Genomic DNA, 72,089 nt, shown 5'->3' on the forward strand with positions numbered 1-72,089 from the left:
AGCATAGTTTCAAGCACCATGGCAGCAGGCACACATTACATGACTTATGTACTTGAAGTGCTTCAAAACATACCTGGCATAGGTTACATATCCTCAAAGGGGTCAGAGGTAGGGCTTTGTGAGGTCTCAGCCACTTCTTAGCTGCAATTTTGTAGGGAGAACTTTGTTGACCAAACAAAGCTGAGGGTGTGGTCCACCATTGTTCTGACAGGTAGATAAGGAGGGTGCTCAGAGCTCTGGGGCCAGTTGAAGGAAGAGCACCAGTATGGCACATGTGGTCAAGAGAACACCTAAGCCTACTGCCTATGCACGGGCAACATCCCAGCTGAAGAAATGTAAAGTATCCTGTCGTCTTAAGTGCAAGTATTCCATCAAGAACCAACATGCTTTATGCTACAAATGTTGTGATGAGGTGAGAGGTCCCAAGCTAAGCTCATTGTTCAGCTTCTGTGGCCATCCCTTCCTCTAAGACTTCCTCAGGTCTGCTATAAATTTCCCATGTACCTCTGCCCCTTTTCATGAATCCCCACCCATATTATATCTTTCTTCCAAACCAGTGCTCTTGTGACTTTAGTATGTTGTTACTTCAGATAACAGGAAAGGGAAAGAGAGTTTTTCGACTGGCATCAAAAGTGAAGGGAACCATCAAACTAAGGATTGTTAAAGATACTTGTCATTATGCTCAAGAATTAACCGCCTACCAGTAAGTGAATGAGACGGCCAACTTGACATCACAAAAGAAGAAGTTCTATCACACCTCAAAAAAGCCCTAGTTCCTAATGAATACGTGGCTAGCTCCTAGGCCCTAAGTGGGTTCAAAGACCTAAGAAACATCAGTGAAAGGGTCTAGGAGCTGAGCCATCGTCACGATGTTATGGGCAAATTTTACAGCATGATAGTCATAGATAGGATGATGACAATAAAATCAATCATGTGTGAAAATATGTATGTGACTCACTCTCTGATGGCGTATCGGGAATGGTAGGGGAGTGACAGAAGGGAAGACTGGGTAGGTGATAAGAAGGAACATTGGTTTCTACAAGGTTGTGAGTGGTATATAACAATCCCCTGATGGGCAGTCATAGGAGGGTCAGAACTGAGCTAGCACAAAGACCCCTGGTGCTTTATTTCAGAGGGTAATAGAGAAAACCCAGGATCTTCCTATATGTTGCTTAGTAAGGCTGCAGCATGGTTTCAGACTATTACAACGTTATGAAATGAGGTGGGGGTAGCAGTTCTAGCCTCAACTTAGGCAGCACATCAACTTTAGGGCACCTGCCTCCTTGTGGTGCTTCTTGCAGACCCATTATGACCTCGTGGACTAAGACCTTCAGATGGGCCAAAGACTTCACCCTCTCTAAAAGCATCAGTTTATACTAACACAAACAGTGTTACTGACTGGAATCTGCAAGTGCCACACTGATTTAGCCTGCCTTTTCAGAAATTGGGGGAGGAGTAGGACAGTGGAGGAGTTTCTGCCAAACATTGCTGGCCACAAAAGAGGTAGGAATGTCTACTGTATATTTTTAAACAACTGGGCCTTTCCAGATAGTTTTACTCTTTATTTTCTAACACTTTCTTAATCCCTTCATGAAGTATCCTGAAACCTATTTATGAGAGAATTATTTGTAAAAGAGTAAAGAGGGGCTGATTCCTCACAAGCATGAGGGACCTGAGTTTGATCCCTAGAACTCACATTAAAAATATGTCTCATCATCTGGGCACTGTCGCATATGCTTTTAAACTCAGCACTCAAGTGGCAGAAATAGGCAGATCACTATGAAGCTACATAGTGAGACCCTACATCAAAAAATAAAGTTTAAAAATCTGTGTGTGGTGTGCACTGAGGATGTGGAGAAGGGGGCATCATTGGCACTTGTTGTCCAACTAGCCCACCCTACTTGGTAAGTACCAGACAAGTGAGAGGCCTTGGTTGTTGTTGTTCTTGTGTGTGTGTGTGTGTGTGTGTGTGTTTTAAGGTGGAGAGCACTTGAGAATCTACAAAGTTGTCCTCTGTAAAACACATACACACACTCACACACACACATGTATACAGAGATATCCTTCATGCATCCACCCATCCATCCTCACAAGAACATGTGCGTATACACACACATAGACACAGAAAAAATAAAATGCAAACACAACATGGAGGGACCCATGGCTCCAGCTGCATATGTAGCAGAGGATGGCCTTGCTGGACGTCAATGGGAGGAGAGGCCCTTGGTCTTGTGAAGGCTCTATGCCCCAGTATAGGGGAATTCCAGGACAGGGATGCAGGAGTGGGTAGGTTGATGAGCATTGGGAGGGGGATGGGATAGGGGGTTTCAGAGAGGAAACCAGGAAAGGGGATAAAATTGGAAATATAAATAAAGAAAATACCTAATTAAAAAATGTGTACATTTTGTTGCCTTTTGCATATGCACTCACCAATGTAGTCATCACTATGGGAATGAGTACTCCCACAACTCACTACAATTTTCTTAGTTTGGAGTCCTGCTTTTGTGTTGCTGTTGTGAAGTACCGAACTTTGGACACTTCCTAAAGCAGACGTTCATGTGGCACTAATTTTGGGAGGAAAAGGTTGAGGTTGGGTAGCTCCATATTGTTGCCCTTTACTAAGGTTCTTTACATTTTTTTCTTTTTTGAGACAGGGTTTCTCTGTGCAGCCCTGGCTGTCCTGGAACTCACTCTGTAGACCAGGATGATCTCAAACTCAGAAATCCGCCTGCCTCTGCCTCCGGAGTGCTGGGATTAAAGGCATGTGCCACCATGCTAGGCTATTTACATGTTTTAATTTTATCTATTCTTTGGGAATTTAATATGTATACAATATATTTTAAACATATCCACCCCTATACCTCCTAACTTTTCGTAGACACACACCTCTGGTTCCCTCTCTACTTCCTGACCTCTTTTTTTTTCTATTTATACCCCTCAGAGATCAATACTGCCAATATGTGCATGAGTGTAAGGCCATCCACTAGAGTAGGGGCAAACTACAAGAGAAGAAAACAGACTCTTCATTCTCCTATAACCGTCAACTGCCAATACCTTTCAGCTGCAGATTGGGTTTCAGGATCCCCTGGTCTCTGTATGCTAGAATGCTCAATGGATTGATCTCCTGCTAGTCTTGTATAGGCAACCACAACTGTTGTGAGTTCATGAGTATAGTGGTCTTGTTCCCTCCAGAAGACACTACTGTGTTCTGCTCCTCCCTGATGTCTAGTTCTTAGTCTTTCTGCCACCTCTTAATCTTCCCTGAGACTTAAGGGTAGGGGAGTGATATAGATGTTCCATTTGGGGCTGAGCATTCCAATGTCACCCATTCTCTGTATTTTTATTAGCTGTGAGTCTCGGTGTTGACTGCTGTGCATTGCAAGAAGCTTCTCTGCTGAGGATTGAAAGCAACACTAATATATGGATATAAAGTTAAGTATTTTTAATTTTACTTTTGTTACTCATGTATGTGCACACGTGTGTGCATATTCATTTATGCATGTGCATCCATGAAGGCCCTTGGAGTTAATACTATCCTATTATGAGAGTCCCAGGAATTAAATTTAGGGTAGGCTTGACAGCAAGTGCCTTTATCTATGGAGTCATCTTATTTGATTTATATATTTGGAAGGGAGTTTGAAACTTTGTTAATTTAGCACAATAAGAGTAGTAGGGCATAACACCTCCCACTGAGATATGACCTTTTCTTTCATTAGTTCTTGGCCAGGTTTACAGTGCCAGTTATGAGTTCTCTTCTGTGGAATAGCCTTAAATACAATCAGAAAACTGCAGACAAGGCTACTAGGGGAGAAAAGTCATCCAAAGTCTTGCCCAGCTATGAGTCCTGTAAGTTTCAATAATAACAAGTTGTCTAAATATGCCCAAATACCCCAACAATAGCTGGCAAGTTAAAGGCTTTTACAGTGCTATAACACAGGTAATGGCATCACATGCTGGACATGGGATCAAGATTGTGGATTGGGCGAAATCACAAGTCAAGAGATAACAAGAAACTGGTGACAGGTAAGAATTGCTGTTAGAAAGCTTCATTACCAAGACACCATAAGAGGTAAGCTTGAACTTTGGCGTTCATGAACTCATCACCCCCTCTAAGAGCCCCATCTTTTGAAGAGCATTCCCTGTATTTTAAGCAGATATTGTGGACTGAACTTAAGAAGTTCAATGAGGGCAAACTATACTCAGGTGTACCCCTGAGCCAATTCCTTAAATGAGGTTTTTGCCTTAGATGTCTCTAGGCTGTTTCAAGCTGTCAATTAAAACTAACTAGAAAAAAAAAACATTAAAGTATGCACCTGTCTTAGTCAGGGTTTCTATTCCTGCAAAAACATCATGACCAAGAAGCAAGTTGGGAAGAAAGGGTTTATTCGGCTTACACATCCATACTTCTATTCAATACCAAAGGAAGTCAGGACTGGAACTCAAGTAGGTCAGAAAGAAAAAGCTGATGCAGAGGACATGAAGGGATATTCTTTACTGGCTTACTTCCCCTGGCTTTCTCAGCCTGCTCTCTTATAGAATCAAGACTACCAGCCCAGAGATAGTCTCACCCACAAGTGGCCTTTCCCCCTTGATCACTAATTGAAAAAAATGCCTTACTGTTGGATCTCATGGAGACATTACCTCAACTGAAGCTCCTTTCTCTGTGATAACTCCAGCTGTGTCAAGTTGACACAAAACTAGCAAGTACAGCACCTTTTTATGTCTTGTCTTTTAGTTCCATTTTCTCCACCCTCTCAAAATGATTATTGTGTATGCCAACAAGTGCTTGCTGACAGGACCTGTCTCCAGAGAAGCTCTACCAGTGCCTAACATATACACTCATATCCATTGCATGGAGCACAGGGACCCCAATGAAGGGGCTAGAGATAGTACCCAATGAGCTGAAGGAGTTTGCAGCCCCCCAGGAGGAACAACAATATGAATTAACCAGTGCCCCCAGAGCTCCCTGGGACTAAACTACCAATCAAAGAAAACACATGGTGTGACTCTTGGCTTTAGCTACATATGTAGGAGAGGATGTCCTAGTAGGTCATCAATGGGAGGAGAGTCCCTTGTTCCTGTGAAGGTTCTATGCTCCATTATAGAGGAATGCCAGGATAGGTCAGTGGGATGGGTGTGTTGGGGAGGGGGAAGGGGATAGGGGATTTTCCGGGGGAAACCAGGAAAGGGGATAACATTTGAAATGTAAATAAAGAAAATATCTAAAAAATAACAAATGGTTAAAAGCAATGTGTGCGTGTGTGTGTGTGTATGTGTGTGTGTGTGTGTGTGTGTGTGTGTGTGTGTGTGTGTGTCTATGTATGTATAATCTAAAAATAGTCATTGTTATTTCACCCAACACTCTTGGCATTGTACTTTTATAAATGATGATCCTGATGAGGACAATGGCAGAAGCCTTTGATCTAGCACTTGGGATTCCTATGTGCCACGGGCTGGCTCAGTCAGTACCTCAACCCCGGGGAGAAATCAGGGTCCTGATACTCAGGTAGGCAAGGGGTCAGTGAGTGGCAAACAGACACAAACACAAGGGAGTGTTGGATCTGAATGTAATTTCTCAAATTGAGCATCAGATTTACATTACAGAAGAAAAACAAGGAAGATAGGTGGTATATTAGCCAAGGTACATCATTGTTATCTGATGCATAATAAGTCTTTACAAAGAAATTCATACATAAAAGGTAACATGAACCAGGCAGTGTTTACAACTGAGATAAATCAGCCCTATCTAAAGTCAGCTATTGTTAGGAGTCAGGTGAGAGTGCTATATGCCCAGGTGCAATTCTAGTCTATTGCTTAACCCACCACTAGGGTCCCTTAGTAGATACTTAATTATGCTACTCCTTTGGGTCTAGTGAAATGCATGCACCAGGGGAGTTCTGTTCTACTCACCTTTTCATTAATAATACAATACTCTAGTTCCTTCTTAAACCACAGCTCACCTTCTTTCTATTATTATGTAATGGAGTCTGCCATACATGACAGTATTGAGAATTCTAAGTATACTTTGTTGATCTAGTCCTGAGTTTTCTAACTCTAACCCAGTAAACTGCAATGCCTGATTTCTTTCACTATCAACACTGGAGGCATTTCATCTGAATGAGAAACATTCTTATGAAATTCCAAGCCCAGGGACAGCTCAACAACTTCCTAAGATATATTGAGACACTGGTGAAGGCCAGGAAGAAATGTTCTAACTTAATTATTTGTCAAATCATTCCTTGGGAGCTCTTGTAATAAAACAATACTGAAAGAAAGCATGTAAGACCCTCCACACTATCGTACGGACAAATATGAAACACATCTGTGTTATGTATGCCAAAGACACCAGGAGAGCAGTTTCCATGAAACTTTTTGCTTCAGGACTGCAGCCAATCTTTTGGACTTGTCACATACACTCTACTGGAGTGGGTTTGGCACCTATATAGATGAATCTCTGTAAGTTCAAGGCCAACCTGATCTACATAGCGATTTTCAGAATATCAGGAACTGCATGGTGAGGCCCTGTTTTAAAAATAAACAAAAAATAGTTTCCAAGGACTGTTTTTTCTGTTTTGTTCCTTTATTGTATACATACTCCAATATTCAAAATAGCAGGTCTAAATAACCAATGATATCATTGTGAGTGGAAATAAAATGAGATAAATTATGTTCAAAAAAGAGAAAAGGAACCTACTCCCTGTATTTATTTCTGTTAGTAAATACTGCTCTCTCTAGCAATGGAGTTCTCTTTCCTTTATTGCCCATGACGTGGTTCATGTCTTATAATGCATAAATACATTTTAAATGCAATGTCAATAGCTTAAGCCATGATAGCCTATCAGCCTTCTCTTTGAATAATGGGGTTCCATCTTTTAGTTTATGTAGATTCCTTCATTTCCCATGGCTAAATTAATTCAAGTTGTTTCTGCTGCCCTTATCTTTCAATTGCAAGCCCAAATTGCCTCAGAGAATCCTGTCAAGTATGTGTGCATGCCCTCACCTCAGACAACTCCAATGACTGCTCAGCATAATGAGGAATGGGACATCTGCTTCTTGCAAGTTAATTGGAGTTGGCTGACCAGAATTTTGACGCTTTATTTCCTGACCTTTTCTTAAATGAACACGCATCTCAAGTCTAAAGAGGAAAGGCAGCACTTGGGGGAAAGGAATGTCACCATCTTCTTCAGAACAGCTGGCTCTTTGCTTATACTATGCTACCATGCCTCCAGCTACAGAAGCACTCTCAAGGATCAGCTGGATATTTCTTCCTTGCTACATTTTATAAATTTTAAGTCAAAATAGTAGGCTCCCCGTCTTGAAGTTAAAGACACTGAGGTACATATAAAGGAACATTCCCCTTTAGTGGGTGGCTTGTTGTGGTTTGGGAAGTAAATGAAACTTAGAAAGTTCATGAAGTAATCAAATAGAATTGATTGTTCTTACGAACATTTCTAAAACGTAAAAGAATTACAAATTATATAAGGAGTAATACATGCTAGAGAAGGAAGATTCTCTGACAAGATGAACTTCCTGAAATCATGCAAGGAACTCCAGGGAAGCAGCTTTCATGAGTTCTCAACTATGCTAGGGTGGATCTTTCAGCCATTGCCTTCAGCCATCTATGATCCTATTCTTCACTCAAACTCCCATATGGAAATTCAGTAAACTCACTCATTAACTAGGATAGACATAGGTAAAATTATATATTTTCAATTTGTGACTGTTCTGCATGAAGGAAATAGATGTTTTCATGTCTGTCAAGGGGAAGCCACACAACAATATTATATCCCAAATATGTATACTTTAAAATATAAAAATGCTCTTAGATCTATGTCTTTCATAAATAACCCTATTTTGCATGGCACTTATTCAATCTGAAATAAAAAATGAACTATGTCGTTGCCCCACAGATGCAATCAATTTTATAGTACTTAATTAACTTGTACATTATATTCCAGTACATACATTTTCAGCACTTTCCTATAAACTTTCTTCCCATCTCTCATCACTTCTCTGTATTCTCAAGTCTAAATCTGTGTTTTTCTTTGCAGATCAGGTTCTGTACCATGTGTTTTAGGAGATAAAGAAGTAGAAAGGAATATAATATGATACCTCCATTATTAGCTCAATGTGAGGCAAAATGATTTTATATGATTTGTCTATCAGTATGATTGGCATTAGATGACCCTTTGGTCAAGAATTTTTCTCCCCCCCCCATTAGGTGGAACAGTCTTGGCACATGTCCTTAATCTCAGCTCTCAAGAAGCAGAGACAGGTGGATTTCTATGAGTTTGAGGGCATCCTGGATTACAAAGCAAGTTCTGAGATAGAGTGGTTACACAGAGAAACTCTGTCTCAAAGAAACAAAACAAAATTAATTGATTCTAGAGAAGAACAGCAATAGAATAGTATATCCTCTACTACACTGAAAAGGAACCATAATATGCTAGAAATTCTTTTCTATTTTGCTAGATATATGGTCTCACAATACCACTGAAGTTGGCCTATAATTCATTCTGTAACTCAGGATAACCTACAATATGTAGACTTTTGTATGACCTCCAAAATGCTGGGAATATAGGAGTGAGGTTTGATTCCCAGCTTACTGAGATTATTCCATAGATTAACCTGTTTTAATGCTAACAAAATGTTGTGTGTATTACTACTGTTTTGTTTCACAGCTAGAGATCAGGGATGGTGAGTCCTATAGAAGATCTTTTATTGCTCAGGATTGCTTTGGCTATCCTGCATTTTTGTTTGTTTGTTTTCCATATGAAGTTGAGAATTGCTTTTTCAATGTATGCAAAGAATTGTGTTGGAACTTTGATGGGAAGATGGCCATTTTTACTATGTTAATCCTACCAATCCATGAGCATGGGAGACCATCCCAACTTCTGATATCTTCCTAAAATTCTTTCTTCAGAAACTTGAAGTTATTATAATACATGTTTTTCAAATGCTTGGTTAGAATTACAACAAGGTATTTTATATTATTTGTGGCTATTGTGAAAGGTTTTGTGTCGCTAATTTCTTTCTCAGTCTATTCATCATTTGTATATAGGAGGCTACTAATTTTTTAAAATTAATTTTGTATCCAGTCACTTTGCTAAAGGTGTTTGTCAATTGTAGGATTTCTCTGGGAGAATTTTTTTTATTAGGTATTTTCCTCGTTTAAATTTCCAATGCTATCCCAAAAGTCCCCCATACCCACCCCCCCAACCCCCTACCCACCCACTCCCCCTTTTTGGCTCTCGAGTTCCCCTGTACTGGGACATATAAAGTTTGCAAGTCCAAAGGGCCTCTCTTTCCAGTAATGGCTGACTAGGCCATCTTTTGATACATATGCAGCTAGAGACAAGAGCTCCGGGGTACTGGTTAGTTCATATTGTTGTTCCATATATAGGGTTGCAGTTCCCTTTAGCTCCTTGGGTACTGTCTCTAGCTCCTCCATTGGGGGCCATGTGACCCATACAATAGCTGACTGTGAGCACCCATTAATGTGTTTGCTAGGCCCCGGCATAGTCTCACAAGAGACAGCTATATCTGTGTCCTTACAGCAAAATCTTGCTAGTGTATACAATGGTGTCAGCGTTTGGAAGCTGACTATGGGATGGATCCCTGGATATGGCAATCACTAGATGGTCCATCCTTTCGTCACAGCTCCAAATTTTGTCTCTGTAACTCCTTCCATGGGTGTTTTGTTCGCATTTCTAGGAAGGGGCAAAGTGTCCACACTTTGGTCTTCGTTATTCTTGAGTTTCATGCTTTTAGCAAATTGTATCTTATATCTTGTGTATTCTAAGTTTCTGGGCTAATATCCACTTATCAGTGAGTACATATTGTGCGAGTTCCTTTGTGATTGGGTTACTTCACTCAGGATGATACCCTCCAGGTCCATCCATTTGCCTAGGAATTTCTTTTTTTTTTTTTTTTTTTTTGGTTTTTCAAGACAGGGTTTCTCTGTATAGCCCTGGCTGTCCTGGAACTCACTTTGTAGACCAGGCTGGCCTCGAACTCAGAAATCCGCCTGCCTCCGCCTCTCAAGTGCTGGGATTAAAGGCATGCGCCACCATGCCCGGCCGCCTAGGAATTTCATAAATTCATTTTTTTTAATAGCTGAGTAGTATTCCATTGTGTAAATGTACCATATTTTCTGTATCCATTCCTCTGTTGAGGGACATCTGGGTTCTTTCCAGCTTCTGGCTATTATAAATAAGGCTGCTATGAACATAGTGGAGCATGTGTCCTTATTACCGGTTGGGACATCTTCTGGATATATGCCCAGGAGATGTATTGCGGGATCCTCCGGTAGTACTATGTCCAATTTTCTGAGGAAATGCCAGACTGATTTCCAGAGTGTTTGTACAAGCTTGCAATTCCACCAACAATTGAGGAGTGTTCCTCTTTCTCCACATCCTTGCCAGCATTTGCTATCACCTGAATTTTTGATCTTAGCCATTCTGACTGGTGTGAGGTGGAATCTCAGGGTTGTTTTGATTTGCATTTCCCTGATGATTAAGGATGTTGAACATTTTTTCAGGTGCTTCTCTGACATTCGGTATTCCTCAGGTGAGAATTCTTTGTTTAGCTCTGAGCCCCATTTTTTAATGGGGTTATTCGATTTTCTTGAGTCCTTTATATATATTAGATATTAGTCCCCTATCTGATTTGGGATAGGTAAAGATCCTTTCCCAATCTGTTGGTGGTCTTTTTGTCTTATTGATGGTGTCTTTTGCCTTGCAGAAGCTTTGCAATTTTATGAGGTCCCATTTATCAATTCTCGATCTTACAGCACAAGCCATTGGTCTTCTATTCAGGAATTTTTCCCCTGTACCCATATCTTTGAGGCTTTTTCCCTACTTTCTCCTCTATAAGTTTCAGTGTCTCTGGTTTTATGTGGAGTTCCTTAATCCACTTAGATTTGACCTTAATACAAGGAGATAGGAATGGATCAATTCTCATTCTTCTACATGATAACCGCCAGTTGTGCCAGCACCATTTGTTGAAAATGCTGTCTTTTTTCCACTGGATGGTTTTAGCCCCCTTGTCAAAGATCAAGTGACCATAGGTGTGTGGGTTCATCTCTGGGTCTTCAATTCTGTTCCATTGGTCTACTTGTCTGTCACTGTACCAGTACCATGCAGTTTTTATTACAATTGCTCTGTAGTACAGCTTTAGGTCAGGCATGGTGATTCCATGAGAGGTTCTTTTATCCTTGAGAAGAGTTTTTGCTATCCTAGGTTTTTTATTATTCCAGATGAATCTGCCAATTGCCCTTTCTAATTTGTTGAAGAATGAAGTTGGAATTTTGATGGGGATTGCATTGAATCTGTAGATTGCTTTTGGCAAGATAGCCATTTTTAATATATATTGATCCTGCCAATCCATGAGCATGGGATATCTTTCCATCTTCTGAGATCTTTAATTTCTTTCTTCAGAGACTTGAAGTTCTTATCATACAGATCTTTCACTTCCTTAGAGTCATGCCAAGGTATTTTATATTATTTGTGACTATTGAGAAGGGTGTTGTTTCCCTAATTTCTTTCTCAGCCTGTTTATCCTTTGTGTAGAGAAAGGCCATTTACTTGTTTGAGTTAATTTTATATCCAGCTACTTGACTGAAGCTGTTTATCAGGCTTAGGAGTTCTCTGGTTGAATTTTTAGGGTCACTTATATATACTATCATATCATCTTCAAAAAGTGATATTTTGACTTCTTCCTTTCCAATTTGTATCCCCTTGATCTCCTTTTGTTGTCGAATTGCTCTGGCCAGGACTTCACATACAATGTTGAATAGGTAGGGAGAGAATGGATAGCCTTGTCTAGTCCCTGATTTTAGTGGGATTGCTTCCAGCTTCTCACCATTTACTTTGATGTTGGCTACTGGTTTGATGTAGATTGCTTTTATCATGTTCAGGTATGGGCCTTGAATTCCTGATCTTTCCAAGACTTTTATCATGAATGGGTGTTGGATTTTGTCAAATGCTTTCTCTGCATCTAACGAGATGATCATGTGGTTTTTGTCTTTGAGTTTGTTTATATACTGGATTGTGTTGATGGATTTCCGTATATTGAACCATCCCTGCATCCCTGGGATGAAACCTACTTGGTCAGGATGGATGATTGTTTTGATGTGTTCTTGGATTTGGTTTGCAAGAACTTTATTGAGGATTTTTGCATTGATATTCATAAGGGAAATTGGTCTGAAGTTCTCTATCTTTGTTGGGTCTTTTTGTGGTTTAGGTATTAGAGTAATTGGGGCTTCATAGAATGAGTTGGGTAGAGTACCTTCTGTTTCTATTTTGTGGAATAGTTTGTGAAGAACTGGGATTAGATCTTCTTTGAAGGTCTGATAGAACTCTGCACTAAACCAATCTGGTCCTGGGCTTTTTTTTGGTTGGGAGACTATTAATGACTGCTTCTATTTCTTTAGGGGATAGAGGACTGTTTAGATTATTAAACTGATCTTGATTTAACTTTGGTACCTGGTATCTGTCTAGAAACTTGTACATTTCATCCATGTTCACTAGTTTTGTTGAGTATAAGCTTTTGTAGAAGGATATGATGATGTTTTGTATTTCTTCAGGATCTGTTGTTATGTCTCCCTTTTCATTTCTGATTTTGTTAATTAGTATGCTTTCTCTGTGTCCTCTAGTGAGTCTGGCTAAGGGTTTATCTATCTTGTTGATTTTCTCAAAGAACCAGCTACTCGTTTGGTTGATTCTTTGAATAGTACTTATTTCCACTTGGTTGATTTCGCCCCTGAATTTGATTATTTCCTGTTGTCTACTTCTCTTGTGTGAATTTGCTTCCTTTTGTTCTAGAGCTTTTAGGCGTGTTGTCAAGCTGCTAGTGTGTGCTCTCTCTAGTTTCTTTTTTGGAGGCACTCAGAGCTATGAGTTTTCCTCTTAGAAATGCTTTCATTGTGTCCCATAAGTTTGGGTACGTTGTGGCTTCATTTTCATTAAACTCCAAAAAGTTCTTAATTTCTTTCTTTATTCCTTCCTTGACCAAGGTATCATTGAGAAGAGTGTTGTTCAGTTTCCACGTGAATGCTGGCTTTCTATTTATTTTGTTATTTAAAATCAGCCTTAGTGCATGGTGATCTGATAGGATGCATGGGACAATTTCAATATTTTTGTATATGTTGAGGCTTGTTTTGTGACCAATTATGTGGTCAATTTTGGAGAAGGTACCATGGGGTGCTGAGAATAAGGTATATCCTTTTGTTTTAGGATAAAATGTTCTATAGATATTGTTAAGTCCATTTGTTTCATCACTTCTGTTAGTTTCACTGTGTCCCTGTTTAGTTTCTGTTTCCATGATCTGTCCATTGGTGAAAGTGGTGTGTTGAAGTCTCCCACTATTATTGTGTGAGGTGCAATGTGTGCTTTGAGATTTACTAAAGTTTCTTTAATGAATGTGACTGCCCTTGTATTTGGAGCTTAGATATTCAGAATTGAGAGTTCCTCTTGGGAGATTTTACCTTTGATGAGTATGAAGTGCCGCTCTTTGTCTTTTTTGATTACTTTGGGTTGGAAGTCGATTTTGTTAGATATTAGAATGGCTACACCAGCTTGTTTCTTCACACCATTTGCTTGGAAAATTGTTTTCCAGCCTTTTACTCTGAGGTAGTTAGTGTCTGTCTTTTTCCCTGCGATGAGTTTCCTGTAGGCAGCAAAATGTTGGGTCTTGTTTGTGTAGCCAGTTTGTTAGTCTATATCTTTTTATTGGGGAGTTGAGTCCATTGATATTCAGAGATATTAAGGAAAAGTAATTGTTGCTTCCCGTTATTTTTGTTGTTAAAGTTGGCATTCTGTTCTTGAGAATTTTTAAGGTCACATATAAATACTGTCATATCATCTGTGAATAGCAATGCTGTGAGTTCTTCCTTTCCAATTTGTATCTGCTTTATCTCCTTTAGTTGTCTTATTGCTCTAGCTTGAACTTAAAGTACTATACTAAATAGATAGGCAGAGACTGGATACCCTTTTCTTGTCACTGATTTTAGTGGAATTAAGTTTCTCTCCATTTAGATTAATGTTGGCTATTGACTTATTGTGTATTGCTTTTATTATGTTTGAATATCCATCTTCTATTCCTAACCACTCCATGAAGGGGTGTTGGATTTTATTAATTAATACAGTTTAAAACTAAATATGATTACCAATAGATAAAAGTTATAAAATACAAAAATCCTTGATATAGCTTTTATGTAGTATGGCTAATTTGGACTATTCCTGCACTTCTGAGAAACTAGCAAAGGAGATGATTCTTCAAATCCTTTCAGATTGTATCATAAAAGCAAATGCTCACTTGATTAACATTGATAGCCCAAGCATTAAAAGTGAATGAGTTGCTGAGTAAAAGGAATATGTCCTTCATAATCAGATACAATTGTGTGAGAATTCCAACTCTCAACTAATTTCCTGAACACATGAAACATCAAATTAAGTTTTTGGAGCTGCAGTTTTCTCAACTGCAAAATTTGACCAAGAATAGCTTTAGCATCATAGGGTATTTATGATCATTAAATAAGATGGTAGAACATTGTACTCAGTACAATGACTACTTTGTAGGAAGTGTGGTAATATAGAAAATGGTAAGAGATTACTTTGGCAGTTAGGTAAACCAGAAGTTACATCTCAGCTTTGTTCCTTATTGCATGGCAACTTTGAATAATTTATACAACCAATCTAAGCCTCACCATAATTTTACCAAATGGCAAAAATAAGAATCTGTATTTCATAAAATAATATGAAAATTGAGTAGAGTGTTTTATGTGTTCAGTGTTAATACTATCAAAACAAATTTGCAGGTATGCTTAGGCAGTCATCACTTAGGTTTTCCAAATTTCATTTAAATGTTGTCTGTTATATTTATTCATTCGTAATTCTTTTTTTTTCCATTTTTTATTAGGTATTTAGCTCATTTACATTTCCAATGCTATACCAAAAGTCCCCCATATCCACCCACCCCCACTCCCCTGCCCACCCACTCCCCCTTTTTGGCCCTGGTGTTCCCTTGTACTGGGGCATATAAAGTTTGCAAGTCCAATGGGCCTCTCTTTCCAGTGATGGCCGACTAGGCCATCTTTTGATACATATGCAGCTAGAGTCAAGAGCTCCGGGGTACTGGTTAGTTCATAATGTTGTTCCACCATTAGGGTTGCAGATCCCTTTAGCTCCTTGGCTACTTTCTCTAGCTCCTCCATTGGGAGCCCTATGATCCATCCATTAGCTGACTGTGAGCATCCACTTCTGTGTTTGCTAGGCCCCGGCATAGTCTCACAAGAGACAGCTACATCTGGGTCCTTTCAATAAAATCTTGCTAGTGTATGCAATGGTGTCAGTGTTTGGATGCTGATTATGGGGTGGATCCCTGGATATGGCAGTCTCTACATGGTCCATCCTTTCATCTCAGCTCCAAACTTTGTCTCTGTAACTCCTTCCATGGGTGTTTTGTTCCCAAATCTAAGGAGGGGCATAGTGTCCACACTTCAGTCTTCATTCTTCTTGAGTTTCATGTGTTTAGCAAATTATATCTTATATCTTGGGTATCCTAGGTTTGGGGCTAATATCCACTTATCAGTGAGTACATATTGTGTGAGTTTCTTTGTGAATGTGTTACCTCACTCAGGATGATGCCCTCCAGGTCCATCCATTTGCCTAGGAATTTCATAAATTCATTCTTTTTAATAGCTGAATAGTACTCCATTGTGTAGATGTATCACATTTTCTGTATCCATTCCTCTGTTGAGGGGCATCTAGGTTCTTTCCAGCTTCTGGCTATTATAAATAAGGCTGCTATGAACATAGTGGAGCATGTGTCCTTCTTACCAGTTGGGGCATCTTCTGGATATATGCCCAGGAGAGGTATTGCTGGATCCTCTGGTAGTACTATGTCCAATTTTCTGAGGAACTGCCAGACTGATTTCCAGAGTGGTTGTACAAGCCTGCACTCCCACCAACAATGGAGGAGTGTTCCTCTTTCTCCACATCCACGCCAGCATCTGCTGTCACCTGAATTTTTGATCTTAGCCATTCTGACTGGTGTGAGGTGGAATCTCAGGGTTGTTTTGATTTGCATTTCCCTGATGATTAAGGATGTTGAACATTTTTTCAGGTGTTTCTCTGCCATTCGGTATTCCTCAGGTGAGAATTCTTTGTTCAGTTCTGAGCCCCATTTTTTAATGGGGTTATTTGATTTTCTGAAGTCCACCTTCTTGAGTTCTTTATATATGTTGGATATTAGTCCCCTATCTGATTTAGGATAGGTAAAGATCCTTTCCCAATCTGTTGGTGGTCTTTTTGTCTTATTGACGGTGTCTTTTGCCTTGCAGAAACTTTGGAGTTTCATTAGGTCCCATTTGTCAATTCTCGATCTTACAGCACAAGCCATTGCTGTTCTGTTCAGGAATTTTTCCCCTGTGCCCATATCTTCAAGGCTTTTCCCCACTTTCTCCTCTATAAGTTTCAGTGTCTCTGGTTTTATGTGAAGTTCCTTGATCCACTTAGATTTGACCTTAGTACAAGGAGATAAGTATGGATCGATTCGCATTCTTCTACACGATAACAACCAGTTGTGCCAGCACCAATTGTTGAAAATGCTGTCTTTCTTCCACTGGATGGTTTTAGCTCCCTTGTCGAAGATCAAGTGACCATAGGTGTGTGGGTTCATTTCTGGGTCTTCAATTCTATTCCATTGGTCTACTTGTCTGTCTCTATACCAGTACCATGCAGTTTTTATCACAATTGCTCTGTAGTAAAGCTTTAGGTCTGGCATGGTGATTCCACCAGAGGTACTTTTATCCTTGAGAAGACTTTTTGCTATCCTAGGTTTTTTGTTATTCCAGACAAATTTGCAAATTGCTCCTTCCAATTCGTTGAAGAATTGAGTTGGAATTTTGATGGGGATTGCATTGAATCTGTAGATTGCTTTTGGCAAGATAGCCATTTTTACAATGTTGATCCTGCCAATCCATGAGCATGGGTGATCTTTCCATCTTCTGAGATCTTCCTTAATTTCTTTCTTAAGAGATTTGAAGTTTTTATCATACAGATCTTTCACTTCCTTAGTTAGAGTCACGCCAAGATATTTTATATTATTTGTGACTATTGAGAAGGGTGTTGTTTCCCTAATTTCTTTCTCAGCCTCTTTATTCTTTGTATAGAGAAAGGCCATTGACTTGTTTGAGTTTATTTTATATCCAGCTACTTCACCGAAACTGTTTATCAGGTTTAGGAGTTCTCTGGTAGAATTTTTAGGGTCACATATATATACTATCATATCCTCTGCAAAAAGTGATATTTTGACTTCCTCTTTTCCAATTTGTATCCCCTTGATCTCCTTTTGTTGTCGAATTGCTCTGGCTAATACTTCAAGTACTATGTTGAAAAGGTAGGGAGAAAGTGGGCAGCCTTGTCTAGTCCCTGATTTTAGTGGGATTGCTTCCAGCTTCTCTCCATTTACTTTGATGTTGGCTACTGGTTTGCTGTAGATTGCTTTTATCATGTTTAGGTATGGGCCTTGAATTCCTGATCTTTCCAAAACTTTTATCATCAATGGGTGTTGGATCTTGTCAAATGCTTTTTCTGCATCTAACGAGATGATCATGTGGTTTTTGTCTTTGAGTTTGTTTATATAATGGATTACATTGATGGATTTTCGTATATTAAACCATCCCTGCATCCCTGGAATAAAACCTACTTGGTCAGGATGGATGATTGCTTTAATGTGTTCTTGGATTCGGGGAGCGAGAATTTTATTGAGGATTTTTGCATCGATATTCATAAGAGAAATTGGTCTGAAGTTCTCTATCTTTGTTGGATCTTTCTGTGGTTTAGGTATCAGAGTAATAGTGGCTTCATAAAATGAGTTGGGTAGAGTACCTTCTACTTCTATTTTGTGAAATAGTTTGTGCAGAATTGGAATTAGATCTTCTTTGAAGGTCTGATAGAACTCTGCACTAAACCCATCTGGTCCTGGGCTTTTTTTTGGTTGGGAGACTATTAATAACTGCTTCTATTTCTTTAGGGGATATGGGACTGTTTAGATGGTCAACTTGATCCTGATTCAACTTTGGTACCTGGTATCTGTCCAGAAATTTGTCCATTTCGTCCAGGTTTTCCAGTTTTGTTGAGTATAGCCTTTTGTAGAAGGATCTGATGGTGTTTTGGATTTCTTCAGGATCTGTTGTTATGTCTCCCTTTTCATTTCTGATTTTGTTAATTAGGATTTTGTCCCTGTGCCCTTTAGTGAGTCTAGCTAAGGGTTTATCTATCTTGTTGATTTTCTCAAAGAACCAACTCCTCGTTTGGTTAATTCTTTGAATAGTTCTTCTTGTTTCCACTTGGTTGATTTCACCCATGAGTTTGATTATTTCCTGCCGTCTACTCCTCTTGGGTGAATTTGCTTCCTTTTTTTCTAGGGCTTTTAGATGTGTTGTCAAGCTGCTAGTATGTGCTCTCTCCCGTTTCTTCTTGGAGGCACTCAGAGCTATGAGTTTCCCTCTTAGAAATGCTTTCATTGTGTCCCATAGGTTTGGGTACGTTGTGGCTTCATTTTCATTAAACTCTAAAAAGTCTTTAATTTCTTTCTTTATTCCTTCCTTGACCAAGGTATCATTGAGAAGAGTGTTGTTCAGTTTCCACGTGAATGTTGGCTTTCCATTATTTATGTTGTTATTGAAGATCAGTCTTAGGCCATGGTGGTCTGATAGGATACATGGGACAATTTCAATATTTTTGTATCTATTGAGGCCTGTTTTGTGACCAATTATATGGTCAATTTTGGAGAAGGTCCCGTGAGGTGCTGAGAAGAAGGTATATCCTTTTGTTTTAGGATAAAATGTTCTGTAGATATCTGTCAGGTCCATTTGTTTCATAACTTCTGTTAGTTTCACTGTGTCCCTGTTTAGTTTCTGTTTCCACGATCTGTCCTTTGAAGAAAGTGGTGTGTTGAAGTCTCCCACTATTATTGTGTGAGGTGCAATGTATGCTTTGAGCTTTACTAAAGTGTCTCTGATGAATGTGGCTGCCCTTGCATTTGGTGCGTAGATATTCAGAATTGAGAGTTCCTCTTGGAGGATTTTACCTTTGATGAGTATGAAGTGTCCCTCCTTGTCTTTTTTGATAACTTTGGGTTGGAAGTCGATTTTATCTGATATTAAAATGGCTACTCCAGCTTGTTTCTTCAGTCCATTTGCTTGGAAAATTGTTTTCCAGCCTTTCACTCTGAGGTAGTGTCTGTCTTTTTCCCTGAGATGGGTTTCCTGTAAGCAGCAGAATGTTGGGTCCTGTTTGTGTAGCCAGTCTGTTAGTCTATGTCTTTTTATTGGGGAATTGAGTCCATTGATATTAAGAGATATTAAGGAAAAGTAATTGTTGCTCCCTTTTATTTTTGTTGTTAGAGTTGGCATTCTGTTCTTGTGGCTGTCTTCTTTTTGGTTTGTTGAATGGTTACTTTCTTGGTTGTTCTAGGGCGTGATTTCCGTCCTTGTATTGCTTCTTTTCTGTTATTATCCTTTGAAGGGCTGGATTCGTGGAAAGATATTGTGTGAATTTGGTTTTGTCGTGGAATACTTTGGTTTCTCCATCTATGGTAATTGAGAGTTTGGCTGGGTATAGGAGCCTGGGCTGGCATTTGTGTTCTCTTAGTGTCTGTATAACATCTGTCCAGGCTCTTCTGGCTTTCATAGTCTCTGGTGAAAAGTCTGGTGTAATTCTGATAGGCCTTCCTTTATATGTTACTTGACCTTTCTCCCTTACTGCTTTTAATATTCTATCTTTATTTAGTGCATTTGTTGTTCTGATTATTATGTGTCGGGAGGAATTTCTTTTCTGGTCCAGTCTATTTGGAGTTCTGTAGGCTTCTTGTATGATCATGGGCATCTCTTTTTTTATGTTTGGGAAGTTTTCTTCTATTATTTTGTTGAAGATATTAGCTGGCCCTTTAAGTTGAAAATCTTCATTCTCATCAATTCCTATATCTTCCTCCCAACACATAATAATCAGAACAACAAATGCACAAAATAAAGATAGAATACTAAAAGCAGTAAGGGAAAAAGGTCAAGTAACATATAAAGGAAGGCCTATCAGAATTACACCAGACTTTTCACCAGAGACTATGAAAGCCAGAAGAGCCTGGACAGATGTTATACAGACACTAAGAGAACACAAATGCCAGCTCAGGCTACTATACCCGGCCAAACTCTCAATTACGATAGATGGAGAAACCAAAGTATTCCACGACAAAACCAAATTCACACAATATCTTTCCACGAATCCAGCCCTTCAAAGGATAATAACAGAAAAGAAGCAATACAAGGACGGAAATCACGCCCTAGAACAACCAAGAAAGTAATCATTCAACAAACCAAAAAGAAGACAGCCACAAGAACAGAATGCCAACTCTAACAACAAAAATAAAAGGAAGCAACAATTACTTTTCCTTAATATATCTTAATATCAATGGACTCAATTTCCCAATAAAAAGACATAGACTAACAGACTGGCTACACAAACAGGACCCAACATTCTGCTGCTTACAGGAAACTCATCTCAGGGAAAAAGACAGACACTACCTCAGAGTGAAAGGCTGGAAAACAATTTTCCAAGCAAATGGACTGAAGAAACAAGCTGGAGTAGCCATTTTAATATCGGATAAAATCGACTTCCAACCCAAAGTTATCAAAAAAGACAAGGAGGGACACTTCATACTCATCAAAGGTAAATCCTCCAAGAGGAACTCTCAATTCTGAATATCTACGCTCCAAATGCAAGGGCAGCCACATTCATTAAAGACACTTTAGTAAAGCTCAAAGCACACATTGCACCTCACACAATAATAGTGGGAGACTTCAATACACCACTTTCATAAATGGACAGATCGTGGAAACAGAAACTAAACAGGGACACAGTGAAACTAACAGAAGTTATGAAACAAATGGACCTGACAGATATCTACAGAACATTTTATCCTAAAACAAAAGGATATACCTTCTTCTCAGCACCTCACAGGACCTTCTCCAAAATTGACCATATAATTGGTCACAAAGCAGGCCTCAACAGATACAAAAATATTGAAATTGTCCCATGTATCCTATCAGACCACCATGGCCTAAGGCTGATCTTCAATAACAACATAAATAATGGAAAGCCAACATTCACGTGGAAACTGAATAACACTCTTCTCAATGATACCTTGGTCAAGGAAGGAATAAAGAAAAAAATTAAAGACTTTTTAGAGTTTAATGAAAATGAAGCCACAACGTACCCAAACCTATGGGACACAATGAAAGCATTTCTAAGAGGGAAACTCATAGCTCTGAGTGCCTCCAAGAAGAAACGGGAGAGAGCACATACTAGCAGCTTGACAACACATCTAAAAGCCCTAGAAAAAAAGGAAGCAAATTCACCCAAGAGGAGTAGACGGCAGGAAATAATCAAACTCATGGGTGAAATCAACCAAGTGGAAACAAGAAGAACTATTCAAAGAATTAACCAAACGAGGAGTTGGTTCTTTGAGAAAATCAACAAGATAGATAAACCCTTAGCTAGACTCACTAAAGGGCACAGGGACAAAATCCTAATTAACAAAATCAGAAATAAAAAGGGAGAAATAACAACAGATCCTGAAGAAATCCAAAACACCATCAGATCCTTCTACAACAGGCTATACTCAACAAAACTGGAAAACCTGGACGAAATGGACAAATTTCTGGACAGATACCAGGTACCAAAGTTGAATCAGGATCAAGTTGACCATCTAAACAGTCCCATATTACCTAAAGAAATAGAAGCAGTTATTAATAGTCTCCCAACCAAAAAAAGCCCAGGACCAGACGGGTTTAGTGCAGAGTTCAATCAGACCTTCAAAGAAGATCTAATTCCAGTTCTGCACAACTATTTCACAAAATAGAAGTAGAAGGTACTCTACCCAACTCATTTTATGAAGCCACTATTACTCTGATACCTAAACCACAGAAAGACCCAACAAAGATAAAGAACTTCAGACCAATTTCTCTTATGAATATCGATGCAAAAAACCTCAATAAAATTCTCGCTCCCCGAATCCAAGAACACATTAAAGCAATCATCCATCCTGACCAAGTAGGTTTTATTCCAGGGATGCAGGGATGGTTTAATATACGAAAATCCATCAATGTAATTCATTATATAAACAAACTCAAAGACAAAAACCACATGATCATCTCGTTAGATGCAGAAAAATCATTTGACAAGATCCAACACCCATTCATGATAAAAGTGTTGGAAAGATCAGGAATTCAAGGCCCATACCTAAACATGATAAAAGCAATCTACAGCCAACCAGTAGCCAACATCAAAGTAAATGGAGAGAAGCTGGAAGCAATCCCACTAAAATCAGGGACTAGACAAGGCTGCCCACTTTCTCCCTACCTTTTCAACATAGTACTTGAAGTATTAGCCAGAGCAATTCGACAACAAAAGGAGATCAAGGGGATACAAATTGGAAAAGAGGAAGTCAAAATATCACTTTTTGCAGAGGATATGATAGTATATATAAGTGACCCTAAAAATTCTACCAGAGAACTCCTAAACCTGATAAACAGCTTCGGTGAAGTAGCTGGATATAAAATAAACTCAAACAAGTCAATGGCCTTTCTCTATACATAGAATAAACAGGCTGAGAAAGAAATTAGGGAAACAACACCCTTCTCAATAGTCACAAATAATATAAAATATCTTGGCGTGACTCTAACTAAGGAAGTGAAAGATCTGTATGATAAAAACTTCAAATCTCTGAAGAAAGAAATTAAAGAGGATCTCAGAATATGGAAAGATCTCCCATGCTCATGGATTGGCAGGATCAACATTGTAAAAATGGCTATCTTGCCAAAAGCAATCTACAGATTCAATGCAATCCCCATCAAAATTCCAACTCAATTCTACAATGAATTGGAAGGAGCCATTTGCAAATTCGTCTGGAATAACAAAAAACCTAGGATAGCAAAAAGTCTTCTCAAGGATAAAAGAACTTCTGGTGGAATCACCATGCCAGACCTAAAGCTTTACTACAGAGCAATTGTGGTAAAAACTGCATGGTACTGGTATAGAGACAGACAAGTAGACCAATGGAATAGAATTGAAGACCCAGAAATGAACCCACACACCTATGGTCACTTGATCTTCGACAAGGGAGCTAAAACCATCCAGTGGAAGAAAGACAGCATTTTCAACAATTGGTGCTGGCACAACTGGTTGTTATCGTGTAGAAGAATGCAAATCGATCCATACTTATCTCCTTGTACTAAGGTCAAATCTACGTGGATCAAGGAACTTCACAGAAAACCAGAGACACTGAAACTTATAGAGGAGAAAGTGGGGAAAAGCCTTGAAGATATGGGCACAGGGGAAAAAATTCCTGAACAGAACAGCAATGGCTTGTGCTGTAAGATCGAGAATTGACAAATGGGACCTAATGAAACTCCAAAGATTCTGCAAGGCAAAAGACACCTTCAATAAGACAAAAGACCACCAACAGATTGGGAAAGGATCTTTACCTATCCTAAATCAGATAGGGGACTAATATCCAACATATATAAAGAACTCAAGAAGGTGGACTTCAGAAAATCAAATAACCCCATTAAAAAATGGGGCTCAGAACTGAACAAAGAATTCTCACCTGAGGAATACCGAATGGCAGAGAAGCACCTGAAAAAATGTTCAACATCCTTAATCATCAGGGAAATGCAAATCAAAACAACCCTGTGATTCCACCTCACACCAGTCAGAATGGCTAAGATCAAAAATTCAGGTGACAGTAGATGCTGGCGTGGATGTGGAGAAAGAGGAACACTCCTCCATTGTTGGTGGGATTGCAGGCTTGTACAACCACTCTGGAAATCAGTCTGGCGGTTCCTCAGAAAATTGGACATAGTACTACCGGAGGATCCAGCAATACCTCTCCTGGGCATATATCCAGAAGATGTCCCAATGGGTAAGAAGGACACATGCTCCACTATGTTCATAGCAGCCTTATTTATAATAGCCAGAAGCTGGAAAGAACCCTGATGCCCCTCAAGAGAGGAATGGATACAGAAAATGTGGTACATCTACACAATGGAGTACTATTCAGCTATTAAATATTTATGAAATTCCTAGGCAAATGGATGGACCTGGAGGGCATCATCCTGATTGAGGTAACACATTCACAAAGGAACTCACACAATATGTACTCACTGATAAGTGGATATTAGCCCCAAACCTAGGATACCCAAGATATAAGATACAATTTGCTAAACACATGAAACTCAAGAAGAATGAAGACTGAAGTGTGGACAATATGCCCCTCCTTAGAATTGGGAACAAAACACCCATGGAAGGAGTTACAAAGACAAAGTTTGGAGCTGAGATGAAAGGATAGACCATGTAGAGACTGCCATATCCAGGGATCCACCCCATAATCAGCATCCAAACTCTGACACCATTGCATATACTAGCAAGATTTTATCGAAAGGACCCATATGTAGCTGTCTCTTGTGAGACTATGCTGGGGCCTAGCAAACACAGAAGTGGATGCTCACAATCAGCTAATGGATGGATCACAGGGCTCCCAATGGAGGAGCTAGAGAAAGTACCCAAGGAGCTAAAGGGATCTGCAACCCTATAGGTGGAACAACATTATGAACTAACCAGTACCCCGGATCTCTTGTCTCTAGCTGCATATGTATCAAAAGATGGCCTAGTCGGCCATCACTGGAAAGAGAGGCCCATTGGACAGGCAAACTTTATATGCCCCAGTACAGGGGAACGCCAGGGCCAAATAGGGGGAGTGGGTGGGTAGGGGAGTGGGGGTGGGTGAGTATGGGGAACTTTTGGTATAGCATTGGAAATGTAAATGAGCTAAATACCTAATAAAAATGGAAAAAAAAAGAGCAATGCAAAAAAAAATCCTTTCAAAAAAAAAAAAAAGAAAGAAAAGAGATACTTAATGGAAAATATAAAACGGGGCTTTCTAAATGTTGGTATTACAACATTGGCTAAAAAGGTTTATAGGCAGGTAGACTTAAGTGATTGGCCTGTTTTAGGAGCCGAGGCATCTAAGGGCTCTGGCCTGGCCATCTGGAGAACATCTGGCCATTTATTAGCTGTTATGGAAGAGGAGTGATTAGCACCCTTTAGTTTTACTCAAAGGTGTTGCTATTTTCTGAAGGAAAGAATGCAAGAAAGGGAGGGCTGCTAAGAATGTTATCTTCATTAGTGCAGGAATGAATGTTTTAGGGACAGTAATTCCCAGCAGCTGCAGCTGGCTGGATATGTCTAACTTTGGGACCTGATACTTTGTCTAAACTTATGTCTCTGAGCCTTTGTTTGGGTTTCCTAGTTTCTCAAAACAGATGCACTTCTTGATGTGTTATGATTAGTAATGATGATGCTGGAAAATAGTAAAGGTGGTTACCATTTTCTGATTTCTTACAGTGTGATATGTATGCCCTAAATTCTTCTTTTTCCTTTTTTTCCTTAGATATTTTCTTTATTTACATTTCAAATGTTATCCCCTTTCCTGGTTTTCCCTCCAAAACACCCCTATTCCCTCCCTCCTCCTGCTCACCAACCCACCCACCCCTTCTTACCGGTTTATCCATAGCCTGTTTAGGATAAATTTAAAATCTCTATTACCTTTGCCCAGTCCTTCCTACCTTGTCCCATGGGAGCTCACTGAGACTACCATCCAAAGAGCATAAATGATCTGGTTCTTGGTCCCCTAGAAGATTGTAACAAACGTGTTCTTGCTTCTTCATGAGGGTCCTCTAACAATTGGAGCAGGGGCAGTTTCTGAATCTGTTGCCTGCCATTGGATCCCCTTTTCCTTGCTGGACTGCCTTGTCAGACTTCAATTGGAGAGGATGTACTTAGTCCTGCAGCTACTTCATGTCCCAGGACTGAGTGGTACCCAAGGTTTGCTTCCCCTTCTCTGAGTAGAAGAGGAGGGGGTAACTAGGGATAGGTTTTTTGAGGATAGGACTGGAAGGAGAGGAGTGAGAGGGGTATGATCCAAATAAAGTGAATAAATAAACTAATTAATGGAAAACACTCCTACAGATTGTGGGATGTGGAGAAAGAGGAGGGGTCTTGCTACCAGCACATTCCAGAGAACCTAGAATCTTCAGATAAAAGACAAGACAGCACCTTGGTTCTTGCCACCTGGGGCATGAACTCCTCTGACGGTCCCACTGTCCCCAGAGAACTCTCCATACCACAGGCACCCTAGCACACCCAGGATCTTAGGATCACTGGTGAGTGGAACTCAACATCTGTTCCAAAACAACCCGGAGGGGCTTGTGCCTGAAGGAACAAAGATACAGGATACTCGCCAGACCAGTAGCTTGGGTACCTTTTGTTTGGTGCCACCTTGGGAAGAACTCTGCGGGCAGTCCCAGGGTCCCCAGAGGACTTTCCACACTGCAGGTGCCCTAGCACACCCAGGATCTTAGGATAACTGAGGAGAGTCCACCTCCAGAGAGGGCTCTGACCCCTGGACACAGGTGAGACTGCTATCTGGTATCCTGGATCTCTCAGCGACAAGTCCCTGCAGGAGAGCACTCAGGCCACAGAAGCAACAGAGCTTCTTGGACAGGGTCCCTTTGGACCTTCATCCTCAGCCAGAAGGCAGCCTTGAGACCCAGACTTCTGGGCACCTTCCCTGCCAGAGAATAGCTTGCCTGAAGAGAGTGCTCTGACAACTGGGACTGAGGAGAGAGTTGGACTCCCATGAGTACTGACAGAGGCTAAAAGAATCACAGAAGGAACAAGCTCCAGCCAAAGATAGCTAGAACATCTAACACCAGAGATTACCAGATTTTGAAAGGCAAACAAGAATATTACTAAAAGAAACCAAGACCACTCGGCATCATCAGAACCGAGTATGCCCACAACAGCGAGTCCTGGATACCCCAAACCACACAAAAAGCAAGGTTTGGATATAAAATCTTATCTAATGATGCTGGTAGAGGATTTTAAGAAGGACATTAATAACTCAAAGAAATATAGAACACTGCTAAACTAGTAGAAGTCATTAAAGAGAAAGCACAAAAATTCCTCAAAGAATTACAGGAAAACACTGCTAAACAGGTAGAAGTCCTTAAAGAGGAAACACAAAAATCCCTTAAAGAATTACAGGAAATACAACCAAACAGGGGAAGGAATTGAACGAAACCATCTAAGATCTAAAAACAGAAGTAGAAACAATAAAGAAAACCCAAAGGGAAACAACTCTGGAGATAGAGATCCTAGGAAAGAAATCAGGAACCATAGATTCGAGCATCAGCAACAGAATACAAGAGATGGAAGAGAGAATCTCAGGTGCAGAAGATTCCATTGAAAACAGGGACACAACAATCAAAGAAAATGCAAAATGCAAAAAGATCCTAACTCAAAACATCCACAAAATCTAGTACACAATGAGAAGACCAAACCTAAGTACAATAGGAATAGATGAGAATCAAGATTTTCAACCTAAAGGGCCAGTATATATCTTCAACAAAATTATAGAAGGAAACTTCCCTAACTTAAAGAAAGAAATGCCCATGAGCATTCAAGAAACCTACAAAACTCCAAATAGACTGTACCAGAAAAGAAATTCATCCCAACAATAAATCAGAAAAACAAATGCACTAAAAATAGAATACTAAAAGCAGTAAGGGAAGAAGGTCATGTAACATACAAAGGCAGACCTATAAGAATTATACCTGAATTCTCACCAGAGACTATGAAAGCAAGAAGATCCTTGGCAGAGGTCACGTAGAACCTAAGAGAGCACAAATGCCAGCCCAGGCAACTATACCGAGCAAAACTCTCAATTACCATAGATGGAGAAAGCAAAGTATACCATGACAAAACCGAAATCACACAATATTGTTCCATGAATCAAGCCCTTCAAAGGATAATAAAGGGAAAAGCCAACACAATGAGGGAAACTATGCTCTAGAAAAAGCAAGAAAGTAATCTTTCAACAAACCTAAAAGAAGATAGCCGCAAGAACAGAATCTCAACTCTAAAAGCAAAAATAACAGGAAGCAACTATTACTTTTCCTAATATCTCTTAATATCAATGGACTCAATTCCCCAATAAAATACATAGACTAACAGTCTGGCTACATAAACATGTTCCAACATTTTGCTGTGTACAGGAAAACTACCTCAGGGACAAAGACAGATACCACCTCAGAGTAAAAGGCTGGAAAACAATTTTCTAAGCCTATGGTCCCAAGAAACAAGCTTGAGTAGCCATTCTAATGTCTAATAAAATCTACTTTCAACCCAAAGTTATCAAAATTTCAAGGAGGGGCATTTCATGCTCATCAAAGATAAAATCTACCAAGATGAACTCTCAATTCTGGACATCTATGCTCCAAATACAAGGGCATCCACATTCATTATAGAAACTTTAGTAAAGCTCAAAGTACACATAGCACTGCACACAATCATAGTGGGAAATCTCAATACCCCACTCTCATCAATGGACAGATCCTACAAACAGAAACAAAAAATGGACACAGTGAAACTAACAGAAGTTATGAACCCAATGTTTTTAAAAGATATCTATAGAATATTTTATTCTAAAACAAAAGGATATACCTTTTTCTCAGCACCTGATGGTACTTTCTCCAAAACAGACCAAATAATCAGTCACAGAACAGACCTCATCAGATACAAAAATATTGAAATAATCCCATGCATCATATCAGATTACCATGGACTAAGGCTGATCTTCAATAATACCAAAAATAATAGAAAGCTCTCATACATGTGGAAGCTGCACAACACCCTAGTCAATGATAACTTGGTCAAGGAAGAAATAAAAAAACAAATTAAAGACTTTTTAGAATTTAATGAAAATGAAGCCACAACATACCCAAACTTATGGGACACAATGAAAGCAGTCCTAAGAGGAAAACTCATAGCTCTGAGTGTAGCCAAAAATAAAGTAGAGAGATTATACACGAGCAACTTGATAGCACATCTAAAAGCTCAAGAAAATTCACTTAAGAGGAGTAGAAAGAAAGAAATAATTAAACTCAAGGGTAAAAGCAAACAAGTGGAAACATAAAGAACTATATAAAGAACCAACCAAACCAGGAGCTGGTTCTTTGAGAAAACCAATAAGATAGATAAACCCTTAGCCAGACTCACTAGAGGGCACAAAGACAGTATCCTAATTAACAAAATCATAACTCAAAAGGAAGATATAACAACGGATCCTAAGGAAATCAAAACAATCATCAGATCCTACTACAAAAGCCTATACTCAAAACAACTTGAAAACCTGGATGAAATGAACAATTTTCTAGACAGATATCAGGTACCAAAGTTAAATCAGGAGCAGATTAAAGATCAGAAAAGTCCCCCTACCCCCATGTCACCTAAAGAAATAGAAGCAATCATTAATATTCTTCTGTCCAAAATAGCCCAGGAACAGATGAGTTTAGTGCACAGTTCTATCAGACCTTTAGAGAAGGCCTAATTCCAATTCTCCTCAAACTATTCTACAAAATAGAAGCAGAAGGTACTCTACACAATTCATTCTATGAAGCCACAATTACTCTGATACCTAAACCACAGAAAGACCCAACAAAGATAGAGAACTTCAGACCAATTTCCCTTATGAATATCAATGCAAAAATCCTAACGGAATCCAAGAACACATCAAAACAATCATCCATCCTGACCAAGTAGGTTTCATTCCAGGGTTGCAGGGATGGTTTAATATATGGAAATCCATCAATGTAATCCTCTATATAAACAAACTCAAAGACAAAAACCACATGATCATCTCATTAGATGCTGAGAAAGCATTTGACAAATCTAACAGACCTTCATGTTTAAAGTCTTGGAAAGATCAGGAATTCAAGGCCCATAACTAAACATAATAAGAGAAAACCAATAGGCAACATCGACCTAAATAGAGAGAAAATTGAAGCAATCCCACTAAAATCAGGGTCTAGATAAGGCTGCCCACTCTCTTTCTATGTATTTAATATAGTACTTGAAGTACTACCCAGAGCAATTAGACAACAAAAGGAGATCAAATGAATACAAATTGAAAAGGAAGAATTCAAAATATCACTATTTGCAGATGATATGATAGTATATATAAGAGGACCTAAAAATTCTACCATAGAACTCCTAAACCTGATAAACAACTTCAATGAAGTAGCTGAATACAAAATTAAGTCAACCAAATCAGTGACCTTTCTCCACACAAAAGATAAACAGGCTGAAGAAGAAATTAGCAAAATGACACCCTTCACAATAGTTACAAAAAAATATAAAATACCTTGCTTTGACTCTAACTAAGCAAGTGAAAGATATGTATGATAATAACTTCAAGTCTCTGAAGAAAGAAATCAAAGAAGATCTCAGAAAATGGAAAGATCTTCCATGCTCATGGATTGGCAGGATTAATATAGTAAAATTGTCTATCTTGCCAAAAGCAATCTGCAGATTCAATGCAATCCCCATCAAAATTACAACTAAATTCTTCACAGAATTAGAAATGGCAATTTTCAAATTCCTCTGTAATGACAAAAAAATTTAGGATAGCAAAAACTATTCTCAACAATAAAAGAACCTCTGGTGGAATCACCACCATATCCTTAAGTTGTACTACAGAACAATTGTGATAAAAACTGCATGGTACTGGTACAGTGACAGACAGGTAGATCACTGGAATATAATCAAAGTCTCAGAAATGATCCCACACATCTATGGTCTCTTGATCTTTGACAAAGGAGCTAAAACTATTCAGTGGGAAGAAGACAGCATCTTCAACAAATGTAGCTGGCTCAACTGGCATTTAGCATGTAGAAGAATGCAAATTAATCCATTCTTAACTCCTTGTACAAAGCACAAGTCTAAGTGGATCAAGGAACTTCACATAAAACCAGAGAATCTGAAATTTATAGAGGAGAAAGTGGGAAAGAACCGCAAGCTATGGGCAGAGGGGAAAATTCTTGAACAGAACAGCAATGGCTTGTGATGCAAGATCAAGAATCGACAAATGGGACCCCATAAAATTGCAAAGCTTTTGTAAGGCAAAAGACATGGTCAATAAGACAAAATGGCCACCAACAGATTGGGAAAAGATCTTTACCAATACTAAAGGTACTAGGGGACTAATATCTAACATATATAAAGAACTCAAGAGTTGGATTCCAGAAAATCAAATAACCCTATTAAAAATGGGGATCAGAGCTAAACAAAGAATGAGCAATATTGAATGGCTGAGAAGCACCTATTATATTTCCATGTATCCTTGAGACCGTGATTTCATATAGACACTAACTCTCACACAAATCCTCAGCAAGAGTCCTCTATGTATTTCTACAAATTAACCTATTCTATTTGGCTAACTATAACATTTTTGCAAATCAATTTGTTTCTCTATGTGTCTTCAGAAAACCACTAGTATGTGAGTAAGATGGTTATTTGTAAAAATGTAAATTTCTGGTTTGTACTCCAGACACATTGTGTACAAATTACAATTTTTATTGAATGTTCATATTCCAATAATCACTGCTCAGTATCTTTTTTCTCTTTTCTCTCTTTTTTTTATTACGTATTTTCCTTAATTACATTTCCAATGCTATCCCAAAAGCCTCCCACACCCTCCCCCCCCCCCACTCCCCTACCCACCCATTCCCATTTTTTGGCCCTGGCGTTCCCCTGTACTGGGGCATATAAAGTTTGCCTGTCCAGTGGGCCTCTCTTTCCAGTGATGGCCAACTAGGCCATCTTTTGATACATATGCAGCTAGAGTCAAGAGCTCCGGGGTACTGGTTAGTTCATAATGTTGCACCTACAGGGCTGCAGATCTCTTTAGCTCCTTGGATACTTTCTCTAGCTCCTCCATTGGGGGCCCTGTGATCCATCCAATAGTTGACTGTGAGCATCCACTTCTGTGTTTGTTAGGCCCCGGCCTAGTCTCACAAGAGACGGCTATATCACGGTCCTTGCACCAAACGCTTGCTAGTGTATGCAATGGTGTCATCGTTTGGAGGATAATTATGGGATGGATCCCTGGATATGGCAGTCTCTTGATGGTCCATCCTTTTGTCTCAGCTCCAAACTTTGTCTCTGTAACTCCTTCCATGGGTGATTGTTTCCAATTCTAAGAAGGGGCAAAGTGTCCACACTTTGGTCTTTGTTCTTCAGTTTCATGTGTTTTGCAAATTGTACCTTATATCTCACTAAAGAATGAATTTATGAAATTCCTAGGCAAATGGTTGGACCTGGAGGGCATCATCCTGAGTGAGGTAACACAATCATAAAAGAACTCAAATAATATGTACTCACTGATAAGTGGTTATTAGCCCAGAAACTGCTCAGTATCTTATGCAGACTTCTAATTTTTAGAATGTGCATTTCCCTATTTCTTTGCCTATGAAACCCTTGTCCATCTCTCAAGGTACAGTTCAAAGTCTATCTCCTCACTGAAGTCACTTTGGTAACTTTCCTGGTCAGTAGATAAAGGCCTTTTGGACATATATGATATAGAGAAAACAAGGGGATTAGAACTGAGGTAGACGAGGTGTTGTGGAAACGGGAATGGATTCTCTTTAATAGAATTAGGGGCAGAACCTTTTGAAAATACATTTATTATTATTTCATGTATATGTGTGAGCACCCAAAGCCACATATATGAACTAAGTTTCATCCAGTGGTCTCCAAAAGATCACATTGGATTCCCTTGAAGTGGAATTCAAATGGATTTTGAATGCACTTAACTATTGAACCAACTGTCCCCAACTGTCTATCCTCAAACCCTCAGTTTAACAGGGATTTCTTTTTTAAATATGAGAGATAAGCTGAATAAACTAACAGCAAAGTAAAATGTGCCCACATGGTCAAAGTAGTGATTCCTGGTCCCATAGCAACCATGTTTGAGGGGGAGGTTTGGTGGCCATATCAGGATAAGCAAGTGGGAGGGAAACAGAGACAAATGCCCACTTGACAGTCCCCTCAGAGGTGGAGTGGGAAGACAAAATTATTTTTAACGACTTCACACATGTGCATTCAGACACCCCTTTAATTATATTATTTTTCACATTTTTGTTTCATTTTTTTCAAATGTATAAATCCTGAGATTCAGTGCTCGACAAGTTGGTTTCTCACACATCAGGTAGCAAAGCACATTGCAGATTTGAGAAAGTATCAAAGAAAGGTTCTGCTTTGTACCAGAATTTAAAGCTAGTGTACAAAATCATGGGTTTTATTAACATTTTTCTTTGTTCTTGAAATGCTTTGTTCTTGTTTCCCACCCAACCTTCCCTTCCCATCCCTATCCATTCCTTGTTTGTTCTCTTCTGTCCCTTAGTTATCCTTAGTCTGTTTTTATATCACTTGTAATCTGTTACCTGATCCTACTCTAGTCACTTAATATCTTTCCTTCTCAACTACAAAGACAAATTCTCACATTTCTGTGAAAAAGGTAAAATATTGATCTACCTATATGGTATCACTGTATACATGGTATTTGAGTGTTTTTATAAAATGCAATGGTTTTTGAAAGAAACCATTGACAGTCAATTAGCTATGAATATGTGAAGTTGTTTTGAGGTAAAGGTAAATAGCAGCAGTATTTGGCTTGGCCTTAGTAAGAACCAAGGTTTGCTTTTCCCTCTGAGATCATGCTACAAAGACCCCATGCCTTCCCATATACCTCTTCTTTGAGGTACACAGCCATGCACCGACTGGTAGAGGATTATGCTTTCCTTTGTTGCCAAAGAAAGTAGGTTTTCCAGAGAAAGTTTAGTTCACAGGTAAGTCATTTTAAGTAGATAACTACCTCTGTCTTATCAATTTCTGTCATTATGATGGAGATGCCTGACATTCATAAATACTTGATTGATCTCCAAGCAGTTCTAAGGTTAATAGAATGCTGTGTGACATTGTGCACAATGCCTTTTAAATTTTAGAACCTTTACAATTTAAAAAATCCACTTTAATAATCTGTGTTTTTATGGGAAGTAGAAACAGTTAATTTAGAAGGTTTAGAAGATATACGTTCTCTAGCCGGGTATGGTGGCACATGCCTTTAATCCCAGCACTTGAGAGGCAGTGGCAGGCAGATTTCTGAGTTCCAGGACAGCCTGGTCTATAAAGTGAGTTCCAGGACAGCCAGGGCTACACAGAGAAACCCTGTCTCAAAAAACAAAACAAAACAAAACAAAACACAAAACAAAGAAGAAGAAGAAGAAGAAGAAGAAGAAGAAGAAGAAGAAGAAGAAGAAGAAGAAGAAGAAGAAGAAGAAGAAGAAGAAGAAGAAGAAGAAGAAATACATTCTCATCCACGCAAGGAATGATTTGGTTTCCTTACATTCTCATTAATCTATGTTACCCAAATTCACAGTGAAGACAGTTAGTGTTTGTTTGGAGGAAATACAGTGGCTAAATAAACCTGGAGATTCTTAGTGGCCACCAGACTTTTCCTGCAATCATGTAATGACACAGCTCATTATTTTTCATAGGCCTCATTTCATACTTATGGAAAATTGTGTGCTTGAGGCCCAGAGAGCCTCAACTTATGAAATATCGATGTTGAAATGCTTTTTATTCTATAATCATAGAACTAGGTGAAGATACTTCATTAGCAAAGAAGGCAAATCTTTGAAAATTAATATTTAAACCCCAATTCTGGACAGGATATATCACCATAGTTATTTTTATATTATAACACTGTGTTCTAAGTGATATTATATGCTATTGAAAAAAAAACAAATCTCTTATTTTCATAATGTGTGTATAAAGTCTATGTTAAGTTTTCAGCTTCATTGTGCAGATGATAAAACTGAATTAGGCTGGTTTGTGGCTAAATTATAGAATAAGAACATATGTGGATGCCTGGGTTTGGGTTTCAAGCAGCAGCAAATTATTTAGAAAGGAAAAGTGAGTCGCAGAGAATAAAATTACTTTCACATTTGTAAATAATTATTAAATGAGTTATTTATTTACTTACTTTTGTATTTGTTATACGGTGTTTTGACAATCTTACACTATGTTTTTGATAGTACTTACTCCTTCCCACAACTCCTAGATTCACTCCTTTTCCCTATTTACCTATGTTTGTGTTCACTTCTATGTTTAAAACCTCTCAAGGCCATTTTGGGCTGTTCACACATTTTTGGATGTATAACCTTCCACTGAAGTGTGTCCAGGTACAGAGGCTATATCACACCTTAACCAAAGAACACTTTCTCTCTAAATAGCTAAGAAAAGCAAATTTTAATGTAACTCTAAGTTTTTCTTTTTAGATTTGGGGAAGAATACAGTAAGTTTTGCCTGTATAATTTTTAGTGCAGACTTCTGTGGAATGTAAAATCTCTTCAACAGTTATTTTTACTAGATACTGTAATGGAAAGAAAATAGATTCTGAAGTCAGACACCTGACTTCCACTTCAGACTCTCTCACTAATTAGTTCTGATCTGTCAAAATTTGAACATCCTTAGTTTCAAAATCTATGTGATAATATTTCACAAGGCTGTCACAGCGTTGAAATAAGATGGCCAGTGCAGTGTCTGGTACACACCAGATTCCCATGAAGTTAGACACCACAAAGTTAAACAACATACATTTATTCTTTCAATATTCTGTGTATTCAAAGTCTAGAATGAGTCTTTAGAAATAAAAAAATGAGGCAATAGCATATGTGTTTTTATTTCTTTTGTTTTACTGTGTAAGTCGCCCAAAATAAATCCCTTTCTTCTTACCTATGTTGGAAGATGCCATCTTTGGGTCTGTGTCTGCATTTCTTCCTTAAGTACCTTCATTGTAAGGTTGCCTACTCCTGTTCTCTGTGCCAGCATCTCTTTATGTTTATGCCTCTCTCCCATATTTGTGATATTATTGATGTCCTACACAAAACATCCATGGTAACCTCATTCATAATGTTATAGTAACAATTATATCTGCAATGTTCCCTTTCCCATATGAGGTATTATAGCCATAAGATTCAAGGATTAAAACCTAGAGATCTTTGAGAAGTCATTAAATAGAGTATCATGGATGCTAATTGACATTTATTATAAGAATTCCTGAATGCTTTAATTTATGTTAAGTTAGTGTAGAAAATGTAGTGAATTTAAACAATAACCAGACTGAAAGCCATTATGTCCTTTATTATTATGGTCACACCAAATGATAAATGTACTATGGTAAATTCATCCCTCTGGATGGGAAGATGTCCCTGGCAGCTATGTTGTGGATAATAGATAGGTGGCATGTATGATACTCTCTATTACATTAGACAGAAATCTATTGTCTTTAGAAATAGGAGGAATTAAGAGTATTCTATATTTATTAATTCATAATAAATCAATTTATTATTTATTGCCAGTAAATGGAAGAGATTGTATGGTTTGAGGGCACATAAATTAGTGTCATGTCAAATGGAAAATGAAAATATAATTAGAAAATGAAGCAAATATCCAAGGAAATAAGACTTATGTGGTTCTTCTCTCATCTATACTCCCAGCTAAACTCTAGCTCATGAAAAGAATTACAGATCAATTACATATCTATGTCCCCAAAATACACAAAAACACACACACACATGAGAGAGAGAGAAAGAGAGAGATAGAGAGAAAGGGAGAGAGAGAGGCAGAGAGAGAGGGGGGGAGAGGTAAAATAAATATTTAAAAATTTTCAGAGAATGTGGATGTTATAGTATATTTTTATCACTTTTCTTTGACATCCTCTTTATGAAGACTTAGACTAATAAATGTAAGAAATAACACTCCTGTTAGTAAGTAACACAATATATCAATGTTTTAGCCAATTGGAATCAACTTTCATTATCCACATCCAAATAGTCTTTGAATGTCAGAATTGTGGCTCAGTGCTCATAGGAGTCTACATAGTTCACATGTATTTCAGTATCTCTGACCATATCTCTGTATTGGCCATCATTTATAGAATCAATTCCTGCCTTGGGGGTTGTTGCCTAGATGTTCACATCAGATTGCTGAATGTCCTTTTGCACTAGCTATAGAACTGAAGGAGGGCAGATCACTAGTCCCCAGGAGTACATTGACTTTAGCATCTGGCAGAGTGCTGGATATTGTTGTTACATAGTTATCTAATCCTACCTCCTTTAGAATATCACAGTACATGTAGCAAGATGGTCATGATGCTTAGTAAGAGTACTCTGTCATGTGTAATCTGATGTATAGCAGTTAGTGAAGGCTACTAGAAGCTCCACATTTATAGTCTGATTCTGGAACTGTATTTTATCTTTCACTGAACAACCCATATCATTTTTATTGGAATCTATGAATGGGCAAGTTTTAATAGTCCTTGCTCTCATTTTACAACTCTCTGGCTCATTATTGACCTGCTTCTGGGTCTAATTAACTGGTGACTGTGGCCTGACCTAAAACATTCAAATTTACATGTTTCCTGATCATGACACTCACTTCACTTCAGGCCACTGCATGCTTTACAGATTGAGATGTGATGTAAAATTCTTTATAGTACTTAGTTAGGGTAGGTACAGATCTATACTTCTAAAGAAAAAATTAGTTTGCATGTCTCTAGCACATAAGATTAACAAGGAAACGTAGCTATGTTTTAGAGACTCAAATATTTATGCCTTTTGTGTTACCTTCTTTTTCTAGTACTCAGACTTAAAAGGTCAGTTTTTTGAGACTATTTGAGACTGTTTGAGAAAGATAATGATCTAGTTCATGAAGACCTTTAGCAACATTTTAAAAAAGCATTTTCATATTTTGTTACAAGGCTTATAAAATATTCTGGAATAGAATGGGAAAAAAAGGACTTAGATACCAGCAAAAACTATAAATAAGGCCAGGTGCCACTTGTGAAAATCATGGCATTTGGCTCACTGGCTTTTTATTTTGTCTTCTGCTATATCACCCTCAAGTCACGGAATGGCATTAGCACAGAGAAAGTTGCTAACTGTGCTGTCAGAAATGATCAAAGAACCTAATAAACAAGTGACAAAAGGAACATTAAAGTTTATGAGCTGGAGGAGGTTGAACACATGCTTTTGACATTAAAGTTTCTCTCTGTCTAAAGTCGATATTAGGGATAATTGTTTTGTCCTTTAAAAATGGTTCCCCAGCCTGTTTACTTGTGTGGAGTCTATAGAAAATAAGTACTAATTCTCAGAAGTTCTGAAAGTAAGGGCTAAGTGGTGTAGGAGGGAAGATAACAGAATAAAAGATGCTTAAAACTTTTTGAGTAATTCCCTTGAAAAGAGACTTATACTGTATAAAAACCTTCCTTCATACATGGTATGCTCTATTATATCTGCTTTCTAGATGAATTGTGTGGTACTTTAGTCAATAAACTGGTTAGAACACTAAGTAGGGGAAGTAAGCTAAGAAACTTGTCTGACATTATGTTAAAATTCTAAAAGTGATTCTACCTTTTGAGCCTTGTAGGAGACACAAAGCTTTCCTTCTAATCTGTGTTGATGATTTTTCAAAATTGGCAAACATTGGAGATAAAGACAATGAATAAGTTTTGTTGCAAAAATTGGGGACTGTTTTATTGAACGTTTGAATAAAATATTTTAAAGTGAAAATCTATCATTTACAACATATTTCATTTTATGATTCATTCTTCACTTCTTTAACATCTTTTAATTAATCACCTACATTTCAGGCACTGATGTAAACACTAGAAATATAACAATAAACAGAAAAAACTCTGTAATCATCAGGCATTTATTCTAGCAGAGAAAGAAAAATGTAGAAATAACTGCAATATAATTTACAATTATATATTAGGCAATTATTGCTTAATAGGATTCCTTAGAGAAACTGGTGATTAAAGTGTCTGTAGTTTTCATAACTATTTGCATGTTTATTGTTGACCAAAAATATTTTGAAGTTGTTTGCAATTAAAGAGTATAAATATGCTCCTTGAGAATTTTTCTCCCTTGGTCTATCTGCCAAACTATTTTTCAATGATCACAAATATACTATTATTATATTTTAAATAGGTCCTATTACTGACCAATCTGCAGGGTTTTTATTAATCCTTGGGAGAAAATTTAGTGCTTCTGTTTGGTATTACATAAAAAAAAAAACAGAGCTTGAATATATGAAGTAATTCCTACAGTTTGCTGAAGAAATTAAAAAATGCAAAAGTGTAAAGACTTTGGAAAATAACATATTATAAACATAAGCAAAAGAGGCAAAAATGATTGTGTTGACTTTCACATATGGTCCAAAAGAGATTGCCTTTCTTCCTGTACAAATCATAGTACAATTTTTTTCCTAGAGTCTATTAATTTCCTTTGTAGCCAGCAATTGAGCATGACCTCTAACAAAGCAATATGTAGAGTACAGGACAGCAGGGAGGCAGGGAGATGTAAGAGAAGATAGGAGAGGAGAGTGGAGCAGAGGGCAAAGGAGGGGAGAAAGAAAAGACAGGAGACTAAGAGGTGTCGAAAGAAGAGAGAAGAGAAGAGAAGGGAAGGGAAGGGAAGGGAAGGGAAGGGAAGGGAAGGGAAGGGAAGGGAAGGGAAGGGAAGGGAAGGAAGGGAAGGGAAGGGAAGAGAAGGAAAAGGAGGGAAGGAAAAGGAGGGAAGGGGATGGGTAGAGGGGATGGGAGGTAAGAAAGAGGAGGGAAGGAGAGGGAAGGGAAGGGGAGGGGGTATGAGAAGAAAGGGAACAAAAGAGAAGTGGTAGAAAAGGATAGAGACATGAAAAGAGACAAGAAAAAGAGAATATGTGTATAATAGGAAAAAATAAGGGAAGAAACAAAGAAGCTGTGTGAACTGAAATGTGTATGCATGGTTAAGTAAAAGAGAATATCAAAATAAATAATTTGTAAAATTTCATTTTAGAACATTTAAGTAGTATTTTTTACTTCTTTGAAATTTGAATGTAATATGTTTAATCTTTTTGAGATTATAACGAAATTACATTATTGCCCCTTCTCTTTCCTCCTTCAAAATTTTTCCACACACCTACCATTCTTCTCTTTCATATTCATGGCCTCTTTTTCTTTAATTGCTATTGTGTGTATGTATGTATGTATGTATGTATGTATGTATGTACGCATGCATGCATATGTGCATGTATATACCTTTATTTTCCTAAATACTTAAATACAGCCAAGTTAATCTGTATGTTACTTGTGTGTGTGTGTGTGTGTGTGTGTGTGTGTGTGTGTGTGTGTGTGTGTGTGTGTGTGTGTGTTTATGTGTGTGTTTTCAAGGCTGACCTTTTGGTATTGGACATGGCTGATTAAAAATAACCTGAAAAAGGATGATAGTAGCAGATACTCATCTACCTTTGGGTGCCACTTAAAAATGTTTTCTAACCACTCGAGTCCAGTGTATGTTACTTATATATTCTTAGACATGTGGTCTTCTACTGGAGTGTCAGCTTAGCACAGATGATACTCTTCTAGAAAACTGTCTGTCTCCCAGAAGCTATGAATTGCCAATAACTCCTCTAGGGGTTGAACTTGTATCCAACTCTTCTTTCCATGCTGTGATTTTTTTTTTCTCGTTAGAGCTTTCACAGGTCTAGTGAAAGCTGCTCTAGCTGCTGTGAATTCATATGTACAATTGTCTCATTGTGTCTGGAAATAATTGTTTTCAGTGCTTTGAAATTATCTACTAAGTCTGGCTCTTACAGTCATTTTGTATCTACAAATATTCCAGAGTCTTGGGGAGCAGGGACTAATGAAGGTATTTCATTTTGTGCTGAAGCTCTCTACCATCACATATTTTCTGCACTTGAGCAGGTGTGGGCCTCTGTGAAATTAGTATCTGCTACTACAAGAAGATTCTCTGATGACAGAGGCACTAATGCATACCTATATATAGTGTTAAGTCATTACAAGTAGTTTTAAAAGAAAATTCTTTAGAAGGCTATCTTGTTTTGCTTCTGTTTATTTTTTATTGGATATTTTCTTTATTTACTTTTTATTTAATGCACTTGTTAGCAATTTACACACTCCTTTCTTCTGGGTTCAAAATTCTGACTGATTGTTTCGGGTAATTTCTTTGTAGTTAACTTGTAGTTAGCTGGATGAATGGGTGTATAAAACTATTTTACTTTCGCGAAGAGAAAGTTTCTAGGGGAATAGGACACAAATTTTGGAGCTTCCACTTCTTAGATCATTCTCATGATAATCTAGACTCTTAGTGTATGAGGAAGATCTCTCCTGGGTATACATATGGCTCCACAACTTTTCTCAGTGTTTGATGCTAAAAAGTGCAGAGAGGAAAAAGATATCTTTAGGCCATTGCCCAAACACCTGGTCTCTTACAACATTACTTGTCTCAGTGTAGAGTAACCTCATCCATCTATTTGCACAAACCCAGATTATGATGTCTGTTATAGACAGGGATCTAGTATGGCTGTGTTTTTCTTTTAAATAGCCATCAAGGAGAGGAAGCACAGGTTGAGAGGTTACAGTGTAGGTGGAAACAGCAGCAGTTACTTTTCATAAGTATGTAATGGCAAGCTAAAAGTCAATCCTGTGTGCACGAAAACTCTACAATGAAAAGTATTCCTTATGAGGACTGCCCTTTAGTTCCAAATTACAGCAATAAACTTTAGAAGCAGTCATGAACTCTAGTATGCTTCTGATTCTATGAAGAAGATTTAGAATAAACTGATGACTAACTTTTACTGCCTTTCTTGAAGGGAGTGAGGGTACTTTAAGAAATGATGATAGCCAAAGTATCTGTGGCCCTTTGAATGAGAATGTTCCCCAAAGCTCATGTATTTGAATGTTTGCTTCCTAGTTGATGCAGCTGTTTGAGAAGGATTAGGAAATATGGCCTTGTTGGAGGAGGTGTATCAGCATTTTCAATTAACCTTCTCCTTGCCTTTTTGCTTGTGGATCTGATACAAACTCTCAGCTACTGTTCTAGTACCACATCTGCTTACCTGCTCCCATTTTCTTCACCATGATAGTCATTGACTCTAATCTTCTGGAATTGTGAGCCCCCAAATTAAATGCTTTCTTTTATACGTAGCCTTTGTTATGGTATTTTGTCATGGAAATAGAGAGTAGCTGAGACAAGGGTCATTAAATTTGTTTTTATTTCTTTTGGGTTTTCTGTAATATAAACTTTTCTTTTGTATAAGACTTGTTTCTTAATTATACATGCACTTTAAAGATAAAGGAATAGTATGCAATTCCTGCACTAACTCAAAATGAATACGTTTCCAAAGCCTGGGGTTAGAGTAGCCAATTTGTACTCTCAACACTAACTAGGCATCAAATATATACTTAATGGAAGTTATCCAAAATTTAAGTGTAGCAATGAGAATAAATGAATAGCTGTTAATGTCTTATAATTTAGTTTACATCTGTGTCTTATAATGTAGTTTACATCCGAGTAAGGAGAAAATAGTCTTACTGCCCATAATGACATTTACTTGATTATATAAGTGTGTGTCTGTGTGTGAGGGGGAATCCTAAAATGCAGGCACATTATTTGCATAGAATTTAAAAGTAGATATTTTTGTTATTTGTGTTTGAGTAGCCACAGGCTTCTGTTGGAGATATAACTATTAATTAGAGATTTTGGCTATAGCCTTATATACATTATATATTAGATAAGAGAACAACTTTAGAATATTTTAAACTAAAGCCAAAGCCTTGATTAAGGTTTATATATTATAGTACTATATATTCATATATGTAATCAATACCAAATAAACAGACTGTTTTGTACTAAAAGTCACAACATGTGTATAGCACTTGCTGAGTGTTGGTATGCTTAATATGCCCCACTTCATTGCTATATCAATTCTTTGACATACTTCTATGATTAACTGTAGGAGGAAACAGAAATTCTCAGTAGTACCTTAAATTTCACTGAATTTCCCCTCCATGTTTATATGTAAGAACCCTAGCTCTTCTGAAAGCCTATCTACTAATCTTACTATGCCCTCTATCCTGGCGACTATTCCTCTGAGTATCCAGATATAACATGTGAAACTTCACACGTTGTGCTATGAACTACTATTTCTGACCACACTTGGCATTTAATTTCCCTCTGTGTTCTGCTGCTACTCTGTTCCACACTGTGGTGTATAGTATTTTTGAGGTGAGTGAGGGAACCAAAGATTCAGTAAACCTTTGACTTTGGAGAAGGTGTTAGATATATAAATATAAATGGTGGTGTGACCATAGTAGACCAATATTTTTGTCTTTTGCTTGAGCCATATTATAGAGCAAAGGAGAAAAATATTTGTTTCTGGGTATGTCCCAAATGACCTAATGATTTCTCATTAGGACTCACATTCTAAGAATTTTAGAGTGTGTGAAGAGTTCCACTCTAGACAGCAAATCAACAACAGATAAAACTCTGAGGAATTTTTAGCATCTAAGCTATAATGTAAGCAAAGATTAAATTTTAATAAATATGCAAACATTTCAGCCATGCAAATTAAATATGTCTGGATTGAAAGATTGTTCCTTGTAGAAAGGGAGATATAATTTATTCTGACCCTACCAATATTTATTATTTCCTTTCTAGATGTTAGGCACTTCCTTGGATGTTTACAGTACTTTAATGTAATATTTAAAACTGTCATCAATTTCCAAATCATCCATTTTAAGAATTCTTTAGCCACTCTTTCTCTCTCTTTCTCTCTCTCTCTCTCTCTCTCTCTCTCTCTCTCTCTCTCTCTCTCTCTCTCTCCCTCTGTGTGTGTGTGATTTATGCATTGAAAGTTTATTATTTCGCTGGAGAATGATTAGATATATACTGAAACGGAGGTTCCTCAGTGACTCATATTCCTATTATCTAGAAATGATATTATTTGTATGAACTTCCTTTCAACTGTTTCCATGCATGTACCTTATTTTATAGAAATGCACAACTTTCACTCTTTTAAGTCCTAGTTATTATTTAGTTTCATTGTGGTTCTTATAGTCAGACTTACAAATATTATCATGTCATTTTAAGCTAAAATTACTACAGTGAAGTATTGTAAAGCTTTAGTGTGGCAACTCAGAGGTTACATTTAATAAAAAGAGAGCTTCGAAAGTCATACTACAAAGGAACAAGAGTGCAAAGATTTGAATGATGTTAGAAAATATATGAGATTATTTCTCTAGAGATGCATCTTAACATCCACTTTAATGATCTACATTGCCTTTTAATTTATTTTCTGAGCATAGGGCATTAAAATTCACTTTGTATATGCAGATGTGTTATATAGATAAATAGCACTCTTTTCAGAGGGCAAGACTACTTCTCTATCATGTTCCTACAACTGGCACTGTGTACTCGGACAGTGCGGTATGGGAGAGGGAGCTATGGCTTTCAGGAGATTATGCTGAATTGACTCTCACTTTATGTTTTTCATTTCTTATATTATATGCTTTTCTTGATGCCTCATTGTATGGGGCAGAACATCTTAGAATAACTTTGGATGAAGAAAATAGGCTGTAAGTGTTAAAAAAATGCCAGGAAGTCAAAACTTGGTTTAAAATTTATGTTTCTGCCATCAACTTTTACTTTTACAAGCGAGCATTTTTATTATGAAAATTCCGAGTGTAATTTGTGTAAAGGAAAATCCAATAAAGGAAAAGTAATACACCTTAATAGATGTTCACATTTAATGTACACTTAAAATTTTTGAAACACTTAAAAATATGTAGCCCTTGTCTTTGGTGAGAGAGGAGTGAAAAAAAAATCTATGCAATCTAGGAAGAAGCCCAATTTTAATTTAAAAAAAAAAAGCCAACCTAATTTGTCTCCCTTCTAAAGCCATTGGTATTTTGCCTTTCAGCTGTTGTGTAGACTTGTATCACATTTGGCTGAATATAAATAGCTTTCATTTTCTCACTTGTCTTTTCTTGCAGTTTGTCAAAGTGGTTGCTTATAACAGTAAATTAATTTCATAGCTCTCTCTCTCTCTCTCTCTCTCTCTCCCTCCCTCCCTCCCTCCCTCCCTCCCTCCCTCTCTCTCTCTCTCTCTCTCTCTCTCCCTCCCTCCCTCCCTCCCTCCCTCTCTCTCTCTCTCTCTCTCTCTATATATATATATATATATATATATATATATATATATATATATACACATGATCAACACTACTATTTTATGTATTATGTGAATAAAATAAACCAATAAATCTGGTTTTGTTGGGGGTTCCACTCTACAGTTAGATTATTTGCTTAAAGGACTCAAAGAACATAGAAATACTATCATCATGGTTCATTACAACAAAGGGATACAAATTAAAATCATCAAAGAGAAAAGTTGCATAAGGAAGAGAGATAAGGAGAAATAGATAAAAGCATCCAGTTGTCTCTCAGTAGAATTGTACAGATAAGACTTGCATTTTCCTGAAACCACATGTGATAATGTGAAACTGTCACCAAGCAGAATGACCCATCTGAGGTTGATGGCTAGGATTTTGTTAGGAGTCACAGAGACATAAATCTTCTGTAAGCATGATCTTAGCTATACAGTTTTTCCCACAACATTCTACCCTAACTCACCAAACTGATACAGTGCATCCCAAGGCTCTAGGTGACATCACAATGTCAGTATAGTTTACCTGATGTGGCTAAAATCTCCAGGAGTAGAAAGATATTCTTGTGAGAAAAAAAAATCTGGAACTTCGAGTATTTAAGTTTTTGATGTCATGATTGAGTTTTCTTTCCTAATAGTATGTTTTCCTGAAGTGAAATTCTTTAAAATTAAATTTAAGAATTTCAAATTTCCTTAAATGAAAAATTACCAAATATGAAGTGCATGTGTGAGTACTTGCACTTGGCTAGTTTAGTAGATGGGTTGTGATAGCTCCTTTTTATTTGCAGCATGACTTTTAGCATGTTTTCACATGCTTATCTGCATATCTTTCTGGTAGTATTTTGTTTGGGTCTTTTACCCATTTTTTTTAATAATTCCATTTTTAAAGTTATTATTTTATTTACATTCCAGTTGTTGTACTGTCTTGGTAGCCCTCCCACAGTTGCTCATCCCTTTCATCCTTCCCCTTGCCTCAGAGAGGATGCTCCCCCTCACCAGGTCTCCCCTTTACCTGGAGCCTCAAATCTCTTGAGGATTAAGCACATCTTCTTCCTATGTGGCCAGACCAGGCAAACCTCTGCCATATATGTGCCAGGGCCTAGGAGCTGTCCTGTATGCTCCTAGTTGGTGGCTCAGTCTCTGGGACCTCCCTGGGGTCTGGCTTAGTTGAGTCAGCTGATCTTCCTGTGGAGTCTTTGTTCCTTTCATCTTCTTCAATCCTTCCCCCTAATTCAACCATAGAAGTCCCCGACTTTAATTCAATGGTTGGATGTAAATATCTGTCTCTGTCTCAGTCAGTTGCTGGTAGGGCCTCTCAGAGGATAGCCATGCCAGGGTCCTTTCTATAATCACAACATAGCATCAGTAATGCTATTAGGCCTTGGTGTACCTCTATGACATGCATCCCAAGTTGGGTCTGTCATTGGACTGCCTTTCCTTAAGTCTTTTGTTCAGTTTTGTTGCTCTAGGTCTTTAGACAGGAACAATTCTGGGTCATGAATCTTGACTGTGGGTTAGTAACACTGTCCCTTCACTTGAGGCCCTGTCTTTCTACTAGAGGTGTACTCTTCAAGTTCCCTCTCTCCAGTCTTGGGCATCGGTCATCACCAATGAGTCCAGAGAGTCTCTCATCTCCCAGGTCTCTGGTAATCTCTAAAGGGTCCCCCCACCTCCCATCCCTCTGATGCTGATTATTTCCATTCATATTCTTGACTTTCTTGGCTTCTTTCCTCTCTCTTCCATATCTGATATTGTTCCCCCTTTTCCCTTCCCCTCCCCTCTCCCACCCAGGAACCTCCATTTTTCTGTCTCCCATAATTACTACCCTCCCTCCATCTTCCTCCCATGATTAATTTCTTCCCCCTTATAGTGGAATTGAAGCATCCTCATTTGGGCCTTTCTGTTTGTTATAACTTTTATGATCTGTAAGTTTGTATCCTAGGTATTCAGTACTTTTTGGCTAATATCCACTTATCAGTGACAACATACCATGTATGTCCTTTTTGGTCTGAGTTACCTTAATCAGGATGATATATTTTAGTTCCAACCATTTTTGTGCAAAATTCATGATGCCCTCATTTTTAGTAGCTGAAGATTTTCTATTGTGTAAATGAACCACATTTTCTGTTCCATTCTTCAGTTGAGGGACATCTGGGTTGTTTCCAGTTCCTGGCTATTACGAATAAGGCTGCTAAGAACATGGTAGAGTATGTAACTCTATAGCACGGTGGGGTGTCTTTTTGGTATATGCCCAAGATTGGTATAACTGGGTCTTCAGATAGAAGTACTTCCAATTTTCTGAGGAATCACCAGATTGTTTTCTAGAGTGGTTATTCCAGTTTGCAATCCCATCAGCAATGGAGGAGTGTTCCTCCTTCTTACTTGAAGCAATGCCACTAAGTATCACCATTTGGAGATGATATGATAGTATACATAAATGGCTACAAATATTCCACTGCAGAACTACTACAGTTGAAACAACTTCAGCAAAGTGGCAGCATATAACATTAACTCAAACAAATCAGTAACCTTCCTTTATAAAAATGATAAATGGGTTAAGAAGGAACATAGAGAAAAAACAACCTTCACAATAGTCACAAACAATATAAAATATTTTAGTGTGACTCTAACCAAACAAAAAGTTTGAAAAGAACTTAAAATCTCTCAATAAAGAAATTTAAGACCTCAGAAAATCAAGAGATCTCACATGTTCCTGAACTGATAGGATTAACATAATAAAAATGGCCATCCTACCAAAAGTAATCTACAGATTCAATGCAATCCCATCAAAATTCCAACACAATTATTCACAGACATGGAAAGAGCAATTCTCAGTTCCATATGGAAAAACAAAATACCCAGGATAGTGAAAAGAGATCTTAACAATAAAATAACTTCTGGGGCAATAACTATCCCTGACCTAAAGCTGTATCACAGAGTAATAGTGACAAAAACAGCATTGTGTTGGTATATAATTTTGTTTTTCAATATTCAGTCTTTTTATTTATTAACTATTTGTTAGGTTGATTTCTTATTGAGTTCTAAGTGAATTTGGATTACAATCCTTTACTAAAATATATTTTGCAAATCATAGCTAGGGTTGCATGTAAAAAGTCATTGTCATCTTAAAGAACATAAATTTCCTTTTATTTTATTATTTTCTAGTTTTGAATTTTATACTAGAACATATCTTCCTTTCAAAGGGGTTTTCATGTTTCTTATTTATTTTTAATTAGTCATTTTATTTGCTTATATTTCAAATGATATCCCCCTTCCCAGTTACCCCTCCACAAACCTCCCATCCCAACCTCCCTCTTCCCCTGCCCCTTTCCCTCTATGAAGGTACTCCTCCACCCACTCACCTACTCCTGCCTCACCACTCTAGCATCAAACCTCCATAGGACCAAGGGCTTCCCCTCCCATTGATGTCAGATAAGGCCATCCTCTGTTACAGGTATATCTGGAGCCATGGCTACCTCCATGTATACTCTTTGTTTTGTGGTTGGTCCCTGGGAGCTCTTCATGGTTCAGTTATTTGTTATTGTTCTTCCTATTGAGTTGTAATCTTCTTTAGGTCTTTTAGTCCTTCCCCTAGCTCTTCCACTGGGGTCACTGGGCTCAGTACAACTGTTGTGAGTATCTGCATCTGTATTAGTCAGGTACTGGTAGAACCTCTCAGGGAACAGCCACACCAGGCTCCTGTCAACAAGTGCTTCTTGGTATCAGCAATAGTGTCTGTGTTTGGTATCTGCAGATGGGGTGAATCCCTAGGTGGGGCGGTCTCTGGATGGCCTTTCCTTCAATCTCCTCCATTTTGTGTCCCTGCCTTCCATTTGGACAGGAACAATTCTGGGTTAATAATTTTGAGATGGGTGGGTATCCCAATCCCTCAACTGGGGGCCCTGCCTAGATACTGGATGTGGTCTCTATAGGTTCTATCTCCCCTTTGTTGCATATTTCAGCTAAAGCCATCTTTGTTCACTCCTTAGAGGCTCTCTCTTCCCTGGCATCTGGGACTTTCTAGTGGCTACACCCAGTTCCTTATCTCCCACTGCTACATATTTCTATTTGATTATCTGACTCTTTGTACTACTCTCCTGTCTCTTACAATACACTATACTACCCCCTTTTCTTTCCCTTCTCTTCCTCCAAGGGAGCCCTCCCTCTAGCTCATTTGATTATTTTGTTGCCCCTTCTATGTAGGATTGAAGCATCCACACTTTAGTCTTCCTTCTTCTGAAGCTCCATATAGTTTGTGGGTTGTATCATGGTATTCTGAGCCAAAAATATACAATGGAAAAAAGAAAGCATCTTCAATAAATTGTGATTGTGTAACTGGCAGTTGGTATGTACAAAAATGAAAAATATTCTCTACCTACTATGTTACTTTGTCAATTGTTTCATTTATACTTCCTTACTTTAATTTATTTCCTACTATATTAACATCTCCCATGATGACAATGTATTTGTTCATTATCAGGTCTTAATTCTGCACAAATTTTGTCATTTACCTTCTATTAAAAATAGATTCTTTTCTCATACAATATATCCTGATTACAGTCCTTACTATTCCTCCTATATCTTTTCCACCTCACTTGCTACCCAGATTCACTCCTTTTCTGTCTCTCCTTAGAAAAGAACAGACATATAAGAGAATAAAACAAACAGCATTAAATAATATGTAATAAAATAAAATAAAACCCATCATATTCAAATTCTGAAAGCAAACAAAAAGAAGGAAAAGAACCCCAAGAGAAGGACTAAGAAGCAGATACCAACTCATTCACATACTCAGGAATCCCATAAAAACACTAAACTGAAAGCTATAATAAATATGCTGAGGACCTGGTGCAGATCCCAGTAAGCCCTGTGCTTGCTGCTTAATTCTCTCTGTGTTCTTATGAGTATTGCTCAATTGATTTAGAAGGCCTTGTTTTCCTAGTGGCCTTTATCCTCTCTGGCTCTTAAAACCTTTTTTGCCTCCTTTCCTGTGGTGTTCCATGAATTCTAAGGGGAGGGATTTGATGGAGGCACTTCATTTATATCTGCATGTTCCAAGTTCTTTCTGAATAATGCCTGGCATTAGGTCTCTGTGTTCATTCCCTTTTGCAGGAGCAAGCTTCTCTGACAATGGCTGAATAAGGCACTCATCTTTCTCTGTGTGTGTGTGTGTGTGTGTCTGTGTGTGTGTGTGTGTGTGTGTGTGTGTGTATGTGTGTGTGTATGTATGTATGTATGTATGTATGTACCTATGTGTGTGTGTGTGTCTTTAGACCACTACTATTTGGTTTTACCTTAGGTCTCTGGTTACTTAGTCTCAGTTTCTAGGTCACCAAAGTAGTACCAGATAATCAAATCAGATATTGATTTATTATTTCCACATTCTTTGTGCCACCACTGCCCTAGCATATTTTGCAGGTAAGACAGATTGTAGATCAAAGGTGGCTGGATTGGTGTTTATGTCAAACTTTTGGTAGCCTGCTGAGTACATTCCCATACCAATGATATTAGAGTGTGCAGTGAAGGTTCTAGGTAGGCACCAGCTCAACTGCTCCATGTTCAATGAATTGTGTGGGTGTTGTCTTCAGCAATTGGGCCTTGCTGTCAGTTTGTAGAGAACAAGCTGTTGTCTTGACAATAGCCTGGGTTGTTTGAGCTTTCAATGGGACCCTCTGGACAACACATCAATCTGATATAACTCAGTGCCAGTTTCATTTGGTGACAAGTGATTGTCCATTGAGGTCTATTTCCCCTCATTATGTGGTCACTTGACTATGCTCTTCATACACTTTAGGAAGTTTCCACTGCACTGGGTTTCCATTCTGCTCCTCAAATTTATCTTAATTCTAGCTGTCTCTACCCACATTCCCTCCCTCAAATTAATCGCTTTTCTGCTCCTCTCCCCTGCCCTCAGTTCACTCACAAAATCTACCATCTTCCTTCTCCCAGGGAGACCCATGTGTCCTTACAGTCCCTTCCTATATATGTTACCTCTTTGGGTCTACAGATCGTAGCTTGTTTATAATTCATTTAATGGCTAATATTCACATATAAGTGAATATATACCATGTTTATCTTTCTGGGTCTGAGCAGTCTGCTATCTCAGGGAGACCTCCATTTTCCTGCAACCCTCCCCCCACCTTCATCAAACCTGCAGATCTTGAGCCACATTGGGAAGCTTCTCTTCTCTCACCCCTCTTCACTGCTCACTGAGCCCTCTGGGCAAAGCCAAGCTGCCCTGAGCAGCCTGCCATCCCTGGAACACCACCATTCTCCTGCTACCTCTCCTACCTTCATCAGCCATGAGACTCCAGCACCAAACAGGTGAGCTTCCCTTCCCCCACCCATCTTCCCTGCTCTCTGAGCAGGCAGTTATTCCAGGGGGAACCTCTATTCTCCTGCCACCTTCCTCCATCCTCACTTTCATCAGACCTGAGACTCCTGAACTATATGGGATAATAATATTTTAACATAATGTGCTTTATTCTTTGATTTCTATTTTTTAAATAAAATTCACATGAGTACTATAATAATACACTCTATTTTATTTAAAATTTTGTCTCTTCTGCTTTTGTCTGTGTTCATATATGGTATATGTATGTTACATATCTACATGTATGTTGGTGTGTGAGTGTATGTGTATATGAGTGTGCACATGCATGTACATGTGCCTATAGACACTAGAGACTATAGATACTAGATATAAGGTGTCTTCCTAAGCTACTCTCCATTTTATTTTTTGAGACATGGTGTCTCACTGAATCTGGAACTTGGCAGTATTGCTAGAGTAGCTGACCAGGCTATACTAGAGATTCTTTCTAAACAGCATCTTTTTCTTTTTCTTTTTTTTTTTTTTTTTTACATTTTTTCCTTTTATTTTTGAGATTATGAGATAATTATATAATTTCTCTCTTTCCTTTCTTCCATCCACATTTTTTTCTATTTTTTATTAATCATTTTATTCATTTACATTTCAAACTTATATATGTGGGTTTGAGTGTCTAAACATAGAAACATAGATCCTCATGCTGGGCGAGGACTTTACCAACTGAACCATCTCTGAAATTTCATTTTCTGCTTAAAAAAATTCCTTCTGTTATCATACACACACACACACACACACACACACACACACACACACACACACACACACACACATATATATTCATTATGGAGATTGTTTTGTGTGACCATGTCCTAGTATATTATCCATGCTACACTTAGATCTCTGGTCCCAAGTTACCTTCCTTCATAAACCTTCTAAATAATGCCCAAGACAAGCTAGTGTGCCTGATTTTAGAAAACTTTTAGTCTAAATCTAATCCAGTTTAAGAGAACATTCTGTCATCATTACTTCAAATATTACTTTGGTTGTAGGCCTTTCTTTCTTTCTTTCTTTCTTTCTTTCTTTCTTTCTTTCTTTCTTTCTTTCTTTCTTTCTTTCTGTTTTAATTTTACACTCCAGATTTTATCCCCTCCCTGCCCACCCTCTGATTGTTCCACATCCCATACCATCTACCCAACCCCTGTCTCCACAAAGATTCCCCTGCCCCCATCCCTCACCTCATCTGACCTCTAAAAATCCCTGGAGCTTCCAGTCTCTTGAGGGTTAAGTGCATCATCTCTGATTGAACACAGACATGGCAGTCTTCTGCTGTATGTGTGTTGGGGACCTCATATCAGCTGGTGTATGATGCTTGGTGGTCCAGTGTTTCATAGATCTTGGGAGTCCAGATGAATTGAGACTGCTGGCCCTCCTAAAGGATCACCCTCCTCCTCAGCTTCTTTCAGCCTTCCCTAATTCAACCACCAGGTCGGCAGCTCCTGTCCATTGGTTGGGTGCAAATATCTGCATCTGACTCTTTCAGCTGCTTGTTGGGTCTTTTGGATGGCAGTCATGTTAGGTTCCTTTTTGTGAGTGCTCCAAAGCCTCAGTAAGAGTGTCAGGCCTTGGGGCTGGTGAGATGGCTCAGTGGGTAAGAGCACCCGACTGCTCTTCCTAAGGTCCAGAGTTCAAATCCCAGCAACCACATGGTGGCTCACAACCATCTGTAATGAGATCTGATGCCCTCTTCTGGTGTCTGAAGACAGCTACAGTGTACTTAATTATAATCAATAAATAAATTATTAAAAAAAAAAGAGTGTCAGGCCTTTGGGCCTCCCTTTGAGCTGGATCACACTTTGGACCTGCTACTGGACCTTCTTTTCCTCAGGCTCCTTTTCATTTCCATTCTTATAATTCTTTCAGTCAGGAACAATTATGGGTCAAAGATGTGACTGTGGGATGGCAACCTCTCCCACATTTGGTGTCCTGTCTTCTTTTTGGAGGTGGGATCTATAGGTTCCCTCTACTTCCATTTGAATCCTAAGAGTCTCTCATCTCTCAGGTCTCTGGTGCATACTGGAGGGTTCCCCCAACCTCCTATTTCTTGAGGTTTCATGTTTTAACTATTTTTGCTGGCCTTTAGGGCTTCAGTCCTTTTCTTTCACCCAATACCAGATCAGGTTCCCCTCTCCCTCCTTACCTTGTCCACTTTCCCTCCCAGATCCCTCCCTGATTCCCCACTTGTGATTGCTTTTTTTCTCCCTCCAAAGTGGGACTGAGGTGTCATCATTGGGGGCTTTCAGCTTGTTGACTTTTTTGAGATCTATGGACTATATCTTGGATATTCTGTACTTTTTTTTCTTTATTCTTTTCTTTCTTTTCTCTTCTCTTCTTTTTTCTTTCTTTCATTTTTTTCCAAATATCACTTATTAGTGAGTACATACCATGCATGTCCTTTTGGGTCTGAGTTACCTCGCTCAGGATGATATTTTCTAGTTGCATCTATTTGTCTGCATTGGCAACCTACAGATTGGGAAAAGAATCTTCACTAACCCCACATCCGATAGAGGGCTAATATCCAAAATATATAAAGAACTCAAGAAGCTCACTACCAAAAAAACAAACAACCCAATCAAAAAATGGGGTATAAAACTAAACTGAGAATTCACAACAGAAGAATCTCAAATGGATGAGAAGCACCTAGAGTTCTTAGTGATCAGAGAATTGCAAATCAAAATGACCCTGAGATTCCACCTCACACCAAACAGAATGGCTAAGATCAAACATTCAGGTGACAGCAGATGCTGGTGAGGATGTGGAGAAAGAAGAACACTCCTCCATTGCTGGTAGGATTGCAAACTGGTACAACCACTCTGGAAATCAATCTGGAGGTTCTTCAGAAAATTGGGAATAGATCTACCTGAAGACCCAGCTATACCACTCTTGGGAATATACCCAAAAGATGCCCCAAGGCACATGTTCCACTATGTTCATAGAGGCCTTATTTGTGATAGCCAGAATGTGGAAACAATATAAATATCCCACAACAGAAGAATGGGTATAGAAAATGTGGTTCATTTACACAATGGAGTACTACTCAGCTACTAAGGACATTTCTCTCTCTCTCTCTTTCTTTGGTTTTTCGAGACAGGGTTTCTCTGTATAGCCCTGGCTGTTCTGGAACTCACTCTGTAGACCAGGCTGGCCTCAAACTCAGAAATCCACCTGCCTCTGCCCCCCAAGGGCTGGGATTAAAGGCGTGTGCCAACACGCCCTGCCATTTTTCTATTTTTAATCCATTGTTTTTTACTAGTCTTTTAATTTTTCACATTTGTATTACTTTTGCACATATTTTCTGTCTGAATGAGTTTCTACTCATAAGCACCTAATTTGTTGTAAAATTCATTAAATGAGTTTTTAATTTTGGTTATTATACTGTTTAATAGATAAGTTTTACTTTTGTTTTAGAGATTATAATATAATTTTATGATCTTCCCTTTCCTTTTTCTCCCTAAAAACCATCCTATGTACCTTTCCTTTTTGCCTTTAAAATACATGCCATCTTTTTCATTAATTGTTATTACATGTGTATGCAGATGTATATACATATACATTCTTAAATATAGCTTGCTTTTCTTGCATACAATAAATTGTATGTTTGTTTTCTGGGCTGATTATTTGGTATTGGATAACCAATGAGTATGCTTTTCCCTGAGGAAATTTTTTTATCCCAATGTCTATATTCCTTGATTTCCTGTAATTGTGTGCTTGTGTGTGTGTGTTTGTGTGTGTGTGTTTGTGTGTGTGTGTGTGTGTGTGTAGGGTTGTAGCTTCACAGTCTTTCCCTTATCTACTTTGGTATGTCTATTGTTGATGGCTTTGTTCAGATCATGTTAAGGGTACCATGTTGTTGAGGTTTAATGGGTATATATTCTGATATTCTTAGAAAGCGTAATATCACAGCAAACGCTTTGATCTTCTACTCTTACAATTGTACCTCTCCCTCTTCTGCAATGGTTTTTGAGTCTTAGGTAAAAAAATATTTTGCAGATACATCTATTCTGACTGAGATCTACTACTCTGGATTTTGATTGGTTGTAGCTATCTGTAATTGTTTCTATCTGTTGTAGAGAAATTTTCTTGATAAGGGGTAAGGACTACACTTAACTGTGTGTAGAAGAAAAAACATTTAAATATCTAAATATTATACCAGTAAAGGATTATGCTGGCTTTAAAAGGTGATAGTTATAGACCTATGACTTCAGTAGCCTAAGTAATTGGTTAGCTTTCGAGTATCAGGAATGATTTATCTTTGTTGAGTGAATCTCAAGTTTAATTAGAGAGCTGTTGGTTACTACCAATGTATGTACGCTGTTCGTTCATCCTTAGGGTTATCATGGCATGCTGGTTATTGTGTTTCATAGGTACCATAGCTAGTTAGGACAATTGGTAGCTTCCCTCCTTTGGAAGATTTCATGGCTCCTTCTGGTACAATGAATGTTTCTCCTCAGGGAGCAGGCTTCTCAACTTAGTTTTTGCTCAGGGCTCTTTAGCCCTGTCTGAAGTTCGTGGTTTCTTTGACAATAGAGTATTACTTTTTACATCTAGGGACTTGGGGGTAATTTAAGAGCAATGTCTATAGTTTGTAATATTTTGAGTGTTTCTTGGACAAACCTGACTAATAACCCAAAATAGGACTTTTCATGCTTGATGTTTGGGTTTTTGTTAGTTAGTCTTTGGCTGTTGTATATTGTTGTCAGCCTAGAAGGGAATATTTTATTTAAATTATATATGTATATTTATATACAGACTTACATGTACTAAGGTTTTTCTTAGGTAGCTAATGATATAAATCTTTATGACTTTTCAGACATTCTTAATATTATTTTACCCTTTTACCTCCTTCTTCTGTATTTATCTCCTCTATCCCTTCCTCATTAGAGCCCACTTTTCCATTTCTCCATTCAGATCACTTGTATTCAGATATTTTTCTCTCTGTTTCTTCCCTATCCTAGAAATGATCCCTTTTAAAAGCAAAACAAAAACTTTTCAGGTGTTTGCAATCACCCCAGGAAATCCACTCACATTTGTTTTTTGTCTTTCTAATTCTAGAAATTATTTTTGCTCCAGTTTTAGTTTTCTTAAAATGTTCTTAGTATTTTACTTGATTTTGTTAAATATGTTACCATAAATATTTTAAAAATCTATATCTATATTACATAGTATTTTTACTGTAGGAAGTTTCTTTTGGAATTTTCTTATTTAAATTTGCTCCAACCTGTATATTTGTCTTGTATTTAATGCTGGATATTGTACATAAAAATTATAGAAAGTGTCTCAGCCCTAAAGATGAATAAAAAAGTAAAGATTCCTACTACACCTTGAATTTTCAAGTGTAAGATGTCTATAAGGTAACCTAGTTATGAGTCAGCAGATGCTACAATTCTTCCCTTGAAAGAATTGATCCATTTCTTCTCTATTCTTAGTCAGAGTGCACACAATACTGTGGTCCCAACCATTCACTTCATAAAGTTATGATTTCATTCTTTTCCCCTAAACTCCTTCCATGTGGCAACCTCTTCACTGCCTATTCCAAACACAGAAGTACATGGTGCCTCTCTTAATTTCCCGGTTTTTTTGTGTCTAAGTCCCACAAATTTTGTTATTTGTTTCTTTTCTAATGCTTCCACTGGCAATTCAGATGTCAATATCAGATGATTTAGTTGTTTCATATAAAATGTTGGTTCTTATTACCTAGTTCACTTTTACAGTGTGACAATTTCCTAGCTATTTAAAAACTGCTCTTTCTTGGTCAAGTAAAATTGGCAATTTATGTGATCACCAGAATTTTGTGGTGAGATTAACTACACATGAAATATATTAATTTAAGAGCTTTTAATTAAAGAAATATAAAGGAAATAAAAGCTCATGTTTTTGAGCACAGAAATCATATTTAACATGGATGAAACAATTATTGAATTGTAGAGTAATATACACAAACCCCAAATGCTCTCTCAAGTTTCATATGGATAATAAGGTTGAAGTTAAAATTTCAATGGATCCATAGGGAGAGAGAAATTTATGTAGAGAACAACATAAACGAAGTCTTTGTTACTATTGAACTGAATTAATTCATACCTTAATGAGTGAGTAGTTTATCCTATAATTCTCACCTCCCTTGGTTTGCTGTTAATACTAATCAGGCTGTGCTGAAGCCTGGGGATTCATTGGTGCATACTGTGATACATGTGTTAATTTGACTGCCTGTAATTTCTTTAGCAGACCCAAGAGTGCAGCTAACATGCCAGGGATTGTACAAAGTCTGCATAGTCTCCCAGCTGAGGATTTTACATTTAGCCATACCCCAAGAGAACTTCAGCTAATTCAGATGCTTTTGTCCATTGTTCACTTGGAGAAATCACCTGTACTTACTATTCTGCCTTGGTACATGTGATACTGATTTTGGCTTTCAGCTTTGCATGCTTAGATGGAGCTTCATTTGAGGAATTGATTTGATCACACTGTCTGTGGGCATCTGTAGGAGATATTTTCTTGATTGCCTGATAATCTGTTTAAGAAGACCCAACCTAGCCAGTGCCATACCTGGAAGGTATGGAAGATAAAAAAAAAAGGTAGCTGAGCAGGCCAGAGGGAGCAAGGCACTAAGAAGCATGCCCCTACAGTCTCTCTTTCCGCATTTGCATCCAGGTCCCAGCCATGAGCTTCCCTCAGTGATGTACTATAACCAGAAAGTGAAAATACAGTCTTTATTCCCTAATTTGCTTTTTGTCATAGTGTTTATAAAAGCAAAAGAAAACAAACTAGAATGGTGCTTATTGAGACATTGGCAGACATAAACATAAAAGTTTACTTTGGTAAAAACAGAAAAGGATCTACACATTATCTAGCTATTTCAAATGCTGACTTTAGCTGGTAGAATCACTGTTTTGTTTTGTAAGGCATATGGGTATATATATATATATATATATATATATATATATATATTTCTGTAGGGATAGGCTTGAGATAAAGGAGAGATCTTGTCCAATTCTTATTATAATTAAGCCTCAATGTTTACTAAGCACTGAGTTGGTCTGAATTTCTGATGAGGGGGGCTGCCAAAAGTTGTGTACTGATTTGAAACTTTACACCATCAACTCAGACATAAGCAATATTTTATATAATTCCTTAAAGTCAGATTTCTCTAAAATAGACTCTCAATTTATCACTCTGGTTAGAAGTTTAAAGTTTCAAATGTTGTTACCTCCCCCTCCCCTATATATCCTGCATTGTGCAATGGTTTTAAGGATAAAGACAAAATAGAACATGCAGGGAGGTATCTGTAATCTTTAAATCATGCTGACACTAATGTGCTCCTTGTTCAACAAATTTTTATAATCACTTAATTTCCATTGTGACTTCTGTGGATTTGTGCCAAGCTTTAGAGCTCAAGTGCCTTAGTGTTTTCACAGTCTAATATACACAATGGCAAGTACTGTGATGATATCATGAAACTGTATTACCTGTTAACATCTCTCCAACCTGCAGCCAAAATGTGGTCGTAGAGATGGGTAATAATGAGACACCTTGGTGCTGAGGTTGGACTCTAAAGCATCAGCTGACTTATGGACTATTTGTTGTTATCTCCTAAATAATGAATGAGACTTGATCTGTAATCTCAGGAAAACTTAATTTGAGTCAAATGCTAAATGAGTTATTATAGAAAAATGGGTCTTTTATATTATTATTAACCTTAACTTCTAATAGGGAATCTCAGCTCTAAAATTGCCTATTTTAGTTTTGTTGGTAGTTATGAATCAGTCAGTCTTTGGGGTGCTTGGCCTGCAACTGTGGGAATTGATGAGTGTGTCTATTTTTTATGTAAGGTACTCCTGGATGTGGCCTCAAAGAATAGAACTGTGTGGCTCAGGCACTTTTCTGAAATCTCTGGCTTTACAAGACTTCCTGCTGTAGATAAGGACACTGACTTCTCTTATCTGCTTGTCCCCTGGTGCCTCTCTCTGGTGAGACACTGACTTTGCCTGCAGAGCTGGATTGCTTTTATCCCTGAACTCTATACTGCAGATACTCAAGATTAGTGTCAGGAGAGGAGAAAGGGTAATTGTTTCTGGGGAGGAGAATTGTGTAGGTGGTAGTTCTGCTAAAAACTGGAGGCTGAAGTGGTATTTAGTCAAATATGGCTGCCACACAGCAGTGAAAGAGCCCTTTGGCATCTTTTTTCAACAAGCTTAATGCTGACATGTTTTGTACTCTGGCAGTTATTCTAGAAGAAAGTGTTTAAAATGTTTTAGCCATTAAAAAAATTCTTACCTGCTTTAGTTGTAAATCACGTTTTTATCGAGGCTTCTGGAATACTAATGATATCCAGTTTTTTATTAATTCAGTGATGCTGCATTATAAATCTGGAGGTTTACAGCCTTAGCCCATACTGTTTTAATTTTCCCACCATCTGAGCAGACTGCAGCTCTAACTCGATATGGGTTGGCATGATCTTCTTGTCAAGTATATATTCATCTCTGAAAACGTAGTCTTACAGGGAGCCTTTTATGTGTAATTTTGGCTTTATATTTTGTAAACCACTATTGATTTTCCTTCCTTTCTACAGGACTTGTATTCCTGTTCAGAGTTTTAGCCCCATAACAAATGTTAGGAAACTTAAATGGAACTTCCAGAGAGAGTGCCCTTGAAATTGCCCTAATGACCCCAGGGGTGGCAAGTTTATATGCTTCTCTTTTTATGTGGGCAGAAGAGAATCAATAATAAAAAAAATCATCTTAAAACACACTCACATAGCAGGATGCTGGCTTCCTAAATATCTGTGTTCTTAAAGATTGAGATCTATGTGATGAGGGAAGACAAGAAATGTTATAAGAGGGGATAGATACAGGATAACACATTCTCAGATATTTGACTATATATTTACCAAATCTAGCCTTAAGGACTGAAATGATATTCTTTGCAAAGTTTGAGTAACTGCAGGGTAAAAAACATTTGAATCTGAATAAGCAGACAACTCAAACACATAATTTCATGAGAGATTTTTAAAGAAAGCTTTGGCCCATGAAAAGAATAGTTTATTGGAGGCTTGTGTTTTTCATGTACTTCCTAATATTTATTAAGTATCTCTTTAATGTTTTTTATACACTTAGTTGTGACTAATATCCTTGCTGCTTGGAAGTGGGCTATACATGACCATACGGAGAGATAGGATAAGGGAGAATGGAAATGTAAAAAGGAAGTAATATTAAACCATGAGACTCATTATTAAAAAGGCAGGGGAGGCTCTTGGTCCTGTGGATGTTTGATGCTCCATTATAGGTGGATGCTGGAGGGTAAGAGAAGGTAGGTAGGTAAGGTAGTACCCTCATAGAGGCAAAGGGGAGGGAGCAGAGGGAGGTTGTAGGATCTGGGGGTAGGGTGGGGAGGTGTATCCGGGACGTGGGATATCATTTGAGATGGAAACAAATAGAATGATTAATTAAAAAAAATGAGAATTTCAAAATGGTACAGGTTCAACATTAATTCAGGCCTTTCTGAGTGTGGGAACTAGCATGACTATCCAGAAACACTAAACTATTTACATAGCATTTTTACAACATACAATATTATCACTTTCACACTGATGTGGCTTTTTTCCAGCCCAGGATTCAAAAAGCTGTGAAGTTTAGGAGAAATTATGTATTAAATGAGCTGGATATAGTTAAATTATGTATTAAATGAGAAGGAACCACAAATTAAAAAGAAATCTCAGGGTTTTTTGTTGTTTTTATTTTTAAAAACTGTTCAAGATGTGTAGGTTTGCAAAGTCCTCATGTACACACTGTTTAATTTGTACTCTGTATCATCTTCAAACAGTAGGTACACATGAGGTTCATCTTACATTTCATGAATTTAAGACTAGACATGGTAAATGCTTCTTCTAGGAATACACAGCTGAGAAAAAATGAGGAGCTCTGACTGGATGGATTCCAAGTTGCCTTTTCATACCACATATACCCTGTATTTTAGCACACCAAGTGTATATATGGTAGGTATATGTATGGCTACAGACTTGGTTCTTCTCTTACCTCAAAATCTTATACCTGGTGTTGTGGTTGGGCTGCTGCCTGTCTGTTTTCAAAGTCATGGGAACCAGAATCTCTGTTATAGCTCTGGGCAAGGGAGCATATGGAAGTTAGCTGAGAGTCTGGGGAGTCTGCCAGAGGTGTTCAGGGGCAGAAGTGAAATGAATCTCTAGATGAGCATTGCAAGCTGATTAACTTGGGCTGGGGACCAACTATGTATCACAGTCAAACATCTGGCTGTTTCTCATTTCACAAACACCAAAGTTCACTGGGCTGTGCTCAAACTGAGAGAAAACAATGCAGAGTGCACCCATCTCTGACTTTGACTCAAACGGCAGCAAAAAGTGAGCAGTATCCAGACAGACAAGGCACTTTGCTACAGAGACCCAAGGGACCAGAGAAATCAGAGGAGTGTACATAAATATGCATGCTTGTGAGTGTCCCCTATATTGTACTGTGTCACACATTACATAATGGCTGCACTGAAGGAAATAGAACTCACGAAATTAATAAAGCATCTGTATTCTTCCCATCTCCTTCACTGCCTACTGAAACCCTACCTTTTCTGGTTTGACTATGGCTGGAGGAAATTTCAGAAGATCCTAAGGCTTTTGGATATTTAAAATTCTGCTGCTCACTCTTTACCACCAAAATGTCTCATGTCCATAGTTAAGTCCTACATAATCATCAATATTCTTAACTTCACTTGAAGTTGAAACTTTTCCTCTCTCCTGAGACTAATCTACTCATTCCATTTCTCACTTTTCAGTGTGCATCCTCTCTTGCCCTTTCTTCAATTTTTATGAAACACAAAGAGGGGAAGAAAGAATCACAAAAAAACTCTTATCTGTAATGTATTACTTTCCTATTTATTAAATATTTAACTCAACCTTTGAGTTGTCTTAGTTGGTTATTTGATGATCTTTTACCTCAAAGTTCTTTAACAAAGTAAAATGACTTCTTTACATGGGCATTAAAGAGCCATCCCTCCCTCCTGCTGATTCATGATTCAGATAGTGTATCTCTAGTCTTTTGAGGACTAATTGCTTCAGCTTGAGAAGGGACTAAAGGAAGTTCCCTTCTGCTCTATTGTCAGTTGAATAATGATCTAGCAATGATATCCATTTCCAAATCCAGAACCTGTGAATATGTTACTCTGTTTGATAAATGAAAATATGCTAGTATGATGGGAATATTAAAATACCAGTACTATCTTACATTCTATGGGAAGTGTTGAGGTAGTAACAGAGGCCTTTTCAAGTAGAGGCAAAATGGTAGGCTGTGATGGCACACATGTGTACTCTAACACATCAGACATGGAGGTCACGAGATTAGAAGTTGAAAGCCAAACTCTTCACACTGCATAACTAATTTATGGACAGCCTGTCTATATGAGACCCTATCTACAAAACAAACAAACAAACAAACAAACAAACAAACAAATTAACAAGGCACAAGATAAGAGTGGTAGTGTGAGTATTTCAGTAGAGGTTGTAGCGATCAGGTGAGAAGCTAAGTAATCCCAGCGTTCTTTGGAAGTAAGACTATATGAAGAACAAACATCCTCATGGAGAACCATTCTTAACAAATCTTGATTTAATATTAGCCCCACAAGGTTCATTTTTAACCTAAAACACCAAGAAATATAAGCAATATACTAATGTTTGTTGCAACTGGTTATAGGGACTCAAGATGTAACAAATACATGTTCTAGAAGAGATACTAGTTCCCCAAGATTTGTTTCCATTAATGTACTAGACTCGTTATCAGAATAGCTCACCACTCACAACTCTTGCTCGACTGAATTCCAATTTAGACACTAGTTTCCTATGACCTCTAAATGGTATTAGACAAATAAATAATCTCTTTGTTCTCATTGTGATGTGTCTGTTATTTTGTTTAGGCTAAGTGGAAAATGATCATTGCCCTCTTCTGTGGGGATAAGGAAGGGTACTATTTCTGAAAGAGATTTTTTTCCTCCAATTTTTAACTCATCTTTCAACTCAACTCTATTATGTCAGAGATGAAGAGTATAGTAGAGTTGCAAAACAGGCTTAAACTTTCTTTTAACATTCTTGCATGGGTGATTCCAGGGATTCATTTTAGAAGTTAGGCATGCTGGCCACCTTAAAAAAATATTTCATGCTTTCTGATTAAATGGATTGAAAGGACCATAACCTAATATTTTTTATAGTCATGAGAGTCTTTTTAAAAAGCCCAAGCACTATATTGGGTGTGAGCAGGGGAAAAAGAGACCATTGTAAAGACTGAATTTATCTAAAGAGACAGAATTACTTAAATAGTTTAAATTATTGTGTTGAGCTAGAATGAATAAATTTAACCTGATAAAACTTCCTCTTTTCCTAGAATATGAGGAACATTTAACTTGTAATAGAATTCATGAATAAGCTACATATTTCATCATATTTCTTAGTACAGTTTGAATCTTTTTTCTGTTTTACAACTATCTTTGGGTGATGATTGACAACATTTCCTGTACTTCTTCCATGTAGACTACTTCACTGGTACAGAAAATCTAATGATATAAATTTAAGGATCCACTGAGTCCTAAAGTTTTTGGACTCTAACACCTATACCTCATTACTGCTCCTGGAAAGAAAACTCATCCACATTATTCTTATAATCCTAGTGTATTCATCTCAGGTGCTGGGTGGAGTTTTTCCAATGAATAAATTTGTAACATAGAAGAAAGAAGTTGGTATTGGGAACTCCAGCTGTAGGCCTCTAGGTTCTAATCCATTTTGATCTTAAATAAATGAGCGTTCTATGAAAGTCTACATTGCCTGTTTTGTTCATGTAATTTCTCAGCTGAGAAACATAAAAATAAACACCCAGAAACATCTGTTGAGTGTGAAAAAGCGCAGTACTAATTTGCATCCAGAGCTGTCAGCAGCTGAGAAATTATTTAACTTGATGGTATGTTTAATGCATCCTACACGGCATCCTCTCTTCACACAGAATAGAAACATTATTAGTGAAATCATTGTTCAGTGGTAGTCAAGTAAGTAAAGCTTAGATTGCAAACAATGATTTTAGTTCTGAAAAAAAATTGTTTTTATTAAGTAAATGAGAGCATATGTTTTATCAGAAACACTTAGATTCCAAACATCAGGAATATGAGACATATATTACAACTCCACCTTTGTTGTGTGATAGCTACTTCAATCTTAGGCAATCCGCAGCCCAGTTACTCATCTTTCTTTATTATTATTATTATTAATTCCCTGTCTTGAGCTGTGGGACCCAACTGAGGACATACATATAAAAGGTGTCATGTAATATAAAGTGCTGTACAGAGAAGGATTAGTGTGTTAACTTTAGAATGATCCAGGAGCATGTTTTTACTGGATTACTCCAGTCTCATATTTTCTCTCTAAGTAATTTCCATCACTATCCCAAGGACAGCCTCTTTTTAAGTAGGCTATCCTAAGTGTGGTCTGCAGTTTTAGTTATTTAAATATATTTCCCGTTGCTGTCAGTGGATTCCCACTGCAGGGAAGAATAGCCAATGTCAGCTCTTGCCATGGAAAATTGTTTCAAAAATTGTCTCTGCTTTGTATGTTAGGACTACCATTTTAGCTGGTATAGGCTTTTTCTTTTGCCATGTTATATGGTCTATTCATAACTTCCCAAGGCTAGTTTCTACAGTCCATTCTTGCTAGTGGCAATTAGGTCCTGTTTTAGTCAGGGTTTCTATTCCTGCACAAACATCATGACCAAGAAGCAGTTGGGGAGGGAAGGGTTTATTCAGCTTACACTTCCATACTGCTATTCATCACCAAAGGAAGTCAGGACTGGCACTCAAGCGGGTCAGAAAGCAGGAGCTGATGCAGAGGCCATGGAGGAATGTTCCTTACTGGCTTGCTTCCCCTGGCTTGCTCAGCCTGCTCTCTTATAGAACAAAGACTACCAGCCCAGAGATGGTCCCACCCACAAGGGGCCTTTCCCCCTTGATCACTAATTGAGAAAATGCCTTACAGTTGGATATTATGGAGGCATTTCCCCAACTGATGCTCCTTTCTCTGTGATAACTCCAGCTGTGTCAAGTTGACACAAAACTAGCCAGTACAGTTCCTAATAGGGAAGACTGGAAAATGACTCTGGAAAAGCCCTAAATTACAGTGTTATTCAGTAGATTAGATTATGCTCAAAGAATTAGCCTTTTGAAATATCAAAGATTAAAAACAAAGAGTTTATTCATTTTTTGCCTGCTCAATATATTCTTCCATCACAAGTCATCTGGGAGCTTAGTTCCTCATTATCATCACCCTCAAACTGTGACTCAGCTATGTGGAAAAGCAACTCTTAGAAACATTGCCATACTCTGAAACAGAGGAAAGCATGCTATGAAGATCATCCCAATAGCAATTCTCCTGTTAAACTCAGCACACAAAAATCCAGTTATAATTCCTTGTCCAGAATTGGTTATATAGAACCATGTAGGCACCAAGAAGCACAATTCTAACAAGAAGGGAAAAGCTAGATATTCTGAGACATGGTATTAGTAAATGATATATGTTTAATGAAATTTATTTCATTGTGAGGTTTCCAGTCTAGAAAGATATTAGACTCATTTCTCAGTTTTGCCATGGCTAGACTTTTTTCTGTGTGTAAGCCATTATTGTATTTGCCATTGAGACGTGGCTTGTAGAGTCAAATTTCCTGATATATACAGCAGACAGTCTCACTGAAGTCTTTTGGTTTCAGTGATGTCAGTTGTGAGGCTCAAAATAGGATCTGGTAATTTTCAGCCTTCTGTATTTATTCTAAATACTCAGTGAAAAAATGATGTGTTGGTGGCAGGAAATAGTGGAATTTACGTCTGCTCATATGAACTATTTTGTTGATGCCTCAACATCCCCATATTCATTCATCCATTCATTCATAGCTATTTGTCTATTTGTCTAACTCAGATGTTTACTAAATACAACCTTATACTCCAGTCTCCTTAATAGGTGTTGAGAATGAAATGTAGAGTTAAATATGTTCTATTATCCCCAAAATTCAAGAATTTATTATTTAACCTATGTTATCTATTTATTATTATGAAAATGCTGTGCATTTAATATTATTTTAAATTCTAAAATTTATTAGTGTGACTGGAAATGAATCAAAGTACTTTAAAATTTATTTTATTAACTATCTGTATTCTTTCTCTGGACAGCTTGATACTTCAATTGTCTTCCTTTATCCTCATATGTATATGCTTTATTAACTAACCCAGTATATTGTCACCAATATGATTATACTATTTGCACTTATATTTATTGTGAGATGAGGAGTGGGGAGCTTTTGAGGCAGGGTTTATGAGCCTAAAGTGTCACAAATATAGTTCAGAATAATGAAAAAGGGAAATGCAATCCATTGTCTTATATACATCTGTCTGTCTCACTCTCTCATATGCATAGAAACAGAAAATATCACTTGATTTTAAGTAGTAGTAGTATATCTAGAGTAATCAACATAAGGTCAAGCAATGGAAGAAAATTACAGGAGGTACATAGAAATTAAGTTGCTCTTTAATATTTAAGAAGACTTTGAGTGGTTTGGGAACAGATAAGAAACTGTGGTTTTTGTATGAGGTGGTCAGAATATCATTCATGCTAGACAAGTGTTCTTCTAAGAGCTACACATTTAGCCTCTTGGAAGAGGATGCTACTAATTGAATTTAATATATTACAGGAAACCTTGTATTATTTACAGGGAAAAAGACAGACAATACCTCAGACTGAAAGGCTGGAAAACAATTTTCCAAGCAAATGGTCCGAAGAAACAAGCTGGAGTAGCCATTCTAATATAGAATAAAATCGACTTTCAACATAAAGTTATCAAAAAAGATGAGGAATGACAATTCACTCATCAAAGGTAAAATCTACCAAGATGAACTCTCAAATCTGAATATCTATGCTCCAAATACAAGGGCAGCCACATTCATTAAAGAAACTTTAATAAAGCTCAAAGCATGGATTGTACCTCACACAATAATATTGGGAGACTTCAACACCCCACTCTCACCAATGGACAGATCCTGGGAACAGAAACTAAACAGAGACACATGGACACAAACAGAAGTTATGAAACAAATGGATTTAATAGATATCTACAGAATATTTTATCATAAAACAGAGGGATATACCTTCTTGTCAGCACCACATGGTACCTCCTCCAAAATTGACCATATAATTGGTCACAAAACAGGCCTCAAGAGATACAAAAATATTGAAAATATCCCATGCATCCTATCAGATTACCACGGACTAAGGCTGATCTTCAATAACAGCATAAATAATAGAAAGCCAGCATTCATGTGGAAATAGAACAACACTCTACTCAATGATACCTTGGTCAAGGAAGAAATAAAGAAAGAAATTAAAGACTTTTTAGAGTTTAATGAAAATGAAGCCACAACATACTTAAACTGAAGGGACACAATGAAGGCAGTCCTAAAATGAAAAATTATAGCCCTGTGTGCCTCCACAAAGAAACTAGAAAAGCATACACTAACAGCCTGACAGCAGACCTAGAAGCTCTAGAATTAAAGGAAGCAAATTCACACAAAAAGAGTAGAAGGCACAAAATAATGAAACTCAGGGCTGGAAACAAAAAGAACTATTCAAAGAATCAACCAAACCAGGAGCTGGTTCTTTGAGATCAGCCAGACTAACTAGAGGGCACAGGGACAGTATTCTAATTAACAAAATCAGATATGAAAAAGGAGACATGAAATCAGATCCTGAGGAAATCCAAAACATCATCAGATCCTACTACTAAAGGCTTTACTCAACAAAACTGGAAAACCTGGATGAAATGGACAACTTCCTACAGATATCAGGTATCAAAGTTAAATCAGGATCAGATGAACGATCTAAATGGTCCCATTTTCCCAGAAGAAATAGAAGCAGTCATCAATAGTCCCCCAACCAAAGTAAGCCCAGGACTAGGTGGGTTTAATGCAGAGTTCTATCAGACCTTCAAAGAAGACCTAATTCCAACTCTCCTCAAACCATTCCACAAAATAGAAACTGAAGGTACTCTACCTAATTCATTCTATGAAGCTACAATTACTCTGATGCCTAAACCACACAAAGATCCAACAAAGAGAACTTCAGACCAATTTCCCCTTATGAATATTGATGCAAAAATACTCAATAAAGTTCTCCCAAACTGAAATCAAGATCACATCAAAACGATCATCCATCATGACCAAGTAGGCTTCATACCAGGGATGCAAGGTTGGTTTAATAAATGGAAATACATCAACATAATTCGCTATATAAACAAACTCAAAGACAAAAACCACATGAACATCTAGTTAGATGTTGAGAAAGCATTTGACAAAATCTAACACCCATTCATGATAAAAGTCTTGGAAAGATCAGAAATTCAAGGCCCATACCTAAACATAATAAACACAATCTACAACAAACCAATAGCCAACATCAAACTAAATGGAGAGAAACTAGAAGAAATCTCACTAAAATCAGCGACTAGACAAGGCTACACACTTTCTCCCTACCTATTCAACATAGTACTTGAAGTCCTAGCCAGAGCAATTCCACAACAAAAGGAGTTCAAGGGGATACCAACTGGAAAGTAAGAAGTCAAAATATCAATATTTGCAGATTATAAGATAGTATATATAAAAATTCCACCATAGAACTCCTAAACCTGATAAACAGCTTCAGTGCAGTACCTGGATAAAAAATTAACTCAAACAAATTAATGGCCTTTTTCTACACGAAAGATAAACGGGCTGAGAAAAAAAATTAGGTAAACAACACCCTTCACAATAGTCACAAATAATATAAAACACCTTGGTATGACTCTAACTAAGGAAGTGAAAGATCTGTATGATGAGAACTTCAAGTCTCTAAAGAAAGAAATTGAAGAAGATCTCAGAAGTTGGAAAGATCTCCCATGCTCATTGATTGGCAGGATTAATATAGTCAAAATGGCTATCCTGCCAAAAGCAATCTATAGATTCAATGCAATCTCCATCAAAATTCCAACTCAATTCTTCACTGAGTTAGAATTAGCAATTTCTAAATTCATCTGGAATAATAAAAAACCAAGGATAGCAAAAACTATTCTCAACAATAAAAGAACCTCTGGTGGAATCACCATGCCTGACCTCAAGCTGGACTACAGAGAAATTGTGATAAAAACTGCATGGTATTGGTACAGCGACAGAAAGGTAGATCAAAGGAATGGAAGACCCAGAAATGAATCCACATACCTATGGTCATTTGAACTTTGAAAAGGGAGATAAAACTATCCAGTGTATGAAAGATAACATTGTCAAAAAATGTTGCCGGCTTTACTGGTGGTTATAAAGTAGAAGAATGCAAATTGATCCATTCTTATCTCATTGTACAAAGCTTACGTCTAAGTGGATCAAGGACCTCCACATAAAATCAGAGACATTGAATCTTATAGAGGAGAAAGTAGGGAAAAGCCTCAAGGATATGGGCACTGGGGAAAAAATTCCTAAACAGAACAGCAATGGCTTGTATTGTAAGATCAAGAATTAACAAATGGGACCACATGAAATTGCAAACCTTCTGTAAGACAAAAGACACTGTCAATAAGACAAAAGGCCACCAACAGTTTGGGAAAGGACTTTTACCAATCCTAAATCTAATAGGGGACTAATATCTAATATATACAAAGAACTCAAGATGCTGGACTCTAGAAATTCAAATAACTCAATTAAAAAAATGGAGTACAGAGCTAAACAAAGAATTTTCAACTGTTGGAATACTGAATGGCTGAGAAGCACCTGAAAAAATGTTCAACATCCTTAATCATCAGGGAAATTCAAATCAAAACAACCTTGAGATTCCACCTCAATCCAGTCAAAATGACTAAGATCAAAAATTCAGATGACAGCAGATGCTGGCAAGGATGTGGAGAAAGAGGAACACTCCTCCATTGCTGGTACAATTGCAAGCTTGTATAATCACTCTGGAAATCAGTCTGGTGATTCCTCAGAAAATTGGACATAGTACTACTGGAAGATCGTGAAATACCTCTCTGGGGCATATACCCAGAAGATGTTCCAACTGGTAATAAGGACACATGCTCCACTATGTTCACAGAAGCCTTATTCATAATAGCCAGAAGCTGGAAAGAACCCAGATGTCCCTCAACAGAAGAATAGATACAGAAAATGTGGTACATTTACATAATGGAGTACTACTCAGCCATTAAAAAGAATGAATTTATGAAATTCTTGGGCAAATGGATGTATCTGGAGGATATCATCCTGAGTGAGGTAACCCAATCACAAAAGAAGTCACTTGATATGCACTCCTTGATAAGGGGATACTAGCCAGAAACTTAGAATACCCAAGATACAATTTGCAAACCACAAGTAAATCAAGAATAAGGAAGACCCAAGTGTGAATACTTCATTCCTCCTTGGAATAGGGAACAAAATGCCCATGGAAGGAGTTACAGAGACAAAGTTTGGAGCTAAGACGAAAGGATGGACCATCCAGAGACTACTCCACCAGGGGATCCATCCCATAATCAGCCACCAAACCCAGACACTATTGTACATGCCAGCAAAGTTTTGCTGAAAGGACCCTGATATAGCTGTCTCATATGAGGTTTTGCCAATGCCTGGCAAATACAGAAGTGGATGCTCACAGTCATCTATAGGATGGAACACAGGGCCCCTAATGGAGAAGCTAGAGAAAGCATCCAAGGAGCTGAAGGGGTCTGCAACCCTATAGGTGAAACAACAATATGAACTAACCAGTACCCCCAGAGCTCCTGTCTCTAGCTGCATATGTATCAGAAGATGGCCTAGTCAGCCATCATTGGGAAGAAAGGCCCCTCGGTCTTGCAAACTTTATATGCTCCAGTACAGGGGAATGCCACTGCCAAGAAGTGGGAGTGGGTGTGTAGGGGAGCAGGGCAGAGGGAGGGTATAGGAAACTTTCAGGTTAACATTTGAAATGTAAATATAGAAAATATCTAATACAAAAAGTATAATATATTACATTATGACTTTTTTCTCATCCTATCTGTTTTTGTCCTTCTGTGTATTTCCAAGAGTATAAGGAGCTTGTGCATACCTTCAGAATTGCTGGTTGAATGAGCAGGGAAGTTGTATTGCCCTGAATACCTTGTTTGGAAGCCCAGACATTAAAAAGCATATAGGTATATCATCCATCATCTCTAATAGAAACAAACTCCTAAATGTCAGAACATTTTGTTATATTTTACCAGGAGCACTAAAAGATCGTACTAGTCTTCACATAGATAGAGGTGTTAGATGATATGAAGCACAAATTCATTAGATGATAGAAATCATGGTATATAATGTATGATTTTCAGCATCTCAAACTAATTGCCACAATTACCACATTTTTGGCCTTGATGATCTCATTTAAGCTCAGTGTTCTAGGCACTTGTTGACTTGTTAGACACCTCCAGTATATATATATATATATCAGTCAGAAAATAAAGGTTGACACTGTCTCTGCTATTCCCTTTTTAGAAATCAGAGATATTTTCTTGATGCAGTTACTTATTAAATTATCTTACTTGTCTTTACAGATGTCAAAAGAAAAACCTCCCTCATAAACTAAAGGAAAGCAAGACACAATGAGAAATAAGGCTTCA

The 72,089-nt window shown here is 37.8% G+C and overlaps 1 protein-coding gene across 1 annotated transcript; it reads left to right on the forward strand.

The window, feature by feature from the left end:
* Nucleotides 1–244: 244 nt before the first annotated feature.
* On the forward strand, nucleotides 245–942 carry Cypt15 (cysteine-rich perinuclear theca 15). Its single transcript, NM_001177380.1, has 2 exons — nucleotides 245–412; nucleotides 591–942. The coding sequence occupies exons 1-2, from the start codon at nucleotides 266–268 to the stop codon at nucleotides 705–707; spliced, it is 264 nt and encodes an 87-aa protein (NP_001170851.1). The 5' UTR covers nucleotides 245–265; the 3' UTR covers nucleotides 708–942.
* Nucleotides 943–72,089: the final 71,147 nt, after the last annotated feature.

The sequence above is a fragment of the Mus musculus genome, chromosome X, assembly GCF_000001635.26.
Source record: "Mus musculus strain C57BL/6J chromosome X, GRCm38.p6 C57BL/6J".
Taxonomy (NCBI): domain Eukaryota; kingdom Metazoa; phylum Chordata; class Mammalia; order Rodentia; family Muridae; genus Mus; species Mus musculus.

Bases quoted from the DNA above. Each gene is read 5' to 3' on its own strand.
- Cypt15 (NM_001177380.1), top strand. From the start codon at position 266: ATGGCACATGTGGTCAAGAGAACACCTAAGCCTACTGCCTATGCACGG. The intron at 413-590 runs GTGAGAGGTCCC...TTGTTACTTCAG, and splicing joins GCTACAAATGTTGTGATGAG to ATAACAGGAAAGGGAAAGAG.